The sequence below is a fragment of the Sturnira hondurensis genome, unplaced genomic scaffold, assembly GCF_014824575.4.
Source record: "Sturnira hondurensis isolate 20B ecotype Veracruz unplaced genomic scaffold, ASM1482457v3 Scaffold0009906, whole genome shotgun sequence".
NCBI classification, from domain to species: Eukaryota; Metazoa; Chordata; class Mammalia; order Chiroptera; family Phyllostomidae; genus Sturnira; species Sturnira hondurensis.
In genome coordinates, this window is record NW_028082537.1 from 2,528,895 (window position 1) to 2,593,239 (window position 64,345).

Here is a 64,345-nt window from a genome sequence, read left to right on the forward strand (position 1 = left end):
ATTGCCGAGATATAGAAGCAGCCCAAGTGTCCATGAATAGATGAGTGGATAGAACAACTATGGGACATTTGTACAATGGAATACTAGTTGGCCATAAAAAAGAAGAAAATTTTACCCTTTGAGACAGCATGGATGGACTTGAGAACATTATGCTAAATGAAATAAGCCAGTCAGAGAAAAAACAAGTACCAAATGATTTGACTCATAAGTAGAATCTATTTTTTTATTTTAAATATAACTTAGTTATTGCTACTCTTCTACTTGTAACCTTCCAGTGGATACCCCATTTGGCCCATCAGGGGAAAAAAAAATTCAACCTCCATAACATAGCCTAAAAGGTCCTATATGACCCTACTACCCCACCATCTTGGTGACCCATCTCCCAATTCTTCACTTACTAATCACCAGGCACATCAACCTCCTTGGCCTTCCTCAAATGCATGAAATCAAGCTTTAGTTATTGCTCTCCACTGGGATACTGTTAGCCAGATATTTGCATAGCAGATTCTTTCATTCCATTTAAGTCTTTCTCGAATGTGACCTCCCTGGGAAGGCTTGCCCTAAAGTAGATCCTATTGATAGTGATGCAGATCCCATTGCTCTCCGTCCTGCATTCTACTTTTTTTGTATGGATTTTATCACTGCCTGAATTATATTATTATTTGTTAACTGATTGTTTCCCCAACTAGAATGGGTGAAACCTGAGTAGCATAAGAAGTGAAGAAATGAGAAAGCTGATGAAGTGAAAGTAGAGGGAGTAAATGGATGGGGCTCTCAGTGAACTGAAGGACAGCTGTGGTGGGAGTAGCTGAATGATGAAGCTGTACCTTTCGTCATGTGCTGGTTGGCCACCAAGAAACCCTTAAGATCTGAACATTGTGTGTGGGAAGAAGGCAGAGTAGGCTAAGCAGGCAAAGTAGGCTAAGTAGGCTAAGTAGGCAAAGGAAAACTGGTGGGATATCAAGCATAACAGCAGAAGACAAAGGCGAGTGATAGGTGGATGCCAGTGAGTCAGAATCAAGTAGAAGAGACTGAAGAGAACTTTAAAACGTAATGAGAACCTTTCTACTTCTGAGTAGGACATAACAGAGGGGGGTGGCAGCAGAGCATTCCTCTCACTGTGACAACTGTGGAGAGCAGATGGAGTTTAAAATATCACAGAAGGGCCGCAGAAAGGCCAAATAAAAAGACTGATAGTACCAAGTGTTGGTCAGGATGTGGAACTCTTATTCACAGTGGGTGAAATGTGAATTGATAAAATCACTTTAGAAACCTGTTCAACAGTAACTGTGAAAGGTAAATATATGTTTACCTTATGACTCATAAATTTTACTCCTTGACATATGCCCAAGAGAAATGAAGATATATATCCACAAAAAGACATGAATAAGAGATACTCATTGCAAATATATTCAGTGGAATTGTATATACATTGCAGATATACAATGGAATACCATATAGCCATAAAAAGTATGACTTAGTAAAACAAAATGTGGATGAATCTCAAAGACATTGTACTGATCTATAGAAGGCAGATGTGAAAGAATTAATGTTGTATGATTCAATTTATATGAAGTTCAAGAACAGGAAAAACTAAATGATGATTTTTAAACATCAGAATAATGTTTATCTTTCTGGGAGGATTTTGGGGGAGGAGTGTGAGGAAATATTCAGGGGTGATAGAAATGTTCTGTATCCTGGTCAGACTGGTATTGTATTCTGAAAGATCCAGGTGAGGAAATATCAGCCATTATTTAAAAAAAAAAGAATAAATTTTGCTTTTCAACCCAATTGGAAAGATTTTTAAAATATATTTTATTGATTATGCTATTACAGTTGTCCCATTTTTCTCCCTTTTATTTCCCTCTGCTCTGTACCCCCTCCTGCCAGCATTACCCCACATTAGTTCATGTTCATGGGTTGCACATAAAAGTTCTTTGGCTTCTCCATTACCCATACTATTCTTAACCTCCCCCAGTCTGTTTGGTAGCTTCTTTTTTTTTAAATAAATATTTTATTTATTTATTTAAATTTAGAGGGGAAGGAGAGAGGGAGAGAAACATCAATGTATGGTTGCCTTTCATGCGTCCCCTGCTGGGAGTTGGCCTGCAGGGAACTGGCCTGCAACCCAGGCATGTGCCCTGACTGGGAATCAAACCGAGATCCTCTGGTTTGAAGGCCTGTGCTCAATCCACTGAGCTAGGCCAGCCAGGGCTGTTTTGTAGCTTCTTATTCCCTGTACCTTTCCCTTCTTCTCTCCCTCCACGCTGATAACCCTCCATGTGATCTCTTTCTCCGAAACTGTTCCTATTCGATTGTTTGTTTAGTTCATTTTTGTTTTTTTAGGTTTGGTTGTTGATAGTTGTGAGTGTTGTCTTTTTACCGTTTGTATTTTTGATAATCTTCTTATTCTTATATAAGTCCCTTTAACATTTCGTATAAGGGCTTGGTGATGATGTCCTCCTTTAACTTGACCTTATCTGGTAAGTACTTTATCCGCCCTTCCATTCTAAATGATAGCTTTGCTTGATAGAGTAATGTAGGTTGTAGGACCTTGCTTTTCATGACTGAATACTTCTTTCCAGCTTCTTTTTGTCTGCAGGTTTCTTTTGAGAAATCAACTGATAGTCTTCTGGGAACTGCTTTGTAGGTAACTATCTCCTTTTCTCTTGCTGCTTTGAAGATTATCTCCTTATCTTTAGTCTTGGGTAATGTAATTATAATGTACCTTGGTGTGTGCTTTCTTGGGTCCAACTTTTTGGGGACTCTCTGAGCTTTTTGGACTTCCTAGAAGTCTATTTCCTTTGCCATATTTGGGAAGTTCTCCTTCATTATGTTTTCAATTTCTAGCTCTTCCTCTTCTCCTTCTGGCGTGCCTATGATTTGGATGTTGGGACATTTAAAGTGTTCCCAGAGGTTCCAAAGCCTCTCCTCGTTTTTTTTTTTTTAATTCTCGTTTCTTCATACTATTCTGATGGAATGTTTATTTCTTTCTACTGGTCCAAAGCCTTGATTTGAGTCCTGGTTTCCTTCCCTTCACTGTTGGTTCCCTGTACATTTTCCTTTATCCCAGTTTTTATAGCTTTCAGTTTTTCTTCTATTTTGTGTCCATACTCAACCATTTCCATGAACATCTTGATTGCCAGTGTTTTTTGAACTGTGTATCTGATAGGGTGGCTATCTCTCCATCATTTAGTTGTACTTTATCTGGACCTTTGAGCTGTTCTTTCATTTGGGAGATATATATATTGGTCTTGGCATGCCTGTTACATAAGGGGCAGGGTCTTAAGTATTTTCCAGGGTGGGGCAACACACTGGCTGTGTTATAGCGCTATAGGTGAAAGAGATGTCTGAGAGGAAACAGTGCTGCTTGCTCCACTGTCAGCTGGCTTACAGTCATTTCCTCCACTACTCACAAGCAAATTGGGCCCTTCTGGTGCTGATTTGCTGATACCCAGGTGAGTGGGTTAATGTAGGTTCTAGGACCCTGTGGGTCTCTCTAAGGAACTGTGAGGCTGGGAGTGTCTCCTACTGTCTCAATCCCCACAGGTTTATCCAGTTAGAGGTTTTGAGGCTTTATTTACCCATGTTGGAGCCCTGGGTTGCATGGTGTGTTTCACTTCCCAGATGTTCTTTTTGGTTTATCCACATGCAAATTTGGGACCACGTGCTCCTCCAGCTGCTGCTTTGCCTGGTCCTCCAGCTACCGCTTTGCTGCAGGTCCTCTCCACCCCAGCTGCCAGTTTCTGTCCCTTTTACTAATCTGGTTGAATGTTTCTTATTTAACTCCTTGGTTGTCAGACTTCCATACAGTCCAATTTTCTGGCATTTCTGGTTGTTTTAGTTTTTAAATTTGTTGTACATCTTTAGGTTGTGTGTGGAGGCAGAGTGTATCTACCTATGCCTCCATCTTGGCTGGAATTGTGAATGGTCCCAATCTGACAGTCTTAATAAAGTTTATTTATCTTCTTGATGTTTATTTTGATTATTAATACCTTTGATTTTACTCATATTATTTTACAATACATTTTTGGTTTTTCTTTGCTATATTTTTATGCTGTCTTTTTTGTATTTCTTTTCTTCCTGAGTTGAGCAACATTTTTTATTAAACTTTTTTGGGTTTTTTGCTAATTTGGAACTTCTACTACTCATTTATAGCCTTTAAATATACTATCTAAATCTATATTTTTCTATTAACATAAAAATAAATAATAACCAGGCAATAGTCCTAGTCTCTTTGCCAAAATTTACCTTAACCCAAGTTTTGTTGAATAAACCTAGAATCTAGCCTTCCCCCCGCAACCCCACCTTAGAATGGTCATTATTACTGCGGGAATCATTTCTTAAGAATTACATTATGATTCACAATGTCATTATCATTCAGTTTAACTACAATATATATTTCACTGCATCACTCTACCCCTATTGTTCTTGTATTTAGTCCCCCCAATTCTGGCTGGAGTATTTGCTAAGTAATTTGAGCATATAATTGATATACCTGTTGAGTCTGTGAATATAATCTCTAGTGTCATAATTCTATTCCCTCTGAAAATTGTTGATCATCCTCAATAGAAAGTTGGGTGAGGGGAGGGTTTAGGTCATTTGCTGAGACCCCATCTTTCCTTATTATACAATTTAATTTCTGCTTTCTGGTATATATTTTATATTTAGTCAAGCTCCTATCTTATCACCATAAATACAACATTTATTTCTATTTTAAACCTTTCTAGTATTGTTTTCCCTTTTAAATATCCTTTCTCAACTCAACCTACTCCATTTTATCCATTTTTCAAATGGTATCTAAAATTCTACCACCTCCATGGACCTTTCTTCATTTACCCCAATTCATAGTAATTCCCCTTCCTCACCACCACATTTAGTCTCCACCGTATGTTTTTGTACTTCCTGGAATTCTAGAATTTTGTATCTGGAAGAGATCTAAGAAACATAACTCAACTTCCTAACTCTTCAGATTAGAAAAGAGGTGGTCAGTAAGCCACATTTATAAACCAGACGACCCCAAGTCTTCTGGCATTCTGGGGCTACCCTTTAACGCCTAGATAAAATACTTCTCACACCTCAATCCCCAAATACTTCCAGAAGTTCTCCCCTAAAAGTTCTCATGTTCTGCGGATCAGTTGCAGCCAGCATCCTAGCCATCGCTCTGGGCTCCGCTGGAAGCCTTGATTTTCCTCACTGGGCACGTCACTGGAGACCTACAAGTGCCTCCAAGCCTGGAGTGTAGGGCAGACTCTGACTGAGGATTTGTCTCTCTGCAAAGAATCTAAGAGGGTTAAGAATGAACAACGTGACTTACATAATTCCTATAGATTCTAGTATAAAGTTAGACATACACGAATGACATCTTCAATTTGGATGTTAGGTAATGATGTCCTAAAATCCAACAGCTATTTCCCCTCCAAGAGGAATTTTTATCCCAGCCACGTCCTTTCAGGTCATTGCTTACTGCTGTCTTCTCTGTCCTCTTCACTATTCCAGCCGCACACAATTATGCTTCCTTCTGCAGAGTGATCTGTCTCTCCATCCTCTAGCTGTAACAGAGCACCAATTTTAGTTATATCCCAGAACACATAAGCTGCCCATTTGTGAAGGGCCAACACAAAGAGCCAGCTAAACTTTGAAATACATTTTTTTTCTTTTAACTTAAGTAGAACTTCCTTCTCCACCAGTCTCTGGAAATGGAAGCAAATTAGTGTAATAATTTATTTTCTCCTTGATAAAGAGAGTCCATAGATGCCATGACAGTAACAGTTTATTACTGTTCATCTCCGCTGCACATGGGTTTCAAGGTCTCACAGAAGGGTGCAGGTCTTTACTTAGAGTCTTATTTCTTTCTTTTTCTTTCTTAATCTTTACTGATTTTTTAAAAAATTGTTCACCCAAGGATATGTTTATTGATTTTAAAGAGAGGGGGAGGGGGAGAAACATCAATTAGTTATCCTCTGTATACACCTGGACTGTGGATCAAACCTGAAACCTAGGTGTGTGTCCACACCAGGCATCAAACCTGTAACATTTTGGTGTATGGGATGATGCTCCAACCAACTGAGCCGCCAGGCCAGGGCCTTATACTTCTCTTCATACTGTATTACCATTTCATCTGTTCCAGATTTTATTCAATTTTACATTTTTATATGTTGTTTTCTATTGCTTTTAAATTGTTTTACATACATAATTGATGCTTTCCCGGAAATAATGTAGTGGTCATAAAGCAGGTACTGAGTATTGAGACTGTCAGGGCATCCAATATATACAGGTGCTGAAGGATTCTTGTGTATTGATTAAGAATTATACTAACAATCTAATGAATATCTATTATGTGCCAGTGTGCTCAGTGCTTTACATGTATGATCTCTACTTCTCTCCTTAGTCCTTTGAGAAAGGCATTATTATACCCATTAGAGAAAAGGAGACTGAAACTGTGGTGGCTTAAGTGACTCCTCTGGCTCCACCTGGATAAACTGAGAGACCAAGTCTGTCAGATCCCAAACGCTTTGCTCCTCCCACCGTCCCAGGTATTTCAGAACTGCCCTGTTGCTAGCTGTCTCCACATTAGAAATGTTTTTTTAAATAAAAACTTTACAATGCACTTAATTGGCAGTGACCACATCATTTTGGAAGATTCTGTTATTTTTGAAGTCTTAATACACCATTCATTTTTTATGTGCTTTTAAAGCTCAAAGGTGAACCTGATACTTTTCTCTCTGCATCTCAGTTTTCTCCATTGACAACTGAAAGCAAAAATGTAGCAACTGTGGTGCTAATGCTTAATTCTCCAGACAAAGTAATTTTGGCCAAAGCATGTGAAACCATTTATAGATTTTCTTTAAAAGGTTCAAATTTCTAAGTTTATCTTTCTATTTCAGTGGTTGCTTAAAATATTTAGTATGTAAGAGACACTTCTCTCCCCAGCCTCTTTATTCCTCCCCAGTCTTTACCTTATTTCCAGTCAGATGAATTCTTTCAGACAACCAGATATCAATTAATGCATTACCTGAAGGTAATGTCTCTTCCTAAGTGCCTAACTTAATCTGAAGGAGTAATTTTGTCACTGGATAGAAGAGTCATTTTGAAGATTTTATTGTAGTTTAAAAAATTGTAAATGGTACAGGAGCTGGAAAAGCTCCCAGTCGTCAAAGCCAAAAAACAATTAGAGCAACGAGATATAGTAGTGTTGGATTCTAACCCAAAGTAGAAAATTATGTCCATGAGTCTATACTTCAATAAATAAGTAAGTAAGTAAATGGGAAAGACGGATTTCCCATGCAGAAGAATTCCCAGTAACTTATGCAGATACTCTGCCCACCAGGAGGCAAAATATAACTGTTTTAGGTGTGGGCTGTGCACAGTGACTTCTTTCCAAAGAGGACAACATGGAAACAGGGAAAAATGAACAAGTTTATAGTGGAGAAACCCGACAGAAGCGCTTCAGCCAGGTGCTCAAAACCAATCAACAGTGCTAAGTCTTGGTGATAATCTCGTAATTCAGTCAGTGGCCTTGACACAATATAAGGAAAATGGCACTTCTGTGTTATTCCCAACCCACCAAACTTGTAACCCCCGTCTAATTATGATTTAAAAAAATCAAATTCTCATTCAGGAACATTTGATAAATACCTAGCCAGTGCCCCTCCACGCTGGCACAGCCACCAAAATAAGGCAAATCTGGGAGACCCCTGCAGCTGAGCAGAGCTGAGGGCACATGGTAACAAGAAGTCCTGGGCAACCCTGCACTGGGCCCTGGAGCAGGAAGAGAACATTAGGCTCAAACTAGGGATTTTAGATGAACCATTGATTTTAATTGATAGTAACATGTCAACAGTGGCTCATTAACCACAACAAATTACCCACTAAGGTAAAATATTAATAATGGGAAATTTGTGTGACATATGTGGGAATTCCTTATACTATCTTTGTACTAAGACTCTTGTAAAAAGTAAGGTTTGTTAAAATATGGTAAATATTAGAAATTAGATTCTATTGAGAGATTTATTCATAGGAGATTTACAAACATAAAAGATGGTTATATTTTGGTTTGTTCCAAATGGTGATAAAATTAGATTTTTATTATACTACATAACATTTTAATTGGAACTATTTGAAGAGTTTAGTGTAACTTGGTATTTTTAACAAACCAAAAACTTAGCGCAGCACTGGAGAGGCCTATTTTTCATGCAAAAAACCTGCCACGTATGCCACAAACACCAACTCGCCAAGCAGGGTAATTTTCTCTTAACTACCAGGTGAGAAATTCTCCTCCAGAGAGGGATCTGGGCTTGGGAAACTAGACTTGGAAAACTGTTCCAGTTTTCCAAGTCTAGTTTCCCAAGCCCAGTTTTGCTTTTCACCTCTTGAAAATACTCCCACCGCACTGGAGAAGCCAGGGCACCATCCCAAAAAACATGCAACCCATTCCACAAACACCATCTCCCAATGGTGTCTAGTTTCTTCTGCACCCCGAGGCTAGGAAGGCTTCTTTTGAGGTGCACCTGAGGTTGGAGAACTTCAACAGTACCGGAATTGCATATTTACCATCGCGAAACCTGAAAGCAGTTTCACAAACCCCTTCCCCACATGCCCAACAACTTCTTTTTGAATGCCCAGGTGAGAAATCCTCCCCACTAGGGGGACCTGTGCTTGGCAAACTGGACTGGAGAAACTGTACACGTCTTCCAAGTCTGCTTTTCCAAGCTCGGTTTTGGATTTCTAGTCTTGGAGACTTCAACACGGCCCCGGAGAAGCCTACTTACAGGCCGAAAGACCTGCAACCCATTGCCCCTCAAAATACTCCCAAGGCTCTCTAGTTCTTACCTAAGTCCCAGGCTAGCCAGGCGACTTCCCAGGATATTTTCGGCCCAGAAAACTTAAAACAGCACTGAAAAGCCTACTTATTAGCAGAAGAACCTGCCACTTACTCCCAAACCCCAACTCGTCAAGGCTGGCTAGTTTTCCCTTAACTACCGAGCGAAAAAATCTCCTCTGCTGTGGATCTGGGCTTGGAAAACTAGACTTGGCAAAGCGTTCCAGGTTACAAAGCCTACTTTTCCAAGGCCGGCTTTGCTTTTCCAGTCTTGGAAATGTGAACACCGCACTGGAGAAGCCTGATGACCATCCCCAAATCCAGCAACACGCTCCACAGACCGCTACTCACCAGGCGCTCTAGCTTTGAACTCCCAGGCTAGAAAGGCTACCTTGGAGGTTGATTTCAGCCCGGAAAACTTAGCGCAGCACTGGAGAGGCCTAGTTTTCATGCGAAAAACCTGCCACATATGCCACAAATACCAACTCGCCAAGCAGGGTAATTTTCTCTTAACTACCAGGTGAGAAATTCTCCTCCAGAGAGGGATCTGGGCTTGGGAAACTAGACTTGGAAAACTGGAACAGTTTTTTTTTTTTTTTTTTATTATAAATGAGTTTAACTGGAACAGTTTTCCAAGTCTAGTTTCCCAAGCCCAGTTTTGCATTTCACCTCTTGAAAATACTCCCACTGCACTGGAGAAGCCAGGTCACCATCCCAAAAAACATGCAACCCATTCCACAAACACCTTCTCCCAAGGCTGTCTAGTTTCTTCTGCACCGCGAGGCTAGGAAGGCTTCTTTTGAGGTGCACCTGAGGTTGGAGAACTTCAACAGCACCGGAATTGCATATTTACCATCGCGAAACCTGAAAGCAGTTTCACAAACCCCTTCCCCGCATGCCCAACAACTTCTTTTTGAATGCCCAGAAATACATTAATATTTCTCTCCTTTCTTTCCCTTCCCCTCTAAAGATAAATAAATAAAATCTTTTTTAAAAAGTGACCCCATATATGTGTGACTGAAGTATTTGAAAAAGACAAAGGACGTAAAAAGTATTTTAAAATATAGTGGCCAGAAATACCCACAGTTTGATGAAAACTTCAAGCCCACATATCCAAGAATCTCATCAAAACCCAGCAAAATGAATATGAAGAAAACAACACCAACTCACATTACAATCAAACTGCTTGAAACCAGTGATAAAGAGAAAATCTTAAAAACAGCCAGAAAAGAGCCCTGGCCAGTGTGGTTCATTGGCTGGAGCGCTGTCCCGTGAACTGCAGGGTTGCAGGTTTCAATGTCAGGGCACATGCCCGGGTTGGGGGTTCATCCCCGGTTAGGGTGCATATGGAGGGCAGCCAATCCATGCTTCTCTCCCACATTGATGTTTCTCTCTCTCTCCTTTACTTTCCCTCTCTCTAAAGTTAATGAGCATGTCCTTGGGTGAAGATAAAAAAATAGCCAGAAAACAAATGTTACATTCAGAGAAACTAAGATAAGGATGACAGATTTATCACCACTAATGATACAGTCAAGAAGTCAGTGGAGTGACATCTTTAAAGTACTACAAGAAAAATGAAAACTTTCAACCTAGAAAAATAGAAACTCAACAAAAATATTTTTCAAAAACCTTTCAGACATTCAAAACCCAAAGCAGTCCATTGCAGGCAGGGCCCCATTGCTGATTGCAGTAGAGTAGGTAGTTCAAGCAAAAGCAAAATGATGCCAGATGATACTGTGGATCTACACAAAGAATAAAGCTAGAGTACTAGAAATAGTAACATATATGATTTTTTAAAATTTAAATTACTAACAAAGCAAACTGGTTATTTTTAATTCTACCCTTTGTGACAGCATGAATGAACCTGAAAAACATTATGGTAAATGAAATAAACAGTAAGAGAAAGACAAATACCATATGATTTCACTCATATGTGGAATTTATTGAACAAACTGAACTAACAAACAGAATAGAGATAAACTCATAGAGAACAGGCCAATAGCTCTGGTGGGGAGGTGGTTAGGGGTGGAAGGATCGACAAAAAAGAAAAAGGACTCAGACACAGACGATAGTGTGGTGATTGCGAGGGGGAGGGTGGTGAGTGGAGATGGAAAAAGGTATAGGGAGATAAACAGTAATGGAAAAATACAATAAAAATAAACTATTAATAATAAAAATAAAAGCAGTTATTATCCCTAAAGGATTAGGTTCCTTGCCCAAAGTCATTCAGGTGGTTATTAGCAGAATCTAGATTATAGCCAGAATTAGAACTGTACTCTCTAATAGTTTACTCATAGTTTAGTAAACTTTCTAGTCACCAAATCTTTCATGATCCTTAACATTTGTGTGTATTCTGAGTCAGGTTCTCCTTCTAAATGATATTGGGGGAGAATGCATCTCATTTGGAAAGGAGAATTACAATTTCTTTTTTATACTTATATTTCTAATTTAATGTCCAGGACTCTATGATTTTTTCCAGCTTATTTTGTTCTTCTATTATTCATTTTATTTTGTGTTCTTCATATTAATATGAGGAGTTTATAATATGTAAAGCCCTGCAAATTGGTTGCAAATTTTTTCTGAGCAGATTTATAAATTAAATTTTATAAGTTAAAGAAGTCTGTGGCTCCAAAATATTAGGAATTATTGTTGCATTTGGGTGTTAAATGAGATAACTCTCTTACGCCCGCCAAACCATACTCTGTGAGCTCCCGGGCTGGCTGTGACCCATGCAAGGAAAGAGCTTTGCTGCCTTCAAGGTCTCCACTGAGTGCTTGCATCTCAGGTATGCCAAATGACCTTCTAGGAGCTTTCTTTTGATTCTGTGAATATTCTATTTTTAAGTTAAAAAATAAACCTCCTCCAAAACACTTTTGGAATTAAGTGAACTGACTTTCTGTTTGAACTGAGGGCATGGATAAACACCTGGTATCCTCAACTGCTTGTGAAGTTCTTTTTGTGTTAAGAGACCCAACCTATTAACGCCTATTGCCTCACCATTCACACGTGTCCATGGGAACTTGGAACAAAGGATGAGCAACTAGTCATTTGATCTAAATGAAAAGTCATTCTTCTAGAATAATCTATAAATAAATACACCTCTGAAGCTACACAGTTAATTTATTACCTTTAGTCATTTAAAAAAGTAGCTCTTATTATTACTATTATTATTATTTTAGAGAAAGAGAGGGAGAGAAACACTGATTGGTTGCCTCTCTCATGCCCCCAACTGAGGACCTGGCCCACAACCTAGGCAAAGTGCCCTAACCGGGAATCAAACTGGCAACCTTTTGGTTCACAGACTGGCTGTCAACCCACTAAGCCACACCAGCCAGCACATCTTTGGTCATTCTTAAAAAAAATTCTGCTTCTTCAGAAATTTGTATCTTCATATGGTTTGTATCAATTCAATAACATTGAATGTTACTGCTACTCCCATTTAAAGTGATGGGAGTAGCAGCTTACCCATTGTTTTTACTGAATTAACCTCAAGAAAAGAAAGGTTCTTTGAATAGTCTGATGTCAAAAAGAATAGGAAATTGATCGGTGTTGTCGTCAATTTACAAGTGCTGCCGGGGAATCAGAATTATCCATTGAGCCATAAGGAAATGGTTCAGTGGATGGATGTGCGAGGTCTGTTGTTGAACAGATTTGGGCCAAATTCGTATCTAGAAGGGAGTTTCATGGCACAGAGAATCCTCTGATGACAAGTTTCAGCTCGTCTGAGCAGACCAAGGCACGGGGTCACACACAACGCTGCAAGGTGGGCTCTGCCCGCGAACGGAGCAGATCCTCCCTGCGGAGAAGTAGGAGGAGCAGAGAGGACGTGCACAGAGCGTGAACCTTCTTCACCTCGAGGTCAGTGGTGCAGCAGGAACTTTGAAGCACATGGAAGGTTATGTTGTGTGCTAAGTGGGGAGTGTACTAGGAGACCTAAAAGCCCAGAGATATTTTTCTTCCACCATGTAAAAACAGGAGATGTTGCTGTGGCCTTCTCAAAAGTCACTCCAGGCAATACACCCTGTACTCATTCTCTTCTCACAAGAGAGTAGCATGCCAATAGATTCTTCCAGAAGGTGCACATCTCTACAGTTTACTGGGACACTTGCAAGGATCTGAGTATTGTGAAAGGCTATTATATGTTAACTCGTGGAGGTAATGCATTTATTATAAACGAGTTTCAACTATAAAATAATGTCTTCCACCTTGGGACACAACACTTCTCAGAAGCTTGATTATTCTTTTGTACTTCAAGCCTATTCACATCCATACAGCTGGCTGTAATTTTGCTGGCTGTGGTTTAGCCATTTGGAACAGAAGCAGCTAAATTGAAGAATGGCCATGTTCCTGAATCCCACAGGAAAAGGTGTCTAAGAAAAGGCAAGAATACCCAGCAATTAATAAGGAAGAATTCATCCAGCAACCATGTGCTTCAGCTGCTGCAAAGTGAAAATTTCCAAAATTCTGATAATGGTAATTTTGGCCTATGGACAAAGATAATTGACCAAGAAGAAAAATTGCAAAACTAAAGTAGAAACTGTGCTTTATTTCTCAAAAAAAGAGGGGTTAAGGGTGGCAAAAAAGAATCAGGGGTATACCTGTCTATCTTTAACTAGGCTCATATAAAGAATACAAAAGTGAACTTAAAAAATCAAAGTACTTATCTTTAATCATTTTTGGCATATTTGATAATAAAATAAAATGAAAACAAGATGTCTTGCCCTGACTGGTGTGGCTCAGTTGGTTGGGTGTTGTCCCACAAAGAGAAAGGCCATCAATTTGATTCCCAGTCAGGGCACAAACCTGGGTTGCAGGTTGGGTCCCTGGTAGGGGGTGTACAAGAGGCAACCGGTCTATGTTTCCCTCTCACATCGATGTTTCTCTTCCTCTCTTTATCTTTCCCTTCCCTTCTCTCTAAAATAAATAAATAAGTAAAAACTTTTTAAAAAACAACAAGATGTGTCAATCCAAACAAGGCTGCGGATCATTTTTATGTGTATTCTGTGTAAGTTTTCTTGAAATCAAGATATAAAAAACATTGTCCCAACAAAACAAAAAAGAGTTACTATTACATAGTAAACAAGTGTTGGACACAAATTTTTGGGTATGTGTTCTAGGTACACTTTGTAGTTTTATGCTTATTTTTTCTAGTGTTTTGGAAGGTAGCGGAGTAGTTCAGTGATCAGGGAGCAGGGGCTGGAGTCTGCCTGGGGTCGGGGCCTGGGTGTGGTGCCTGGCCACCATCTGCTCAATTTCCTTTTCTGTAAAATTAAATAATAATGGGACATATCTCACCTGGGACTAATGAACAGGCATGGCCATTATTATTATTATTAATAAATGTTAATATTTTGTTTCTTCTGTTGTAGATGATGTTAAAAATTGTTAAGAGAATCAGATTCCATGAATTCTGTTATTGCTCAGCTTGCTCCAGAAGGTAAATTGCCATCCTATATGTATTTTTAAAAATGGGACTGGTGTATTTTTCACATTTTATTATACTACCTATTGAAAATACTTTTTGGAATACCAATTGTGAATTGTCATTAAAATCTCTCAAACCAAGGTGGGCCCCAACCAAGGGAGATTTGTAGAGCTTTGGTTTTCAAAACACGCTTTAAAGTAATCATTGAATAGGCATTTAGCAGTTGTGTTATTTATTTTTGGTATGCGGAAGAAGTAGTTATCCATGAGTTTGCCAGTCTTTGCCTAGCGAACATGTCTGCAGAGCCCACCAGCAAAGTGCAAATACTTGAATGCGGTGGGTTAAAGCCCCTCATCAGACTGCTGAGCAGCCCAGACCCCGATGTGAAGAAGAATTCTGTTGAGTGCGTTTACAACTTGGTCTAGGTAAGAGTAATTCCTAAATATGTGTTCTGACCAAAGTGATGATAGAATTTGCTTTCCCATGAAAAAACAAAAACAAAAAGCTTAAAACTCACCAGCTTTGATTAATCAATTCTTTTTGGTACTGTTTAGTGGTGATCTTTAGTAGTTATCTTACCTTATACAATAAAGAAAATTTAGTGTAAGTTTTTTTTTCAGTTTTCACAGTTTATGAGTATTTGTTTCCCATGAAAGGGAATTTTAGAAATGTATTTAAATTTTAAAAGAATAGAGTGATTTACAAATTAAGGTGAGATTATTCTAGATAAAATAAATGTATTCCTTCTGAAACAGGAAATCTAATATTCACATTGAACTAGGATTAAGCTGGGCAATTACCTACTGATCTAACCTTGTGATCTAAGCACATTGGATATAATATATGCCCTGGTCTGTGTACCAAGATTTTGGAACAGGCTTGTATATTGGGGAAAGCCTAGTGAGCTGAGTATGCTGAACAGAACTCATTGTTCACAATTGCAAGACGTGACCTCACTGTGCTGCTTTCTTTTTTAATGGAAACTAACCACCCTCTCCTCCCCAATCTGCGGTGCCTTTCCGGGTCCCCACCACTGCCCCACCTCCCAACCCAGCATGCACACCCTCACAGCCGCAGCAGCTCAGCTGCCTGACACAACAGACAGGCGTCTCTGCCTGTCTTCCTGCTCAGGTTCCTGAACAATTTCTGTGCACATTGGATCGACTTTAAGTCATTTGAAAATACAAAAACACCACTGTAAGTAGCCAGCAGTAGAGTGTGAAAGGAAGAGATGGCAAAGTAAAGGTGGGAGAGGGGACGTTGAGAGGCAAACTGTCTAGACAAACAATATAGAGAAGGGCCCAATGGGCTCATGCCAAAGGCAGCAAAAGCTTACATTCCTGGCCTTAGCCGTCCTTGCCACTTGGCTGGACGCTGACTGGGTTTACCTTTACTCCTCCCACAAAAGACATCCTCAAGAAGCAACTCAGCTTTGTTTCTCTTCTCTGGCTACTTAAGGCTTACCCTCATTCAATAGGCCCAAATAATCCTCCAAGCACATTTGTGTTTTACATCCCAAAACTCGTTACAGCTCTATTTCCCTATTTTTTATCAAACAGAAATGAAAAGACTTTACCCCCACTATTCTCCACAACAGAAGTACTAATTGATAACAGTGCATGAATTTCCTAGGACAACCAAGTGGGTGGCTTCAAACATAGGAATTTATTCTCTAACAGCTGTGGAGGCTGGAAGTCCGACAGCAGGGCGCCAGCAGGGCCATGCTCCTTCTGGGGCTCTGAGTAAAACCGTTCCTTGCCTCTTCTCAGCTTCTGATGGTGGCCGCCACTCCTTGGGATCACTTGGTTGTGGTTGCAGCACAGCAATGTCTCCCTCTGTCATTTCTCTCTCTTTACGAAGACACCAATTTTATAAGGACCCCATTGAGTACCCACCCTACTCCCCTATGACCTTACTTACACTTGCAATCACCCTGTTTCCAAATAAGGTCATATTTTGAGGCACTGAGGGTTCGGACTTCAACGTACATTTTTGGAAGATACAAGTCAACCCCAAACAAACAAAAACCTAAAATTTTTACGTCTGAAGGAAGCTGAATACTAGCAGTTGAAGGATGGATAGAGGAAAGTTAAGATGAAAATGGGACCTTTTCTACCTTTAATACTATTTTACATTTACCATGTTTTCATTTAAAATGTCAGATTTGGGGAGATTTCCACAGCATTTTGTCTTGTTTTCTCCATTGCTCAGTCCAACCAACCTCCTTCCCCACGACCCACACATGTGAAATTGCAGACACACACTGCAGAGCAATTTGTCTAGACTCCAGTGACCCCCTGATGCTGTAAACATCTTAAATAAAGGTCATGTGTCCGGACTGAGCCTGATGTGCATTTCCATGCACAGGGCCTGCTGGTAGCACTGCGTGCATAGAAGCATTCCCTAAACAGTCCGTCTGAATGAAGATAATAAGGAACCGATGCCATCAACTCATTTTATCAAATACTCTTTGAAACAGGACAAAGAGTGTGAAAAGACTTTCATTATGCATAGCTTTTGTTGTAACAGCATCTATAGTAATAAGAATCTGCTATATAATAAAGAAACAATAGATACTGAAAATGTCATAGATCATGTTTATTACCTATTATTGACAATGTCTGCATAGTAAAAATGAATATTTTTGGTGTTGTTGATTGAGAGTTTGCTTACCTTTATTTGTAAATTATTTTGGGAAGGACTCTCTAATAATAAAAGATTTGAAAATTATAACAGAATATTCTTTGTTAGAAAAACAGAAGTTCTCCATTCTTGAGACTATATTCTGCTTTAAAAATTGCTTATTTGATCATTCGTATTTTATGGCAGGATTTTCAGTGTCCAGCTATGCTTTGAGAGCTGAATGCAATCCCTTCTGTATTAGAGCTCTTGAAGTCAGAATATCCAGTGACTCAGTTGTTGGCTCTCAAAACCTTATTACAAATAACAAGGGTTCATGAGTGGTGCTGAGACAATCAAGGAATGGACCACCTTATTAAGATCCTGGAAACTAAGGTATTTTTAACATTTATTCAACTCTCTATGGGAAAATGTCTCTCTCTTAAACACTGTTATAAAATGTGAATTGTAGAATATTTTAAAAATGAAATTTATTGTGTTTAAGCATGGTACTAAGTATAGAGGACTAATTTGCTTGTCACTACATAGTTTATCAGCATGATTAAATCAGACTAATGATAAAGGCCATTGTAAAATAATTTTTTAAATCTTCTGGAAGGTTCCTCAAAAAAGTAAAAATAGAGCTACCATGTGACTCAGCAGTTCCACTTCTGGGTATTTATAGGGAACCAATCCACTTGGAGTGGTAAATGTAGCCCAGCCCTATTGGAAAACTGACAGGCATGAGTCGGCACACAGGAGCCAAACCCACAGATTGGCTTTCCTGTGGGAATCCAGGCCTGCATTATATCCAGGTTGCTGTGAGGCTTGCTTTTGCTAAAACTCCCGTACCCTGAGTTGAAGCAGCAAATGCTTACTGCATATCTTTAAAGTAACTTCCTGAAGTCTGTGCTAATTCTCCCAAGGATGGAGTGTAACCAGACCAATCACTCTTATCATTCCCTTGCATTTGCAACATTTTTTCCTTGTTAATCTGTAAGAAGTAATAGTAACATCCTTTCCTTTGTTACCTGTAAAAAGTAATCACCTAAAGCAAACCTGAGCATAATGAATGAAAACCTTCTTCGATGTGTGCTATTAGAAAGCAATAATAGCCTGCCCAGGCAAGGATCAAGGCACTCTCTCTCTCAGAGAGTGGCCATGCTGTCCCTGTTTCTCCACAGGACTTCTGTAGTCTGTGTAAATTTGTTTGTTGCATCCACAATACCATGGACCCTGCTGGCCGGAGTCCAGATCAGGTATTTATCAAAAGAAAATGAAAACTCTAACTCAAAAAGATACATGTATACCTGTGTTAATTTTATATATACATATGTAATTATATTTATATATGCTATGGAATATTATTCAGCCATAAAATAAAAATGAAATGTTATCTTTTGCAACAACATGATTGGACCTGGAAGGTATTATGCTGTTTGAAATAAGTCAGACAGATAAAGACAAATACATATGATCTCACTTATACTAGGACTCCATTTTAAAAAAAACAAGAAAACCAAGCTCACACAGAAAACAGAATGGCAGAGGTGGGGGGTTGGGCAATATAGATGAAGGGGTTCAAAAGATACAAATTTTCAGTTATAAAATTAATACACCATGGGAATGTAATGTATAGCATGGTGACTATCATTACTAATACTGTATTGTATATTTGAAAGTGGCTAAGAGAATAGATCTTAAAAGATATCACAAGAAAAAAATTTGTAATGTTGTAATTCAATGAATGTTAACTAGACTTACTATGGTGATATTTGTAATACACTTGAAACGAATATAAAAATCTTAATGTGTCAAATATACCTTAATTAAAATCTGGTATAGAATATTTAAGATTTTTAAATTATTCTTTATGATCTTCATGAATTCCTGAAATGGCTGGAATTAGTCTTTTAATCTTGGTCTGCCAAAGTTTTCTCTAGGGTAAAGCCAGAAGAATAATATATCCCACATTATGGAGGGTAATCTTGCTTTGCTCACTCTACTGATTTAAATATTAATTTCATCTAAATAATTAAAATTTTTAGATCTAGAATAATGTTTGGTCAAACATCTGTATAATGTGGCCTCGCCAAGTAAAAACACAAATTAACCCTTACAGGTGTGCTCCTGCCGACATGGCACCAACACACATTTTCTTAAATCGTACTTCATCTCCAAACAGACAACAGCAGGCCCTCCTGCTGCCTAACGTGATGCAGGCATTCTGTGTACAACTGAAAAGCCTCCGACACTTTGCTCAGAATAGGATGCAAAGTCCTTGGATGATGTTTACTCTTCTCTTTGATATCCTATAGCTTAAATACTATGATGTAAAATTAACAATACTTAAATACTAGCTCCTAAAGTCATATCTCTTATGTAAGGAAATAAAAAAAGGAAGACATTAAAGATATTGCATATACACACATATTCATAACGAAATAAGGAAGAACTATTCATGACAACTACAGCCTCTTTTCTACAACTGGTCATGTGGTCATAGTTGGTACTGAGAACTGCCTTCTTCCAGTACTCCTCCCATCTTCCCTTTGCCCTCAGCAAGTACCTCGGCTCCTCTTAGCTCTTCGCCTGGTGGGGCGACCCACGTGTCATTCCTGAAGGGTCTGGCTATTAGTGGTCTGCCTGGGTTGGGTTACTGAGCTTTCCATCTACTTTCCGCACAAGGCATGATAATACTAGGAGACACCCTGAGGGATCTCCTACTCTCTAGATAAACTCTTTCTTGCCTCTGCTGTGGAGCAGCAGTCCCCTTCCCCCGGGTGGCAGGAATCAGTCACCCAGGCAGCACAGAAACTCCCTCTGCCTGCTGACTTAGAGGCATAAGGAGCCCAAAGCGGCCAGGTGACAATCTTTTTTTCTGCATCTCCTGGTGGATGCACTTCTCTCTTTAGAACTAAGACCTCTAGATCACCAGAGCATAAGGTCGCCAAGGCAGGAAGCAAAAATTTTGTTAGTGGGTCACTAGAGATAATAATAATGTGGTGTCACTCCCATTTCCACCCCTTGATTCCTGGACCCATGAACCTTGGCTGTCAGAGAAACAACATCATATATTAGATGCTGATTCAGAACCAATTAGCCTCCTGGAGAACCTAGCCCTGGACCTGCAAGGTATTGCTACCTAACCAGCCCTGTAACTGAATCATAAAAAGTCCATTCCATCAAGCCAGCTGCTTTAGGATGATGGGGGCCAGGGTAAGGCCAGTGAACCCCATGAGTATGGGCCCACTGCCACACTTCTTTTGCTGTGAAGGGGGCTTAACCAGAAGCAATGCTGTGTGGAATACCATAGCCTTCCTGTGTTTCTCTCACTTTAAGGATCCCCACCTTAAATTTCAAGGCTGCAGTTTCCACTGCTATGGGGTTTGGGAGAGTCTGCAGGCAAGAAAGCCACACACTCACAATACTTTCCTCTACCAGTTGGAGATTTTAGGGAAAATATACTTTTCTTTTGTCTGCTTTTTTAAAAAAAACTATTTTCTTCAGATTTTAAAATTGTTGTTGGTGGAAGGCTGTATAAGCACCTTCACTTGGATACCATTGCTGGAAGTTTTCAGTCAGTATTTTTATCTATAGAACACTTTGGACTAGGAGAAATGAGGAAAGATGGGGCAAATGGTTAGGGAGAGTGACGCTATGTTAATAAACAGAACTGTTTCCTTGGGCTTCTGTCCCAACAAAATGGATTACATTGTCTTCTGACTGACCTTAGTCCATGTGTAAAGTTGGAATGTATAAATTTCTTTCAGTACAACTTTCTAAAGCTGTGTTTCCTTGTATTATTAGGAATTTAATGACCTTCATATAGAAGCACTTTCAGTGCTTGGCAATTGCCTTGAAGATATGGATACTACGATGATTCAGCAAACGGGGGTTCTTAAGAAGCTCTTAGCATTCGCAGAAAACTCCACAGTTCCGGACATTCAGAAGAATGCAGCTAAAGCAATTACTAANTATACTTTTCTTTTGTCTGCTTTTTTTTAAAAAAACTATTTTCTTCAGATTTTAAAATTGTTGTTGGTGGAAGGCTGTATAAGCACCTTCACTTGGATACCATTGCGGGAAGTTTTCAGTCAGTATTTTTATCTATAGAACACTTTGGACTAGGGGAAATGAGGAAAGATGGGGCAAATGGTTAGGGAGAGTGTTAATAAACAGAACTGTTTCCTTGGGCTTCTGTCCCAACAAAGTGGATTACATTATCTACTGACTGACCTTTGTCCGTGTGTAAAGTTGGAATGTATAAATTTCTTTCAGTACAACTTTCTAAAGCTGTGTTTCCTTGTATTATTAGGAATTTAATGACCTTCATATAGAAGCACTTTCAGTGCTTGGCAATTGCCTTGAAGATATGGATACTACGATGATTCAACAAACGGGGGTTCTTAAGAAGCTCTTAGCATTCGCAGAAAACTCCACAGTTCCGGACATTCAGAAGAATGCAGCTAAAGCAATTACTAAAGCAGCTTATGATCGTATGTCTCCATTTATATAGACTAAGCGTACATATTCCCTCTGTGATTTGTCTGTTTTTAAGTGGCCGTTTGAGAAATGGTGCTCTACTTACATTTAAGGCCACAGTGCATCTCAATGCCAGTGAGTTAAAGTAAAGATTGCTTTGTCAGGGGTATAATAAACTGAATATGGGTTAATTATAACCCTATCTTTTTTAAATGATTCAGTCCTAAATTAAGTTGTAAGACTTTATTTCTCTTGATTTTTGGAATTATGCAGAATGAGCAGATTGCTTATGATCCTGAAAATGCCGTTTCCCGTATCTGGAATAATATCTATATAATAATATAGATATATAATATAGAATATATTATATATTCTATAGAATATTCTATAGAATATATTATACATTATATACCTATATAATATATATTATATAACTATTTATAATATATCTATATAACATAGATATATAATATCTATATAATGAGCACATTGCTTATGATCCTGAAAATGCTAAACCCACATCTGGAATAATATTTATATAATAATTTCAAATTTCAGCTGGATCAGTGCCATGCTATAGAGCTGTGAAAAATAATATGCTCCCACTATATATGCATTACAAGTTCATTTCAATGGCAAGCTAGGTTGACATAAATCTGCAAAATATGATTCCCCCTGGCTGGTGTGGCTCAGTGGATTAATGCCAGCCTGTGAACCAAAGAGTTGCTGGTTCAATTCCCAGTCAGGGCCCATGACTGGGTTGTGGGCCAGATACCCAGTAAGGGACATTTGAGAGGCAACCACACATTGATGTTTCTCTCCCACTCTTCCTCCCTTTCCCTCTCTCTAAAAATAAATACAACCAGAGACATTGAAATAAAGAACAAACTGACCGTAACCAGAGGGGAGGGGGGAGAGGGTAATAGGAGGAAAAAGGGGAAGGATCACCTAGGAATATGTTTAAAGAACCATGGACAAAGCCCAAGGGGGGTAAGACTGAAGGTGAAAGGTGGGGGTGGGTGGGGTAGGGGGATGGAGGGAGGAAAATGGAGACAACTGTACTTGGACAACAATAAAAATGCCATTAAAAATAAAAAATAATAAAAATAAAAATAAGTAAAATCTTTTAAAAATCTGTAAAATATGAGAGATTAATTATATCACAAGCACTGAAGATAAAATTGCAGTTTTAATTTATGTATATTTGGAGCATATGATTTAGTAAAAGATGTGATTTTATTTTCACTCTTCCACATCACTCATTTAAATGATAACAACTTTGACTAGTTTAAGGGATTTATATTCTAAACATGTGTATTCATATCTGTATACATGTCTGTGTGTATATTATGGAAAACATTTCATTTTCAACCCATACTGGATTTCTTCAAGACAAAGTTTTAACACTATAAGCCAAATTTTACTCTCCAGTTCATAGCTGATATAGGGTGGCTTTTTGAGTTACATTATATGTTCCATATCTAAAAATAGACTATACAATTAAGGTTTCTAATACTGGCAAAAGCTGGCTGATTCAGTATTCTGTCCAATGGAGCTAGACCTTATCGTATCTGGTCAGTTCTGTGTTCTGTCTGTCACAGACTGCAGCTATTTGAGACCCAAAGACAGGGCAGTGGGAAGACAGGGACAATGTCACCCCTAAAATTTTCACCTATCTCAACTGCTCTTTGGATTGGTGTGGCTGGGCCATTCAAAGATTGTTTCGGCTCCTCTTGGGGTGGTGAGTTTTATGAGTCTGTCCTGATATTTTAGTTCTGCTACTAATTCCGCTGCGGGCACTGCACTGACCTTGGCGTGTCATTATGAGTGAACCACAGCCTCTCTGGGCCTATTTATTGGCTTATTTATTAGTGATTATTGAGCCACCCCTCGGTGTCAGTGAAGCTGGAACAGGCAAGTAAACAGGCAATCGCAATGCAGTGTTAAATGTGATGATGGAGGAACAAGGTCGCTCAGGAGGGTCACCTAATGCAGACTTGGATCAGATAAGCCTTCCTAAAGCAGGAAGGACCTGTCCAGGTTAGAACCTAGAGAAGTAACAGAAAGTGTCTGGGCAAAGGAGCTCCTGGTGGAACGGGGGAGGATCAGCAGTGCTCTGAGGTGCAGGAACGGTGGGTGTGGAGGCCAGAGAGGGGCAGGGCCGGGTAAGCTGCAGAACTGAGAGTTTTCAGGATGGTCAGTGAGTAGAATGCAGCAGAAAACTGAGAGTTAGGGCTGTAGAAGTAGTGAAAAGTCAAGTGTTAATGAGTGCTGTAAACCAAGTTGAAGACTTTGAACTTTATATTGATAGGAACAAAGAGCCTTGAACTGACATGGAGAGAGGAGAAGTCATTACAGATTTTCACTTTTTTAAAAAAGATTTTATTTATTTATCTTTAGAGGGGAAGGGAAGGAGAGAAGGAGAGAAATATCAATGTATAGTTGCCTCTCGTGGGTCCGCTGCTGGGAACTGGCCTGCAACTCAGGCATGTGCCCTGACTGGGGATGGAACAGTGATCCTTTGGTTCCCAGGCCTGCGCTCAATCCACTGAGCTACACGAGCCAGGGCAGATTTTCACTTTTTAAAGGAAGAGCACTTTTGTTTCAAAGTGGAGAAGAAATTGGAACTGTGCAGGGCCAGCTAAAAAACCCAGGAAGGGGATTGCTAGGATGACTTAGGTGAGAGGTGAGGGGGTCCTGAAGTGGAGATGTGGTGCTTGGGATGGACTCAGTGGCAAGGAGAAGTGGCAAGTACTGTGCATGCTTGGCACACTGGAAGGTCCGTGATTGTTCGTTGAATGACTACACACTTTGAGGGAGGGAGTAGGTGATGTCTAGGATGAAGCCAGGTTTCTGGCCTGAAAAGCAAGAAGTAGAATGGTGCCACTCACAGAAATAGGAACTTTAAGAGAAGCAGGTTTTGATTGAATGAGAGGAAATGAGGTTATTCTTTTATTTTTAAATATTTATTTTTATTTTTCAGAGAGAGGGGAAGGGAGGGAGAAAAAGAGAGGGAGAAATGTTGATGTACTAGAGAAACCTCAATCAGCTGCCTACTGCACGCCCCCAACTTGGGACCTGGCCTGCAACCCAGACATGTACCTGAACTGGGAATAAAACTGGCAACCGTTGGGTTCACAAGCCAGTACCCAACCCACTAAGCCACACCAGCCAGGGTTTATTATTATTTTTAATTGTGGTAAAATACATATAATATGAAATATATCATCTTATTCATTTAAATAACCAAGAATGAAATTCACTTAATCACTTAGTAAATTCCACTTATAGGTGAAATTATATGGTATTTGTCTTTTACTGCCTGGCTTATTTCACTTAGCATAATACTCTGCACTCCATCCGTGCTGTCTAGAAGGGTAGGAATTCCTTCTTCTTTCTGCTGTGTAGTATTCCACTGTATAAATGTACCAAGGTTTTTCGATCCACTCATTTACTGATGGGCACTTAGGCTGTTTCCAGCACTTGGCTATTATAAATTGTGCTGCTATGAACATTGGGGTACATAAATTCTTTTGAATTGGTGTTTCAAGATTCCTAGGGTATAATCCTAGCAGTGGAAATGCTGGATCAAAAGGCAGTTCCATTTTGACTTTTTTTGAGGAAATTCCATACTGTTTTCCACAGTGGCTGCACCAGTCTGTGTTCCCACTAACAGTGCACTAGGGTTCCCTTTTATCCACAACCTCGCCAGCACTTGTTGTTTGTTAATTTGTTATGATGGCCACTCTGACAGGTATGAAATGGTATCCCATTGTGGTTTTAATTTGCATCTCTCTGATGGCTAGTGATGCTGAGCATCCTTTCATATGTCTCTGGGCCCTCTGTATATCTTCCTTGGAGAAGTGTCTGTTCAGGTCCTTTGCCCATTTTTTAATGGGATTGTCTGTCTTCCTGGTGTTGAGTCTTATGAGTTCTTTATATATTTTGGAGATCAAATCCTTGTCCAAAGTATTATTGGCAAAATCTTTTATTTATTTTTAAGTTTGTTTTTAATAAGTGAAAATGTATACAAAAAACATTTCAGCAGGGTTGGAAACCTAATTGTTCATAGTATTTACATTATTTAATACTTTTTCTCAATAATTGTGTATGTATTTTTAATGCAATAATTACATAGTCCAAACTTAGTCTTTTCAAAGTAATTCTTTTGGCTGATTTTTTTTGATAGAATCCACACTCAGAGTGCTCTGTTTGTTTAGTGTGGTTGACTCAGAGCCATCAGGGAAGTCTTCATTATAAGTCTAAGCAATTTAGTTCAGAGGCACTGGGAAAATTTCATACCTTGTGTATTTGGAAAAACTAACAAAGACTGCATATATTTTAAAACATTTTAGAAGCCATGTAGTTGAGATTTAAGTATATTAATTGCAGCTTTTAAATGAAACCTTTATGGGCTGCCTGAATTCTAATTTAAATTTTTTTAATTTAATTTTATTAATTATTTTTTAGAGCGGGGGAAGAAAGACAGAGAGAGAAACATTACACGAGAGAGAGCAACATTGATCAGTTGCACAAACCCCAACCAGACAGAACCCGCAACCCAGGCATCTTCCCTGCCAGGAATTGAACCAGCGACCTTTTGCTTTTTGGGACAATACTCAAGCAACTGAGCCACATTGGTCAGGGCCTGAATTCTAATTTTAAATAAAAGGACTAAGGGATTAAAATAATAGGATTATAGGACATGTTTCCTGATTGTTTTAAGACAAATGAACAGAAGCATTAGTAATTTAGTTCGTGCCAGTTATGGACAGATTGCCCAGCCGACACCCATGTATCAGGGGAGCCAAGCCCAAGAGTATCTGCAAGTAAGGTGGCATCTAAATGCTTCTATGCTTCTATGACTGTGAAAGGGGCAATTTAAAAGTTATTGTTGAAAGAAGACAAATAATATATTAATTTAAAGTGCAGATCTAGTTGCATCATTTCTAAAAGTACTTCTGAAAAACACAATTAATCAAAATGTATATAACTGATATAACTCCTGGTCAGAGAGAGAGGCAGTGGGTAGTTGTTTCTTTCCCTTGCTTTCTCCCTCTCTTCCCTGTCTCTAAAAATAAAAATAAATAAAATCCTTGAAATCAAGAGAAAAACATTAGGGAATAAAAAGAACATTAAAATACTTTGGTTTTTAATTTAGTTCATTTTTCATTTAATTTATTTTATAACGAGGTGTGAATTATTATGGTATGTTCTTAAAGTCAAAAATTTACTTGTTTCAAAATACAAAACTATGCTAATATATGTTAAGATCATGTTTATGATAATTTAGTAATTAATTTAATTTTTGATATGTCACATCTATTATACCTTAAGATAAATGATGATTATGATTTTTATATAAACTCATAAACTATAGAATCATAGCTTATTACTCATTTTTACTTTCTCTAGCTCACTAGTTGATAGATCTTAGTTATTCTTCAAATACTGGGTTTGTGTTTAAAGTAAACGTCAAAAGAATAGGTGTTTGTTCGTCTTCAGTGAGAAGATGGCACGTGTGCGCACAGCACCATGCCAGCCCCTGACTGTTGGTAAATAAGTTCTTGCTAAGCCTATAACTCTGCTCTTTCTTGTTATAGAATTTTCTTTGCCATAGTATTGATGTCGTATAAGGGAACAGAAAGAAGAGCAATATCCCCTACCCATTTTGCATAACTACTACGAACTAAAGGTTAAATAGATATTTTTTGTGTAGTTTGTGTAGACTCTGTGACTAAAGCCAGCACATAGTTTGAATTCCTGTCATCCTTTGGACAGTGTTTGCATCAAAATTCTAACTTTTTTTTTTTGGCTCGTGAAAGCTCAAAACAGGAAACTTTTTCATGAACAAGAGGTTGAAAAATGCCTTGTAGCCCTTTTAGGCTCCGAAAGCGATGGGACTAAGATTGCTGCTTCCCAGGCTGTGTCAGCAATGTGTGAGAATTCAGGCAGCAAAGACTTTTTCAACTATCAGGGTAAGCAAACCAGAAAAACCTTTTTGTACGTTTTTGGGTCGCCCTATTCTGGTGATGCGGATGTTGATAAAGTTACATTTTACCTTTCTTATTTCTGTAGGGATTCCACAGTTGGTTCAGTTGCTAAAAACCGACAATGAAGAGGTTAAGGAAGCCGCGGCCCTGGCCCTGGCTAATCTGACCACTTGCAATCCCGCTAATGCCAAGTAAGTCCAGAGACGCTCAGTCACACTGTCGTATGGGAGATATAACAGTGCAAGATGTGGGCACTTGAATATTTTGGCCTTCGAGAAAATTTGCATTTTCTTTTAGATGGTCTCTTTTGGATAAAACCTTTATGAAATGTCAGAAATTCTTATGAAAACAAGTCATCAGATAGGCCTGTTTTCCAAAGATACAGTCATGCACCAGCCACATTGCTGATTTTCAGAGGAAGTGACCAGTTTGCCTTTCTTTATATTCTGTGAATTTTCTCTCATGCTCTCAATATTAAGCAGTACTTCAAAAACCTACCAGAATTCCATTTTTGCTCACCCTTGGCCTTTTATATTAGCCTTTCCCCTAGATTTGTCTTCCCTCTGGAAATGGCCTGCATGGCTCAGTGACTACACCTGCATGGAAACACTTGGGTGGGATTCGTGAGGAAATCGCCCCCTCCCTAGCCCTGCAGATTTTGGGGATTTGGTTGTCTAGCTGAGAAGTTGTCTGAAAATGAAAATTTACACACACATGCAAATTTGGAAATATAATCATATTTTCCCATGATCCAAAAAATTGTCACAGGAGACAGGAAAATCCATGCCCTGGTGGCTCACAGAGGATAAGCAGCTGATGATGACAGCCAGCATGTGTGTGCCAGGCATTGAGCTAAGTTCTCAGAATGAAATGTATCATTAAATCCTAAAAACAGTCCTGTGCGGTGGGGCATGTGGTTGTCACGTCCATTTTGCAGACGAGAAAACAGAGGTGCGGCCGTGGGTGGACCCTCACACTGAGGCCGTCTGTCCTGTGCATCTATCAGGAGCTTGCGGGAATTGAAGCTCTTAATTTCTGCCTTTGCAGCTTTTATCTCTGTCTTCTGCTCACTGTCTCCTTTACTCTGAACTTCTCCAAAATGTTTCCCTTTGGCTTCCTGATCTCTTCGAATTCCTCTAGACCGGAAGGACTGGGGTTCCTTGAGCTCCAATAAGTGCCTTTGGAGGAGTGAGTTTTCTTCCCCTCCCTCCCTTCCTTCCCTCACTCCACTCTTTGCTTGTGTTCCTCTTCCCACTATCCCTCCTCTCCTCCTCTTCTTCCTCTCTCCTCTCTTATAAAGAGTAAGAAAAGGCAAAAAATATATCCAATGGCTAGTAAAAACTTCCCATTCTGCTATAAATCAAGTGGTTTGCCTCATTTCTCACTCCTTGAGGAATGATGAAGCAAACTAAGTAAGTTCTGGTCTTTTTTCCCTAGAAAGAACTCCACTTTTTAAAGCTTAAGAAATGGGTGATTGTAAAAAAGGTAATGTACTAATAGTCAGAACACCCTGTCTTTGATCCTGTGTCTGTTGACTGAATTGCTTCGTGAACAAGTTTTTAGTATCTCTAAATTTTGCCTTTCTTAACTATAAAGCAAACAATAAAAAGTGAATCTTGAGTATCTATTGTATTTTGTGCCTCTGAGTGGCTACCCTCTACCCAGTATCACAGAGTCCAGGATACAACTTCTACCAGGAACTAGACGGGATCACACTTTACCACTGTTATCATTCTATCCCTAAAGCTAAAGAACTTATTTCCCCTGATCTTTTGCTTATTTTGCAATTATTTCACCAATGCTTGGTGTTCTTTTTGTGCTGGTCCCCATTCTAGCTGGTGGGGATGTAGTAGGGAACACGACTTCGGTTCCATGCAACTGCTTTCGGGAAACTTACATTTTAGTCAGGGGACAAACAGTACTTGAGAAATTTTTAAAAGGTAATTTCAGAAGTGATAACAGGACAGATTAAATACTGCAGCAGAGTCGTAGAGAGGGCATACAGAACACCGGGGCTATGAAGGGAGTCCTAGGGACGGCACAGAGCTTGTCCAGGAAGGCCTCTCTGAAGCAGTGACATTAGAGCTAGTGAGAATTACCCAGCCCTGGCAAGTGCCGGGGGTTTCTCATTCGCTGTCACACTAGAGCATTCAGTGTCCTAATTATTTAGGTAAGACAATCAACAATATGGTTGTGCCCCTTGTCATCCACAGATAGGTAAATAGACTGATTTCCAGGCTAAACAGAAACCTTTGATGACTGCAAAAGCCATTTTTTTTCCTGATGGCAGCTGGTTAATTATTGGCAGGCATTCCAGCTTCAGAAACAGAAGGTGGCGTATACAGCAGTGAAGTATTGTGATTGAACAGATAGGTCAATGTGGATTCCATGTCCCTTGTAAGAAAATTACACTTGATTTCCCCAGACGAAAACCTGCTGCTGTTTGTGCAGGTTAGCAGGTACTCGTCTCTCTGCAACTAGCATTTCTCTCTTGAGGAGCCACGGTGTCACAGCGGCTGCAGCAGAAAAGCGCATCTGAACGTCTCAAAACCATGCCTACCAAAGCAAACAGATATGAGAGAAATGATTTGGTTTCATGTATTTTAAAATAATTTTTGCATCTTTAATTTTCCTATAGGATGAAAAGCTTTGTGCATTTGTTTCTGTGGTTGGGTTTGACTTTAATAATTCTGTTACTTTAAAAAAACCTCTTCATTTCAAGCACTTGTCTGTAACTAATTGTGATTCTCTCCCTCACTACTGGTAAGCTTCTTTATTATTTTTTAAAGATTTCATTTATTTGTTTTTAGAGAGAGGGGAAGGGAGAGAGAAAGAGAGGGCAAGAAACATCAATGCGAGAGAGAAACATCAATCATTGATCGGTTGCCTCTTGTACACGCCTCGACCGGGGATGGAACCCACAACCCAGCCATGTGCCCTAACCAGGAATGGGAATAGAACTGTTGACCTTCACTTTGCAGGACAATGCCCAGCCCACTGAGCCACACTGGTCAGGGCCTGATAAGCTTCTTTAAATACTATTTCTTAAAAAGGAGAAAATCCTCCTGCCTGCTTTGGTCAGTCCTGGTTTCGGGGAGTAGACCAAAGTCTCCTGCCACAGTGGGGCTCCGGTGGGGTCACAGTGGTTTTGGACTCTGGAATCGATCAACCTAAGGAACACACTAGACATCTTAGATCCTTACCTTTGTTGAAAAACTGGCTGGAACAAGAGTCAGGAATCCTGTTCACAGCATCCCAAATCTGGCTGTGATAACTAGTAAACCTGTTTCTCATAATGGCTGGTGTCCCACCCCCGCACACCTGTACGGATGCACTGGGACCCTGCAAGGCTCAAACACGCCAACCTGAGGGGCTGCTGCACACGCACCTCTCCGGCCACCTGCAGCGTGTCTGCTGCCACAGGAGAAGTCATGCTGGGGGGATGGCTGCAATCACTGTTAACAAACAAGGTTCTGATTGGCAATATTACCATCTGTTCCATCAGGTCCCACACATTAGCACGCATGTGAGTCTGTTAAACATATTTCTGTGCTGCCCAAGGTCACCCTTGATTCATGGAACCAGTCTTTGCAGAGGCATTAAACGGGAACCTCAAAACTGCAGCAAGGATCAGACTCTGAGAGGTACCCAGTGGTGTCATCTGATGACACAGCCAAAATAAACAGAGTCAACAATGTCTGCAAAGACAATATATAGATACCCCTTGATATATTAAATGGGCAGATCCCTCAAAAGTTGTCTAAAGTGCAAAATTTCATTTACAAAACTGCATTTAAAAGTTACTTCATGATATAACTGCAGAAACATCAGGGCAGGGAGGAAATGGCCTGATTTCAACAGCAGCTGTAAATGATACAAGTGGGGGTCCCAATTTTGTTGGGTCCCCTCCTTCTTGCAAACTCCAGGTTGAGCTGAGGACTGTCCCCTCACCCCTTCTCAACACTCACAGAGGTTTTCCTCATCACTCCCATTGAGGTGACCCAAGTCAATGAAAACATATTGACCTGTCAGCATTGGGGATATGAATAAGACTCAAACACTGCCTCTAAGAGGTAGGTGCCAGGGGCAGCCAGAGCACAGAGGGGGAGTGACGGTCACAGGTGGCTTTGCAGAGGAAAGGGTGGTTGGACAGGATGTGAAGGGCGGGCTTGAGTTCCTCAGGCAGAGGTGCAGAAGATGTAGGGATGGGTGTTTTGGAGAAAGGGAACATGAATGCAAAGGCGCACAGCAGACATGAAACCACACAGTTTTCAGTGAGCCCTAAATAGACACTAAAATAAAAAGATTACTTTAGCTGTAAGATGGAGAAAGGATTGGAGAGGAAGAAGAGAGACCTGTCAGGACAGTATTTATATTAATTCACAAGAGAATATGTTGGATCAGATTCTGTGGGAGAGATGGAGATGGAGAAAAGAGAGAGAGACATATGGAGGTGGAAACTAGTCAAGACTTAGTAATAGACTGGATAGACATGACATGTCAAACTTGACTTTTTTCACATATATTATATGATTATAAACATGCTTTTCTACATTCCCCTTTTTTGATTTTAGCTTGATTCTTTTCTATTTTGCATATAAAAATCGTATTTGATTAAACTCCAGCTGGATGGAGACTAATGGTGGTAAGTATCAGAAAATATTTTCAGATTATTGTGATGACGTACGGCCCTGTAATCCTGGACATCCTAACTGAGCAGTGTGACTTCTGCCCCACTCACTGGGATAGCGCGGCACCGTCTGGGAGACGGAAGTGTGCTCTAAAGCATGGTAGGCTTGTGTTGTGTGTGTAAGACAGGGAGAAATAGAACAAAATGTCTTGGGTTTGAGAGACGCCAAATTAATGCAATTCTTTTTTTAAGTACAAATTCTGGACCATTATAACTGAAACTAGTTTTTAGGTTAGAATAATAGCTTGGGTTTTTACCATAATAATTTAATCACAGCGATGCTTTTCCCACATGAGCAGAGCTGCACATAGTCATGGGCAGACGTGTCCACGCCACGCACATGGCTCTCCCAGCTGTGCGTGTGCGGCCTGTCTTCCTGTGCTGGCAGTTGTGTTCATTTTAGTGAAAGCCATATTCCACTGTGTGCTAGAGTCTCTGGTGTTTTAGGCAGCCATGTTTTTATGTGCTTCCCTTTCCTGTCTCCATAAAGAGCAAAGAAGAGAGCAGAAGGTGGATTATAAATGAACCAAAGCCAAATATAAGTTCACATAGGAGAAAGGCAGAGACAAAACCCAAGCAGAAGGGCTGTGAGCAGAGAGAGGCACACCTGATTTATAAACAAGAGAAATTAATCATCATGACCCCACTTATTTTTAAACAAGAGAAATTAAAGTGATGCAGCATGACCCTGTGTACCCACTTAAATTTCCCCAAAGCTCCCTGATACCCAGCAGACAAAGCCTTTGAGAACTTGTCGGTACGGATTTACCTGATCCACTCTAGCTTTGGTCTTGGGTGCAGGTGAAATGCCTCCCCTGTGTGCTCTTTCTTAGTCTCCAAGATGTTTTAAACAGTGAATATCATCAAATAAAAAACTGTTAAATGACAAAGGACTGGTCAAGGTGTGTTTATAATGATTAAGGGAAAAACTAAAAAGTATTTGGTTTAAGGAACTTATTGCATTAAGTGCCTGAAAAATAAGTCAAAGGAATAAAGTGATTTTTGGAAAGATTTAAGTATATATTAATTAATTAGGATATATTCATCATTTAGATGCAGGACTTCCGGCAAAGATGAAGGCATAGATAGATAGGCTTTGCTTCCTTGCACAACCAAAAGAAGAACAACAGCAAATTTAAAAACAAAAAGTAACCAGAACTGCCAGAAAATTAAGCCATATGGAAGTCCAATAACCAAGGAATTAAACAAAAACATTCATCCAGACTGGTAGGAGGGGTGGCGGAGATGGGGAGCTGGGTTGGAGAGGACTTGTGGCCAGGCAGCGGCTGGCAAAGCGGACAGTCCCACATTTGTGTGCAGAGAAACCTGGAGGAACAACTGGGGAGTGAGACAAACCACAGAACCCAGGGTTCCAGCATAAGAAATAAAGCCTCAAAACCTCTGACTGAAAAAAAATGTGGGGGTTCAGGCAGCAGGAGAAATTCCCAGTCTCATAGGAGAGTTTATTGGAGAGACCTATAGGGTCCTAGAATGTGCACAAATTCACCCACCTGGGAATCAGCACCAGAAGGACCCACCTTGTGGGTGGCAGAAGAAGTGACTGAAAGCTGGTTGAGAGCTAAGCAGGTGGCATTGCTCCCTCTTGGACCCCTGCCCTACATACAGCATCACCACACAGTGACGTAGGTTGTCTTGTCCTGGCCAATACCTAAGGCTCTGCCCCTTGCTACACAACAGGTATGCCAAGACAGAAAAAAATATGGCCCAAATGAAAGAACAAATTAAAACTCCAGAAAAATACAGGTAAGTGATAAAAAGCTAGCCAACCTATTAAGGCAAAGTTCAAAACACTGGTAATCAGGATGCTCACAGAAATGATTGAGTGTGGTTGCAAAATAGAGGAAAAAGTGAAGGCTCTGAAAAGTAAAATAAAGGAAAATGCACAGGAAAGCAACAGTGAAGGGAAGGAAACTGGGACTCAAATCAATGGTTTGGAAAAGAAGGAAGAAATAAACATTCAACCAGATCAGAAAGAAGAAACAAGAATTTTAAAAAGTGAGGAGATTCTGAGGAACCACTGGGATGGCTTTAAACATTCCTACATCCAAATCCTTGGGGTGTCAGAAGGGGAAGAGGAAGAGCAAGAAATGGAAAACTTATTTGAAAACATAGTGAAGGAGAACTTTCCCAATCTGGCAAAGGAAATAGACTTCTAGGAAGTCCAGGAAGCTCAGAGAGTCTCAAAGAAGTTGGACCTTAGGAAGCATACACCCAGGCACATCATAATTACATTGGCCAAGATTAAAATGAAGGAGAGAATCCTAGAAGCAGCAAGAGATAAGGGGACAGTCACCTACAAAGGAGTTCCCATCAGACTGTCAGCAGATTTCTCAAAAGAGACCTTGCAGGCAAGAAGGGCCTAGAAAGAAGTATTCCAAGTCATGAAAAGCAAGGACCTAAAACACCCAAGATTACTCTATCCAGCAAAGCTATCATTTACAATAGAAGGGCAGATAAAGTGTTCCCCAGATAAGGTCAAGTAAAGGAGTTCATCATCACCAAGCCCTTATGAGAAATGTTAAAGGCACTTGTCTAAGAAAAAGAAGATAAAAACTATGAACAGTAAAATGACAACAAACTCACAACTATCAACAACTGAACCTAAAACAGACAAAAGCAAAAACAAACTAAGTGAACAAGTATTATAGGAACAGATTCACAGAAATAGAGATCATGTGGAGGGTTATCAGTGGGGAGGGGGGAGGGAAAGAATGGGGGAAAAGTTACAGGGAATAAGAAGGATAAATGGTAGGTACCAAACAGACAGGGGGAGGTTAAGAATAGTAGAGGAAATGAAGAAGCCAAAGAACTTATATGTCTGACCCATGGACATGAACTAAGGTTGAGGAATGCTGGTGGGATGGGGGTACAAGCTGGAGGGAAATAAAGGGGAGAATAAAATGGGACAACTGTAATAGCATAATCAATAAAATATATTAAAATTTAGAAAAAAAGAAAATATATTCATCATTTAAAATTCTTGCTGTTTTTTAAATTCAGTGTTTCAACTGTAAGTTGAAGATAAGTTTCTGATAAACAAATAAATTAGAACCCTCAAATTCTCCCATATTCATAAAATCAAAAGACTGCCATGTCAATTAATAATAGAAGAGAGAATTAAATATGACATTATCTTAAAAGTGTTTATTTTTTTCCCTAAGAAAGGAAATTAACCTCCTCCCAATATCCTTATTTATTCTTATAAATTTGTGTTAAATGCCACCTAACCAAATTTTAGTTTCAAGGGATGCCTGTCCAGAGATACCGCAGAAGGGATAAATATGTAGCAAATAAGGGAGAAATGGAATCAGGTGCTGACTTTGCCTTGGCATTAGCATGGTGTGCTTTTCTGGGTGGATTTATGTATAAAGCAGGGGTGGGAAGTGCCTTCAAGGTTAACACCAACCCAGCCCTTATCCTTCAGAGCTGCCATCTCTCGTCCCTTCTGTCCCCAGTCTCTGCTGTTCAGGCTCCTTCCGAGCTGGTTTGCGTCACTATCATAGCTTCCTTTCACCTACAGCTACAGGTCTCCTTATTGAGGACTTATTTTCTGGACAATTGTGGTAACTTCTGTCCTTAAGTTTGTCGATTCTCCTTTACCATCAGGAAATGCAAGTGACAGCGCCAGCTAAGTTCAGTGCATCAGAGTATGGGGTGATGGGCTGCATCACACAGCCTCGCTTATCCTGGGGCTATTAAAATGGCTGTAAATTTTGAAAAATGTTCCAAATATAAACTTAAAATAGATGTGAATATTATTCGAGCCTCAAGTATGCTTTTTTTGTTTCATTACCTTTATTCCCATGATGATTTAAATGGATTTTTAACACAATTTTTGGTCTTTGAAACCAGATGCTTTATACATCTTACTGCTTGGAACGTCTCTTATTGAAAGCCATTCCGAACATTATAGCACATCATTCTATTAATTGTCTCCCACTCATTAAAGTGGTCCCTTTTTAATTTTTACTATTTTATGAGCTTTTAAAGTACTTACAAAGCAAGGTCTGTAGAAAGTATGGTGTTCTTAAAAGGAGATTTCATTTAATTGTGAGAAAATGTTAATATATTAATGGATAATTGTAATCTTTTTATATGGGAAATCAGAAATTTAACAACTGAATATGCCTACATTACTGAAATTACCTACTTATGTCAATGGCTTGACTTTGATTTTTGATGTTTAATTTGTGAAAGTGATTCACATGCAAAATGGTTTGCTGTCTCCAAATGTGCTAACCTCTGCCAATAATTAGCAACCTAATTTGAAAAGGGAAAAATGGGCTAAAGGATGTGAACTTAAGAGTTCTCATACTCATTTATTCCTCTTATTTAAAGCTTTGTTTTCCTGTTGGTTAGGAATATTTTAATAGACTTTCTTTGAATAGAATTGCCTGTTCTCGTAGGTATCACTGATTTTAAAAATGAATGTCTGTATCCCTGATTGGGATGGCCCAGTTGGTCAAGTGTCATCCTGCAAAGTAGAAGGTTATCCATCCGATTCCAGTCAGGGCACATGCCTGGGTCGGTCCCTGGTCAGGGTTCATACGAGGAGCAACCAAGTGATGTTTCTCTGTAACATTGATGTTTCTCTCCCTCTCTTTCACTTTTCCTTTCCCTCTCGTTAAAAATAAGTAAATATACCCTTCAAAAATAAAATAAAATAAAAATGAACATCTGCAGAAGGGTTTCTAAGTATCACATGTTTTTCTATAACCAAAACTATAGATGTAGGAAGAGGATTATTTAAATTCATTCATCCCCAGACTTCATTTAAATCATTGAAGCCTCAATCCTGGGCTCATCACATTGTAAATTAATTTATTTCTAGAATAGTATTTATGTACTTATTTGTTTTATAGCTCAGTTGTGCACTCCAAAGATAATTTCTTGGACTTAGATGAATGACACTCATTTTGCCTTCATTTACCCAGTGCTGCTGCCGAAGCTGATGGTATCGGTCCACTAATAAACCTCCTGTCCAGTAAACGAGATGGAGCCATTGCCAACGCTGCCACTGTGCTGACGAACATGGCAACGCAGGTGGCCCTGCGAGAGAACATTCAGAGCCAGGATGTCACGCATGCGCTCATCGGCCCGCTGCGATCTGCAAACATGGTCGTGCAGAGCAAAGCTGCTCTCACCATTGCGGCAATTGCCTGTGATGTTGAGGCCCGGACAGAAGTGAGAGTTTGAAAAAACATTTGCTCTCTTTTTTCTGGTTCATACTTCTGGGTGGATTAATTTGAAACATTTTCAAGTGTTTGAACAGATCCATTATTTAAGTCTTTCCAAACTGATGTAATGTTTTGGAAAACAAAACAGCATTATCTAACTGAGAAGGTGAACATAACTTGTAAATCGTCAATTCTGTTTCAATCATCAAGTATATATTCCTGGAATAATCTCTTGCCTCTATGCTCCAGGAAGCATTGTTTATAATGTCTAAAAAACTGGAAACAAACCAATTGTCCAACTGTTAATAGAATGGATAAATAAATTATGGTTTATTCATAAAATGGGATCACATCAGTGAAAATGAATGAACTATTGCTACAGACATCAGCAGAGATGAATCTCAGCAAACTTAATGCTCAGCAAAAGCCAGTTGCGAAGAATGTATCTTACGATGCCATGTGCATACCATTCAGAAATATGCAACATTAAGAAATATGTTAGACATATATACATACATACAAGTTAGAACTATAAAGAAAAGCAAGGGAATGATTAAACCCAAGCTCAAGGAATTGGTTTCCTTTTGGGGGATTAAGGGTGTGGATGTGATTCAGAGGAGCACCTGTGGTTCAAGGTTATTGAAATGTGCCATTTCTTGAGCTGGTGGTAAAAATACAGATGTGCCTTTTACTGTGATTCTGAAAATTATGCACACAGGTTATATGTATTCTTTCGTTTCTCATATTGCAAAATTTTAGAAGATAGAATTGCCTTCTTTACAAGTCTCATCACATAAAAGTGTGTTTGCTACTTGTGGTTGGTTCTGTTAAATCTTCAGAAAGATTTAATATAATCCTACAAACCTCCTATTATCTCTTGCTTTTCTTATATTCATTTGTCACCATGGCACTCACTCAAACAGCCTAGCACTTTGTCCCTCTCTTTTCAATGTAAATGACAGTAGCTAGCATTTATTGGGTACTTACTTTGCACCAAGCAGTGTATTAAACACTTGACATTCATTTAAACCCCAATTGAAACCAGTAGGCTTGTAATTCCCATTTTACATATGAGGGCAGTGAGGCTGAATGAAATACTGGGCTCTAAGCTCAGGTGGTAAGTGTTAGGTCAAGTCCAGAGTCCACGCCCCCACACTGTGCTCTATGCTCAGCCCCCATGTCTTTCCTCTTCTGTCTCTTAGATTTCTACTCTGTCTCCCTTCTTTGTGCCCTTTAACTCAGTTCATTTGTATTCTTCCATTAAAGTAGTAAGTTAGCCACCAAATATTTCTTTACCAACTACTATGTGCCAGACACTGTGCTAAGGATGGGGAACACAGTGATAGACAACAGTGTCTTGGCTACACCTCTGTGCAGCTTGCAGAGTAGTCCATCTATTTCCTGGAGCATTGCAGCTGACGCTTCAATGATCTCTCTACCCCTGTCGCCTCCTTCTCCCCACACTGCCTCCAGACTGATCTCTCCAATGCGTGACCCTCATCCCATTATTGCAAGTCCCCGGTGGTGTGCCATTGCCCCATGGTCAAAGGTGAGCTGCTTAGAGTTCTGTGCAAAGGCCCTCAGTGATCTGCACTTGCCTGCCTGGGCCTGAAGTCTCTTCCAAGTGGAGCTCTGTCCCTCAGAATACTATGCTGTTTGTCATTCTGCCAGTATGCCTTGTTCTCCTATTTATAGTTCCTTGTTTCCTCTGCTTGGGGAGCTAGATTCACTTTTGTCATCCCAATCAACTCCTGTTTTCTCCTTCAAAACCCAGCTCAGTCATCCTCTTTTATGAGACTTTTCTCCAGTCCTGAAACTCAGGTGCATCCTCCTCCGTGATCCCGTTACACCCTGTGCAGGCGTCCCTGGGCCTTGTGTTACATTATATGGTTCCTGTATGAAAGATTCTAGCAAGCTCCTTTAGGAAAGGGAACTGAGGGTTTTCTTTCTTGTGTTTGCATCAGTAATACACACCTGGCACATAGTGCATGCTGAGTAGATAGTTGTTAAATGAATGAGTAGAATGAATGAATGAATGAATGAATGAATGAATGGAGGGATGAAGGAATGAGTAGAGGGATTAATAAATAACCACATCTTTGCCAAAAGGACACATAGAGCTAGGTTACTATTTATCTTATGTTATACTCAGAAGTAAAGATGTTCAGAAATTTGGCCTGTTGAGCATAAGATGCTCCAGGAAATTTCTCTAAGCCACCCGATCACATGTGCTGACGTGCAGTCTCTGCCAGGGTCCCTTTGAGGAGAAAACAATCAGAAGTGGATCGTGTTCCACAAGGACTCTTGTCCTCGGATGCTGCACATAGAGACTGGCAGAACATTCTTTTTGTCCTCCAGGCTCAGGTCATAGAGCATTGCAGTTCAGACAGTGAAACAATAGCTCGGTCAAATCTATTTTTCTGGTTGTGATAATTTTATACATAAGTAATTTCTTTTAATAATGTAATAAATGTAATTCTGTCCAGTTCTCTTATTATTTTTCTTCTCTTTTTTACTTTTTGGAGAAACGAAGAAAAGTCACTGTGCAAGGATAACAGAAATGGGTCTCTGTTTAGGTCATCGCCTCAGCATTGCTGGGGCCACACTGCAGACCTGGCGGCAGTGTCCGAGGCCCTGCCCTGCCTGCAGCGCTGCCCCCTGCCCAGCCATGGGGGCTGTGTTAGTTTCCTGTTGCTGCCATGACAAACCACCACAGCTTTGTGTCTTAAAGCAATACAAATCCACTGTCTCACGGTCCGGGAGCTCAGAAATCTGAAAATGGGGTAAAATCAAAGCAGAGCCATATTCTTTCTGGAGGCCTTAGGGGAAATCCCATTTCTTGGCCATTTTTAGCTTTTACCAGCACCTGCGTTCCTCAGCTGTGCCCCTTCCTCCGTCACTCCATCGTCTGCTTCTACGCACCTCCTTTCTCTGCTCCTGGCACTCTTGTGTCCCTCTTTTAAGTACCCTTATGATTCCATTGGGCCCAACCCATAATCCAGGACAATCTTCCCATCTCAACTCCTTAACTTAATTACATTTGCAAAATCTCTTCCAGGAATGAGGGTGCCTTTAGGGAACTATTCTTCTGTCTACCCCAGGACCAGATGGACATCAGTGTTCAGGAGCTGAGTGAATAAGTACAGGGCATCCCACTGGTGGGCAGTGAGGGGATGGCTCTTTCCCCAGTCCCTGCCCTGTGCAAAATCACCATGACCTCCCTCAATTACTTTACTGTGGCCTCTTCTTGACTTTGAGCAGAAAATTGCAGTTCTGTCTGTAAGGGTTTGTGGTTGGTCTTTTCCCCTTGAATTTAATACATCTAAGTATGGACACATCCTAAAATGTTTTTGCATAGTTACAGCCTTTAAAACAATCAAATAATGAGATTTTTTGAAAGGCATAATGCTTATCTGCAGGACTTCTAATGTGTAAAATGTTGGTTTTTATTTTCAGTTAAGAAATTCGGGGGCTTTGGAGCCGCTGGTAGAGCTCCTGCGCTCCAAGAATAAGGAGGTCAGGAGGCACGCCAGCTGGGCTGTGATGGTCTGCGCCGGCGATGAGCTGACAGCCGCTGAACTGTGCAGGTTCGGGTGAGTGGAGCTGTCTCAAGTTCCAGGCTCAGATGAAGAGCCAGAGAGGAAGACATACACTTTTCAGGCCCAAGGAAGGTCAAGCAGAGTGCCCCCTCCCTGTCCCAGGTTGGTGGAGTGCTCAGGGGCGCTGCATGTCACAGCAGGAGCCTTACCTCTGAAGGGACTGCCTAGTGGAAGCCAGGCCTTTCCTCCATCCTCCCCACCTCAAGATCTCCCTCGCCACCTTTATAAAATCATCCTCAACATTTCCTTTTCTGCTTTTTCCTCTTGAGAAATGCTTCTCTTTCATTTTTCTCAACTACTGTCACACACTCCTATATGTCTCTCAACTGTCAAGGCTAGGATACAGTGGGTGAGCCCTGAGGACCATCTCCTTTTTCCTCCCTCCCCGGCCCAGATCTCTTCATCAGAACTCCTCATTCAGCTAGCCTCACCAAATCAGCTCCCCTCACCAACGGCAAATGAGTTCGTTGCCTTTACTTTATCAGCGAAGACAGTTTTTAGGTTTCAGACAGGTTAACCCTGTTTCTAAACATTTTTATTCTTTGTTTTTATTGCCTGCTTAGCTACAGAAATTGGAGTTCAGCACTACTTTTGCTTTACACAAAGAACCTTTTTTCTGAAAGTGCCCTTTTTAACTCTTTGAGTATGAGCTACTACAAGGAGTATGTGTTCTCAGAAAGGAGTGATTTGTCTTCATGACTCTGTTGGTATTACTCTACCAAGGGCGGTTGGCTTTAAATTTTCCATCTCATTCAAGGTCTTAGCTAGGTAGATAGATGAGCACTTAATGTGGGATTGCTTATATGAGACAAATAATATCTTTTGCTTTTATCAACAGGGCTTTAGATAACCTTGAAGAAATTAATTTGTCAGTAAGCCGAAAAAATAAATTTAGTGAGGTAGCTTATAACAAATTGCTGAACTATTACCTGCCTTTGAAATACAGCCGGACTGGCTACTTGTCATCAGGTGACATAATTAGTGATGGATTCTATGATTATGGTCGGGTAAGTGGGAGCACCGATTAATATTTCAGCACGTACGATAATAATTTCTTCTTTAATCGTGATGCCATTACATTGCAATTTTATAACTACCTAACATAATTTATATTTTTATAGGCAGTAACTTGGAAATCAGAACTTCATTCTTAACTCTGACTGGTTATAAGGTTTTGCACTGGTGTATACTTTTAACTAGAATCTGATTAGTTTTACTTAAATTAGCTTGCTGAGCTAGTTCAAGTTTCAGAGAAGATATGAAAAAAAACAGCACTTTCAGTTTGAAGTTCTGTTATTTTCAAGGTTCTATGTTAGTGATAAGGACAGAAGTACAAGTTTTTAATTTTATTAATTATAATCTAATTGAAATTTATCAAATTGTAATACTGGACTTCAAAATGTAATGTAGAAGAGTATTGTTTGACTTACCTGCATTTCTGATTGTGATTTTTAAAACAATATGGAGTGCAATTCAGTGTTAATGCTGAAAGAAATGGGAAGCTAAGAATTAGGATCTTGAGGCCTTTTTGATATTGCTGCTTAAGCTAGCGTTTTCTACTTCATCTGGAAACTAAAAGCAATAAGAATGGGGAAAATTAAAAACCCACAAATACCATTTTCGACAAAACTGGGAAACAAATATGATCCACAGACTTCAAAAAAATTAAGAGTTACTACAAGTTGCTGAGGTCAGGAAGAAGCTATTAAAAAAGAAGAATAAAAAGGAAAAAAAAAGAAGCACAAGAGAACTAGAAGTGGCAGATCTCAGAAAACACCATACAAATAATATATGTATAAATATACTTCCTGAGGTGATAGGAGAACTCAGAAGCCCCAAAGCGAAACTGTTCCAGGCAGGTGCAGGACCTCAAGACCTGGGGTGAGCGAGGTGGCAGCGGAAGCCCTCTTGAGCCGACTTAGTTCAAAGAAGCAGAGGAGACAGGGCTATGAGAAGAGCCCCATGGCTAAGCCATATTTGCAGGAATCACTCTGTCATGACAACAGAAAGAGAGATATGTTTGGAATAAGGAAAAACAGCTAGGCTAACACTTCAGTTCTGCCTCCTGCTTCCCCTGGCCGCCATCACCATCATAGCGCAGGCGCAGACCCCATAATGCGTGTACAAGCCCCTGAGAAATCATGGCTCCTAGAAAGCCTGTCTCGCTGATTAATCATTTTGAAGATCTGGCACAACATTAATACAAAAATGCTTTAAGAGAAATGAGAGGAAAGAACAGAGAAACCAACAATGAAAATATCATAAATATATTGCCGTGGCTCAGAAAATGGGGACAAAATGTATTTGTTCATGAATTTTTTTAAAAGTTAATGAGACAATATACTTTATAAAGGAGAATGCATATACTTCATCATGCATTCATTCAGAAAATGTTAAGTTTCTAATATCATATTCTAATATTTTTATCCTCACCAGAGAATATGCTTATTGATTTTTAGAGAGAGGTGAAGGGAGGGAGAGAGAGAGAGTGGGAGAGAAACATTGATGTGAGAGAGAAACAGATGCAAGAGAGAAACACTGATGCCCCCGGGCTGGGGACCAAACCCTCAACCTGGGCATATGCCCTGATGGGAATAGAACCCGTGACTTTTGGGTTTAGGGGATGATGCCCAACCAACTGAGCCATACCAGCCAGGGAATCCATTTTATTTTAAAAGGATGATGACCAGTATCTTGGATGAGAGGAATCTAACTGTAACATGGTTGGAAAAAGACCTCAGAAGGTGATGTAGTCAAACAAACCTTCTTCACCAGGCTAATGAAATTGCTAGTGCAGAGCTTTGTCTAGCCTATTTTCGGGTAGTCTTACTCCATTTTTTGTAATCTGTTTAGTAATTAGTTACTGTTAAAGACCATAAGTTCTCCCTAATGTATATAGATTTATAAACTCAAATACTTTCAGGGGCCAAACTGATAATTACAGTGTGAGACAGCTGAGGATAAAGCAGTAGAGAGTGTGGGGAACTAGAAAGATGTGCCCTGCCCTAAGGCATGATGTCCACAAGCTTCAGGGTCCTATTTCTCATTTGTGTATGTGTGTGTGTGAAATTACACCTCCACAGTTGAGAACATATTCTATCAGCACTCATATTAAAACTTATAACCCGTGCTGATATTACTTTTCAATCTTTAAATTATTTACAGATAAACCCCGGCACCAAACTTCCACCTTTGAAGGACCTCTGCCTAGAAGAAGCAAATGATCTACGTACTGTGCTCTTAGTCAACAGTAAATCTGATGTGTGAGTCTTTGCGGGAAGCAGGGATGCGGGAAGCACACACTGTTTTGTTTACCCATCATCATGTGAATATGGGAAGATTCCCAGAATGGATCTTTCCTTTCCTCTGTGTATCAAGCACTGCCATGGAAAAAAACACCGATCCAGCCCTGGCTGGTGTAGCTCAGTGGATTGAGCGCAGGCCTGCTAACAACACAATCGTGGTTCAATTCCCAGTCAGGGCACATTCCTGGGTTGCAGGCCAGTTTCCAGCAGGAGACACACGAGAGGCAACCATACATTGATATTTCTCTCCCTCTCTCCTTCCCTTCCCTTCTAAAGATAAATAAATAAATTTATTTAAAAAAACACTGATCCATAAACTCACAGCCTGACATAGTAAAGTCCATGGAAGAACCACCACCATGGTTTTTCCTTTGACTTCGTGTTACCAGTCGATTCCAGATGTATTTCAGCAGCCGCAGCTTCTTAGTCTTCTGGTAACAGGAAGTCATTGAAGAAAGTATTAGTAGATGGAAGCAAATGAGGGCGAATTATGTTTACAACTCTCTGGAGTCATGTGCAGGCATCCAGGCATTACAGGATGTCTTTTATACACATAATAAAAGGTAAATAGCAGAGCTAAAAAGCATTTTTTAAATGGTCACATAGATTAATATATCTATGTAATACATTTTATGTGACACATTTTATAAAAGTATTTGCTATTCCAGCTCATGAAAAGCTTTATAATATTTTTTGTCTTATCATAACCTCTCCTTTATGCTTTTAAATTAATATGTCACTGTTAAAATCAGCTCTAAATATGATTTTCAGAAAAAAAACTTTTGTAGAACAAAGCCAGTGTTGATAAGTTAATTATTTTCATTTGTTTGTACTTTCATATATGTAAAATTATAGTTCTCCACCTGCATCTATGGATGATAAATCCTCAGACATTGCTTATGGGCAAACTGTTTCTTCTACATCTTCTTTAAGAAGAACGAGTGAAGAAAAGACCAGGTAAAAAAATGATCTTGCATCTATGCTCAAATAGTTCTCCTCTCAATTTGGGAGTAAAAGAAATTTAGATTTGGGTCATCATTCTTAGATGCTTCTTAGAGTAATATATAACCCCATAATTGGCTTTTAAAATTGCTATGGCAAAGATCTCTGGAAAAGCTGCCAGGGCACCTGGGTCGGCACAGTGTCCGATGTGAGCCCACAGGGAGGTCTTAAGCACGTGACTTGGAGTCTGTGAGCGAGCTTCCTTTCCTGACCTGCGGACGGAACCCTGCGTGGTGGCCTGCTTTGTAATGGTGAAGGGAATCAAGGCATGTTAAAAAGTGAAAATGCCTTATAAAGTGCTAAATGCCTCGTAGATGTAATGGATTGTTATTTTCCATATGATTCAAATTTGTTGTGGTTCTTTTCAAATGGCAAGAAAAAATAGTGCTCGGTTTGGATCTCCCACAGAAGAGAAATCAGAACCTACCTCTGGACGAACCACTGCTCTTAGCAAAAGTGGCACTAAAGAAAAAGGATCAAGGTAAGAAATGTGGCATTTATTCTTCTCGTGATGGTAAGCATGACAAGTTTTAATTACCCACCAAATTTGGTGAAAGGGAGGGCTGGCTTTTAAAGAGGAATATTTTCTTATGGAATCAGTATGTTGAACTAAGCGGGACTCATGAAATGTAATTAAATTAACTTTATTTTTGTCTCTTGCTGGCAATAAAACTTACCCAGAGGGAGTTTCTCACCTGCTTCTGGGTGAGCACTCAGATCACTCTGATCATTATAAAGTCCAACAGTGACTTTAATTCAGAAATGATCACGGAAACAGTCTCTAGTCAGTCATCGAAAGTCCAGCCCTGTGTGGTGATCAATTTAGGATGAATCTCTGTCTGCCTGCAGCGGCTGCCTGCCCTCTCTCTCTCTCTGCTTTCTGCACCCACGCCCCCTCCCATCTTGCTCACGGACATCTCTGCTCTGTTAGGTAGCTGCAAGAGGGAGACAAGTGAAACAGGACCGACTTCGTATGTAGTTGAAAGATTTATAATGTGGAATTGTGGTTTTTAGGCCCGGCAAATTTAAAACACACTTTCGACTTGTTTATCTTATTTTTAAATATATTATTTCTCTTGTGAACTCTCTCAGACTCTTCCAAAAACCGCTGGACCTTCTACCACACTCCATGACCCTTTAATTGACTGTTGACTTAAGCCTCTCAGAACCACTGCGGTGTATTGGACTCTCTCTGGTGCTGATATGGAGTATATCCTTTCTAAACTGAGACTGTCCCCAAAGGTCCTTAAGGGTGTGAGCAGTGGTTTATTTTCTGGCCTTATTTTCACTGTCAGTCTCTGTTGCTCGTTGCACTGCTCTCTGTTCCTGATCTGCTGCTGTTGTCCCAGCCCTGTTTGCCCTCCCTCTCCCTGGCCCTCCTCATGAGGCCTCTCTGCTTCTCCCCTGCTGGACTGAAGACTCCTCGAGGACAAGGACATGTTCTGAGTCACATCATTTCTCTGTTCATTTTCAGTATTTAGCAGAGTGCTTATGTAGGCACTCACATTTGTTCCAGATAGAAACCTGAACTTTGGCAGGAAGTGGTTATTTTGATAAGGCTTATAAATTATGTGTCTTGAGCAAGTAGGTTGTCTTTTCCTTGCCTCGGTTCCCTCATCAGTGCAATGGAAAGAGTAAAAACTGAGCATCTACTAGGTTCCAGGAATTGTTCTAGTGTGGGAAATATGGCAGTGAACAAAAACTTCCACACTCATAGAACTTACATCCCAGTGGAGAGCCAGGCAGCAAGCAAAATAAACCACACACCACACACACATACGCACAATGTATATCCTCCTAAGCCCAGAATAAATCATATCTTCATTTGATACAGTACTTCCTTCTTGTCCTGTTGGAACAGATGGAAATAAGACACTCGATGGAATAGGTTTCATTTGATGTCAGATTTCTTGACTTTCTTATTTTTATCACTGAAGTGGAATTCTTTGAAGCTAGTAGGTATTGTGATTATTTTTCACACACCAAAATTTTCCTACCTCAATTAAAATTCCAGTGAGTTGGACTCAGTATTTATATTTCTCCCTCCAGCCTTGTCCTATAGTTTATCTATTCAACTCGTTGATGATATTAAAAAGGAGCAAGTGATTAAACATTGGAAATATCAATACACAATTTGGGGCCAGACAAATCTCTCTCTCTACTTACCTACCTACCTTCTCATTCCCCTGTGAAGATAGAAAATATGCTTACTTGGATCCACACAGTAAATCTGCTTTCTGAAGCAGTTTTGCTAAAGTCTCAGCAGGAAAGGTAGAAGTTCTGCTATCTTTAATAATCATGAATCAGTGTTCTTTCTGAGGGTTAATTTTATAATTTCTGAGCACTTGTTTACATTTTTATTTAGAAGTGGAATTTGTATAGGCGTCGAAGCCCTTGTTAACGCAACCTGGCAGCCTTCACGGGAAGGAAGTCCGACTGGGGTACTTCTGCTCGTAACAGCAGGGCAGTGCCATTAAGGTGTTTTGTTAAATTATCAGCTTTTAATAAATATTTTCTTTTTTCTTTATTTATTTTTAGAGAGGGGAAAGGAAGGAGAAAGAGAGGGAGAGAAATATCAATGTATGGTTGTCTCTTACATAGCCCGCCCTGGGGACCTGGCCTGTAACCCAGGCACGTGTCCTGATTGGGGATTCAATTGGTGACCCTTTGGTTTGCAGCCCATGCGCAATCCACTGAGCTACACCTGCCAGGGAAAATGGTCTATTTTTAATTATTATTTTTAATACTTCATTTTTATTATATTTTTCCCATTACCATTTATCCCCCCATACCCTCTTCTACCTCCACCCGCGCCCCTCCCTCACCTGGCAATCACCATGCAGTTGTGCGTGTCCGTGAGATCTTTTTCTTTTTTGCTCCATCCCTCCGGCACCACCCCCAGGCTCCCCACCCCAAGCTGTCAGTCTGCTCTCTGTCTATGAGTCTGTCCCTATTTTGCTTGTTATTTTTAACCACTCAATAAGATAATGCTCCTCAGTGAGCTTTGCTGGTGTATTAGATGGGGTCTTCTACAGGCCAGTGATTTTTCTTACTTCAGGCAACATACTCAGTGGGAAATATACCTCATGTTTTACAGCTGGCTCTGTGTAATCATGGGGATGAGCTTTCCAGTCTCATAAACTTATCTGGTAGTTTTATTTTATTCATTTATTTTATTTTATTTTTTATTGTTGTGCAATTGCAGTTGTCCCCTTCTCCCCCATTACTATAGTTTTAGAAAGCAGGTAAACTTAACTAAGCTTTCTACCATTATAATTGACCCCTTAGTAGTGTTAGTTCCTAATGTACAAAAATCTTACCATGTGTGTGAATATGCTCAGTTTGTCTATTTTGTGGAAAAGGAAAAGGTTAAGATGAAACAGCTGGGAAATATTAATTTTTGCTTAGAGACTTTCCATTACACTGTAACTTAGATTCATACAATCCAGTGATTTATTCAGGCTCCCCCAGTTTTACTTCCAACATGTGTGTGTATTTAGTTCTGTACAATTTTATCACATCTGTGAGTTCAGATGTCTATGACTACAACTGAGATAATGAACAGCTCTATCACCACAAGAACCTTTCCTGTCTAATTGCTTCAGTGCCATTATTGAAAAAGCTATATTTCTTCCATTGAATTGCTTTTGTACCTTGGTCAAAAATCCGTTGAGCATACTAGTGGGTCTCATTCTGGGTCCTCTGTTTTGTTGCATTAATCTGTGTTTCCATCTCTCCACTAGTATCTCTCAGTCTGGCTTACTGTAGCTGGATAGTAAGCTTTGATACCAAGTAGGGAGATTCTTCCCACTTTATTCTTCTTTGCTAAGATTGATTTAGCTGTTCTAGGGCCTGTGTTCTTTCTGAGGGTTAATTTTATAATTTCCCATATAAATTGCAGTGTAAGATTTTTTTTTATGTCTACAGAGACTGCTTGAATTTTGGTAGGAGTTATATGAAACCTGGAGATCATTTTGGGAAGGAAATACATATTTAATATGTTGCATCTTTAAATCTAAGAACACAATATGTATTATCACTTATTTCAGTCTTCTTTGATTGCTTTCAATAGGATTTTTAATATTTAGTACACAGGTTTTTACATATTTTGTGAAGTTTATACCTAAGTATTTAACTTTCTTAGACCAATTGTAAGTGCTTCCAAACTTTTTTCATTTTCACTTTTGTTGTTACTATGTAGAAACACAATTGATTTTAGTATATGGATCTTATATCTTAAAGCCTTGAAAAACTCTCATGTTAGTTCTAGGGGGTTTCTTCTTTCTTTTCCCTTTTTGGCAAATTTCTTGAGATTTTCTACATAAACAATCATGTCATCTGCTTTGCTTTTAGGTTGTTGTTGTTGTTTCTTTAATCCTCATTTGAGGGTATACTCATTGATTCCAGTGGGAGAGGAAGGGGAATCAAGAGAGAGAAACATTGATGCAAGAGAAACGTCAATCAGCTGTGTCCCACACGTGCCATAGCTGGGACTGAACCCACAACCCAGGACGATGCTCCAACCCACTGAGCCACACCAGCCAGGGCTGCCTTTAGGTTTTGATAGTTTATTTTTGGTGTGTCTGGGAGTGAAATTCTTTAGATTTATTTCATTGACGTTTACTAAAATTCTTGACTATGTAGATTTATGTCTTTAACCAAATTGATGGAGCCATATCACTCCTAATGATTCATTTTTTTCTGTACTTCAGTCTGGATGAATGTTTCTTCTTCAACTCCTTGGGTGCTGGACTTCCATATAGTTTGATTTTCTGGCAGTTCTAGTTATTTTTGTTTTTAAAGTATTGTTGTCCTTCTTTTGGTTGTGCGAGGAGGCAATGTATATCTACGTATGCCTCCATCTTTGCCGGAATTCCATAAACAAATTTCTACGGTTGCTTTCCTGAGCTCCTTCCTCTCCATGATCTTCTTTGTCTTTTCTGGTTCATTGGGGCTTCCCCTGACACACTTTGCCATGACTGCATCCGTATCTATGGCCAAACAGCAGGAGGACTGATTGAGTGTAAGGCAGTTTTAGGCTCTTAGGGACCCTGATGCCACTACTGCAACCCCATAGGGATTCCTTAGGGTCTGGAGCACAAGAGAATGGAGAAAAATAAGAAAACAACCAGGGCTTTTCTCCATGTTCTCTCTTTCCTGTTTCTCCAGCAGGCTTCTCTTTGAGCTTCAACTGTCTGTGCTGATGTCCACTTTCAGATTTGGGGCTGTGTTTAGTTCAGCTTGTAGAATAGTGGATGAAAATAAGTCAAACTCACCAAGAGTTCAGGAGTAATTCAGAATATTCTCTGGTCTCTCTGCTATTGATTGCTTTTCAGAGTTTTCAAATAGCTATTGCACATATTCTTCCCAGGTGTTATGACTGTATGAAGTAGGAGAGACAGAGTAAAGTGTGCATATTCCATGTTACCTGGCAAAAGAACCCACACCATTGTTTTTGTTCAACTCACTAACTAGAGACAGTCAGTAAGATGTCAATAGTGGTTCAAAGAACATTGGAGAAGCTAGGTATTTAATTAAATGTTAGGAAAGGATTTCCACATAAAAATCCATCCTGTTGGATATTAACCACCCTCTAGAACAATAAACTGTAACCTTTGGAAGTATCTTTTCCACTGACAGAAATTTGCGTCTTAACTAAACAAAATTCTACGCGATAACTAAGTTACTTAATTTGTCTAAATCAGGAACTTTTAATTAATAGTATCTTTTAATTAAACAGTACCTTTACTGTACATTCCATTTTTCCCAAGTAGAGAACCAAGTGCATTCTAAGAAGGTGTGGGGGGGGTGAAAGTGGGCAAAGGAGGGATGAATGGGGACCGAAAGAGAGAGACTCTGGGCGATGGGCACACAGTGCAGTGGGCAGGTGGTGTATTGAGTTGTACACTTGAAACCTGTGTGGTTTTACTAACCAATGTCACCCCGACAAATTTAATAATAAAAAAATAACTATGTACATCTCCCCAGATAAACTTTTGGTGAGTCTTTGCCCCTGCCTGATGTGAATTCCATGCCATCCTTGTTTTATTTTGTTATGTTTTTTTTTTTTTACTTTTTCCTATTTTTTGGATAAATTTTCTTAAAAACCATGATAGAAATTCTTCCTTCAGAAGGTGTCAGCTGAAACAAGAGATGATATGAAATCAACATAGACTTCCTGAGAAGGCAACCGATTTTTCCCCCAATTCAATGTATATTTATTGCATACCTGTGATGGGCCAGCCAGCTTGCTATGCAACTGTACAGAAGACCAATAGAATCCTGTAGTATTCTCTTGAAAATTAATTTCTACTGCAAAACATAGGAGCTCTAAAACTATATGAGTGTCATTGAAAATTTGACAACTATGTGATGTGGTCGTTGAGGTATAAACACTGATTTTCTGGGGTGTTCTTGAGATTAACTCAGAGCACAGTGAGTGCTTATTCATTCCGATTGCTGTTGTTTACTCTGAAAGGAAAGGCAGAGGAAAGAAAGAGGAGGAAAAGCTGGAGGAGGAGGAAGAAGTTACAGCAGCACAAAAATGGGCTGGAGAAGGAGGCCCCTGTAAAGAGTGGTTCCCTCCCTCTGATCCTGACTTCTGTGCTTACGTGTATGAAGTGACCAAATCAATACTTCCCATAACAAACACAAAGGAACAGGTTGAAACTCTTGCAAAGTAAGTTGTCTATATACACATATACATTTTCTTTTTTCTAAAGATTTATTTATTTATCTTTAGAGGGGAAGGGAAGGAGAGAGGGAGAGAAACATCGATGTATGGTTGCCTCTCATGTGTGCCTGCTGGGAACTGGCCTGCAACCCAGGCATGTGCCCTGACTGGGAATCAAACTGCGACCCTTTGGTTCACAAGCCCGTGCTCAATCCACTGAGCTATGCCAGCCAGGCCACATATATGTTTTCAATTTCTGAAAAATATTTTTTATTTTACTGGTTTGCATTTTTAGCCAATTTTCAGACAGCTCTTCCATAATAAAGTTAAACTTTATTGCTCCCTACCTCTGACTCTGAAGCAGAAACACAAGGAGCTAAAAAAAATTTCTCAGTTTCTAGTTTATATCAGATTTCTGCCAAGAATCAGAACTAGGATTGAGAAATTGCTTAAAGAAAAGTCCGTGTGCATATTCCAACTATGCTTTACAATAAATAAATAAATAAATAAATAAAGGCAAAAATGTCCATCATTTTCTCCTGCTAAACCTTGAAAAACATCTTTCAATGTGAACCTGAAGAACTTACAAATGAATCAAAAGTTTGAAAATAAAATCATCCCTGGGTATGCTCACAATTTAAAGAAATTCTACTGTGAATTATTTGTAAACTCACAAGCTGTTTGCTAATACAAACAACCATCTCCCATTTTTATATATTTCACATTGCTCTAAAGTGGGAGAGTGAGTATACCAAAATGTGTGGGCAGGCTCAGTGTTTAATCTGATTCCACTAAGAGAAGCTGAGAACTTAACTTGGTAGCTATAAGGGAACAGGAATCACTGGAAACGGAGGATGCCCTCTTGACTGACGCCAACCAGCAGGTGAGGTACTGGATTGCGCAACAGCTGCGGTCTCCATGGGGACTTGTATCTGCTCCAAACAGAAGTGAGCTGCAGTCATCAAACCCCAATGTGACAACTACAAGAAGCCCAGCCACCAGATCACTGACTTCTTATCAGGCAAAACTGGACAAAAGCATTTGTTGGCTATAAAGGTTTCCTCATGTCCTTAAGAAGTGATGGCTTAAGCAGAACTCTGGTTTAGCTCATTTCAACATTTGTCAAATTCCCTCATGCTTTGTTTCTATCAGAAATACTTTCTCATCATTTGCAAATAATTGTTTTTTAACCTGAGCCTACACCAGGATGGAGACAGAGACTTGTCCTTGTGCTTTCTGCTGCGGGCCTTCATTACAGTGCACTTGAGCAGTAAGACTGCAAGTCAGGTCAGAAGCTTTCCCCTCAGCACTTTCTCTTGTTTTTCACCATTGTTTTTTGCTCCCTTCCACATGTGACAAGGACAAATTCTTTCTTTAAAATATGCAATTTTGACTTTAAGATGCAGTAGCCTTAGTCTACAGAGGATTTTTGCAGGTGCGTTTCCTGATTTCTTCAGGGAGAACCTAGTATTAAGAGAAACCCGCAGGCAAAGTGTACCATAGTCATCCTGCCTTTTGCTTCTTCCTCTCTCCTCTAACTTCGGTGTTATGGAAATGTCATGTCTTTCACTAAATTTAAAACATAATGAAATTTAAAAGAAAAATATTATAAAACTTAAAAATATTTGCAAGTCTAATGGGAAAATTTCTATGTGTTTGTCTTTTCTCTGAGTTTAAATTTCTTGAAAGAAGAACCATATGTTAGTACCATGCCTTGGATTTCAGACAGACATTTACAAATACTTTTCAAAAATAGGATAAAATTCTAAATTTCCACTGATACAAATTTAGTGATACTGATTTATATCTTATTGGGAAAATTCACATGCATTTCTTTCCATGTGTTAAATAAAATTGTTAGAATTTCAGTTTATATATGACATTTTGAATTCAGTAAGCCTAATTTTAACCCAGTTACAATAAGTACATTTTAAAGAATAAAGCAAACAAAATCAGAGGGAATATAGTTTTTATAATTACACATACAGTTACACTCAAAGCATCCAAAGTGAGATATTAAACTTGAGTGATTTGGTCTCATTGTAATTGACACAGGTATGTGGCAGAAAAAATGGGTGGTAAAATTCCAAAAGAGAAACTACAGAATTTCAGCTGGCAACTTCATATAAGTGAAATAAAATTTCAACTTAAATCCATTGTTGTGCCAATTGGACAGATCAAAGAAGGAATCTTCTACCATCGAGCTTTGCTTTTCAAGGTATTTAAGATGTTTTGCTTCATTTGCCATTAGGTAAAAATGTTTTCTCTTTATCATAATAGAGCAAGCCAGCTGCCAACTGGGTAATATTAATCCTATCACTTAGATTTGAGATGTATATGTGTGTGTATACACATACACACAAGTACATTTATATTCACAGACAGTTAAAGGTATATGCATTTAGTATTCATCATACACCAACCAGACGCCATGGCCTCTTCTGGGGTCTGGGAATACAAAGACATTAAAGTGACTGTCCCTGTATACAAGGTGTACCTAGGCCAGACTTCTGGGTTCTAAGGTGATGTCAGGGAAAGTCTCAGGAGAGAAAATGATATATTAGAGGTAACGTGGGATTTCAACAGATAAGAAAGGAGGCAAGAGTATTCAAAACAAAGCAAACCTTCTATACAAAATAACAGGTATGAGTCAATGGGCCATTTGGGAAATGTAGAACAGTTTGTCTGGATGAAGAAAGAAGAAGGGTCGGATGAAGCTAAAGGACCAGATTGTAAAGCACCATGTGAGGAGCAGAACGTTATTGAGGGGAAATGAATGGGCAACTATTTTCACAGACCATCCAGGCAACAGAATGTGGAATGGACTAGAGCAGGGCAAGACTGGAGACAGGACGACCAGTTGGAAGGTTACTGGAGCAAGAAGTATAGATGACCTTTACTGAAGGCATAGTCGAGGATGTGAGAGAGGGGGTGAATTTAGAGGGAGATTTAAGAGATAGAGCTGAAAGGAGTTGCGGATTGTGTAGGTGTGGTGTGAGAGAAAACAGGAGAAGAACAGAACAATTTCCAAGTTTTAGGAGGGGCAGCTGGTAACAGTGGCACCATTCGCTGAAGTGCAGTACACTGGAGAAGGATTGGGTTTAAGAGATCTTTGTTTTTCTCCATTATATCCAGTGTCCATAATGTAATAGCAGCTAAGAAAAATGGTTTCTAAACTATAGGCTGAATGTATAAAATTCTTTTTTTAAAATTTTTAATTTATTTCTAGAGAGAGGGGACAGGAAGGAGAAAGAGTGTGAGAGAAACATCGATGTATGGTTGCCTCTCATGTGTCCCCTGCTGGGAACTGGCCTGCAACCCAGGCATGTGCCCCGACTGGGAATTGAACCAGAGACCCTTTGCTTCACAGGCCCGTGCTCAATCCACTGAGCTACACCAGCCAGGGCTGAATGTATAAAATTCTTATTCTCTCCCAAGTACCTGTAAACCTCACTACATCCACGTGTATGTTTACCTCCAGTCCCTAATTCTGTTTATAATCCAGATGTCAGTCTGTCCTAACTCCTTGGATTTCTTGCTCTTTCAATTCTCCTCTACTGTCTTTAATCTCTTTCTCTCTCTTAGCCATTTCTCCTTTAAAATCTAAAATTAAATCTACAATACTTAAAGAGTAAGTCTACTTTCTTTTTCATGATATCCACAGCCACTACTGCAGCTCCTGTAATCATGACCACCACCCCTTTTACCTGTGTGCCAGGTGATAGTATAATTGTGAAGAGTCTCAAAAATGCCAACAGTGAAATAACTCCTTGTTTTAGAGATAAGAAAATGGATACTTAGAGAAGAAATTTACCTAAGGTCAACCAGAGGTACAATTGGAACATGAACCCATGCTTATCTGAATGAAAACCTGCAATAATTCTTCTACCCATAGACAGTTCTCATTCTGGTCAAAACCAAGTCAACTCAAATCTTTGTCCCTCCTTGGCACACCTCTCGTTTTCCTTCCCAACTCACTGCAGTATGGCCTTTGCTCCCCCTCAAGAAGAATGAGAGGGATCTGTTTTCTCTCTTACTTGATAGACAATAGAATTTATCATTGATCGTTCTCTTTCTTTGACACCGTTCTCTTTAGTAACTTGTCCTCTCCTACTACTTCATCTCATCTCCTTTGGAGACCTCTTTTCCTCCACCCCTCTCTCAAACATTGGGGTCCTGTGAGGCTCCGATACCAGCTCTTTTCTCTTTCTCCCTCTATGTATTTCACGGGGTGAAGCCATCCTTCCCTGTGGCCTTAAATGCCACCTACCTTCCAGATGCTTTCCTCTGTTCCACAAATGTCTTCTGTCCCCAGATTTATGTAACTCCTCACCCTCTAGCCAGATACATTTAAGTGTCTCACAGACACCATATTAGTCGACTTGGGCTTCTATAACAAAATACCATAGACAGGGTGCCTTAAACAATAAGATTCACTTTTCATAGTTCCATAGGCTGAAAAATCTAGGATCAAGATACTGGGAGATTCAACATTAGATGAGGGCTCACTTCTTGATCTGCATCTGCCGTTTCTTAGTGTAAAATCGCCTGGCACAGAGAGAGAGAGAGCTCTGGTCTCTCCCTCCTCTTATAAGGGCACTGATGCCACCACGGAAGCTCCACCCTCGTGATCACATCTGGACCTAATTACCTTCTGAAGGATCCACCTCCAAATACCGTCACATTGAAGGGAAGGGCTTCAATGTGTGAATCTGGGGGTGAACAAATATTCAGTCTATAACATTATGTAAAACTGAATTTTTAATATGTAATTGTCATTAAAGTTTATTTAATAATCAGTATTATGCCCATTTCTGTTAAGAAAAGAATATTTTACATTGACCATTCTTGTGAATGGAGTCCTCAATGTCATTCAATCCACTTGGAAGCCTGAACATCAGGCCCAGTAAGCTTGTTGGTTTACAATTGACAGGGAAATGGAACACATCAAACTGAATTCTTTACCCCCACATTTCAACTGAGTCATGCAATTAATTATCCAGGCCTTGCCTGCCCACCAGTGAAATTCTCACTGTTAATTTAACTCATTGATAAAGTCTCTTTTCCTTTCACCCCTCCTAAATCTTTCATTTCTCCTACATGCATTAACTTTCTCTTTCCCATTTTCTTCCATATTTTGGCACTTTTTGGCTTTATTTTTTGTTTGTTGGCAGCCTAGATGAATTATCCACAGACCTTATAATTTGCTCACTAATTTCCCTCATTTTGCCCCTGATCCTTTTACTCCTCTGCCTGGCCAGCCCACCAGTCTGACTGCCTGTCCTTCCCACTAATGCCACTCCAGCTGCAGAACATGACAGTGAGGATTGTCATAGTGGATTCAGGGTGTCCCTCGTGGGTGGACTAGCAGGTAGCTGGTCACCTTTTTCCAGCTCCTAGTCATGGGCTTCTGTTTTCCTCAGCAGCTACACCCCACATCGGCCCTTCTTTCTAAGCCGTTCCATCACTACCTATTCTCTAAGCAGATCACCTGCTTTCTCACTTCACAAGGAAAAAAAGAGACTTTCGGATTCATCTCAGCTGCAGGTGGTGTCATTCTGAGGTTAAGAACTCAGCCTCCTGAGACCGAGTCCCTGGCTCTCACATTGGGTCACCGCCTACTATGACCTTGGAAAATTACCTGACCTCAGCTTTATTCTTTGTAAAACAGGAAATACAATAGTATCTCTTTCATGAGGTTGTTTTGATTATTTAATGAGTCTTGACAAAGAGTAAGAGATCAGTTATTTTGGAAAATATAATTATACAGGGGTGAGCAAAAGTAGGTTTGTAGTTGTGAGTCTGCCAAATGCAGAGTTTCTCCTTATATTATTATTTATTAATTGTATTATTTTCCATGTGAACAGCTGTAAACACACTTTTGCAAACCTCTGTATGCTTATTTTTTCTCTCTACCCCACTAGACGATGAGTGTTAAATGATTCTAGTACTAATTCCAACATAGGAGGGAAGGTGTTCCACACATCAAAGCAATTTTCCAACAGTAGTTGGGTTCCTGCAATTCAACTAAATTCTGACACTGTCTATGCAGAGATAGCGTTAGATCCCACAGAATAAGGGCTCAGTCTTACAAGATAGCTCCCACTCCACTTCAGATGGTAGTCACAAGACTGGGTTATCACCTGTGCTTCTAACTGACCAGCTACAGGTTGGAGGTTCCAACAGCCCCATCCTTGGGTTCGATTATTTTGCAAGAGCTGTTCACACAACTCAAAGAAACATTGTGCCTACTAGATTACATTTTATTATAAAGGAATATAACTTAGGAGCAGCCAGGTGGAGAGATGAATACAGGTGAAGGTGTGGGGAAAGGGTGTGGAGCATCCATGCCCTCCTCAGGAGGGCCACGACTTTAAAGCTCTACCTGTTCTCCAACCCAGAAGCTCTTGAACCCTGTTAGGGTTTCTGTGGAGGCTTCATGACATAGGCATTGGCCATTGACTGATTCAACTTCCAGCCCCTCCTCTCTCTGCAGAGGTAGTGGGAGGGAGTAGGACTGAAAGTTCCAAACCTCTAATCAAGTGGTTGATTCTCTGGGCAACCAGGCCCATCCTCAGGTGAGGTCCAGCAGTCATCTCATTAGCATAACCAAAGGCACCTCTATGGCTCTCACTTAGGAAATTCTAAGGATTTTAGGATTTCTGTGCCTGAAACCCTGATGAAGACCAAAATATATTTCTAACTAGAAATTGCAACATCACAGAGTGCTAAACATTCAGATAAGTTACATTAATACATGAATATAGAGATTATTGAAACAACACACTTCTCACCTCCTAGTACCAGGCACCTTTATTGAGTACTCACTCTGTGCCAGCATTCATGCTCTAAGTACTTGACATGTATTAATTCCCGTCATCTTTATAAACTCCCCATGAGGAGGGTGGTTAGACTGCTGTTTTCCTCATTTCACAGATGAAGAAATGGAATCACACAGAGTTTGAGTCGTTTGCATAAGGTGATAACAACTAGTAAGTGGCTGAGCTGAAATTCAAACCCAGGCTGTGCGATCCAGCTCTCTTATCCACTGTAATGTGGCCAAGAAGTTTCCAGATTATTTTAAGCTACTTTTTAAAAATAATGTCAATATTAAGACAAACTGAAGAGACAGCTCCCTAAAAACATAAGCAACCCCTGAGAAGGTGGCAGCAGGCAGCCTGGGAAGGACCAACCACTTACAATTTCTCTCCTGCTCTACAGCATCTGTCTATCTACATCACCCAGAATAAATTGGCTACAAATAGGTCCCCATCCATTTGGTCCCTCCTTTCAATCTCACTGTGTATCACAGCCGGAGAGCAGCCTGGGCACATGGAAAGATTGATAGATGCACCAGTGCTGAAAGCCTGTGGAATAGCTTTTCTCCAAAGACATTATCAATCTTGTGCTTACACAATGCAGGGGAACTGCCTGAAAAATGTCACTTCCCAGCAGGACCTACACAAAAGTGTTAAATCTATAGGATCTTAAGGAACGAGGAAACCCACCACATTTTATTGGCTCCTATCACAATATTCCACATTTTTTCAGCCTCCTATCTAAGCATTTCTCTGTAAGAGTTGTATATTTCACCTTCAACCAAGGTGGGTCTTACAACTAAGGATTTACCCCCACCCCTCTCCCTCTTCACTCTTGGTTGATCTTGTGTTTTCACCCACAGGCTCTGGCTGATAAAATTGGCATCGGCTGCTCTTTGGTTCGAGGGGATTATGGAAGAGCATGGAACGAAGTTAGGCTAGTGAATGGATCTCAGAAGGGAGTGACTGGGGGTCACCGTCCTGAAGTGTACATTGTTGACCTCATGTTCCATCCAGGTGGACTGATGAAGCTAAAAAGTAAAGAAGCAGATCTTTACAGGTTTCTCTAAAACAATCAAACAAACACACAAAAAAAGCTCAAAGAACAAGAAATTTATTCTGTACACTTTTTATGAAGTTCACCAATTAGTTTTATTTCTTTAAATAAAAGTATCAGAAAGCTTTTCCCTGTGTAGAAATGAGGAAACTTGGGTAGATATGGTTGCGCTTCGGAGTCCAGGCTTCGGCAAATGCTTCATCTGATTAGATCATCATATGCTTCCCGTACCTCATGAAAAGCTTATTATTATCAAAATTAATCCACCGCAGGGTTTCCTAAGGACCGTGTCTGCCCTTTGGGACTCCTGCTGTGAAAACACTCAGCTGCTGATCCCAGACAACTCTGCGGCCTCATCACTGTCAGTCTTCACGCCCGGAACACCTCCACTGGGGTTTCAGCCTCCGGTTAAATCAATCCAATGGTGTTTAGTGTCTTCAGTCACCTTCCTCACTTTCACAGAGTTCAGATTATTTGTAGTTTGAATATTTGTAGATCTATTGTAGTATTACAAATTCTAAGTTTTTGTTCACATTTAAAAAAAACTTACTTAAAACAATGTTTAAGATACTTCATTAAACTATACATATTTCTAAAAACTATTTCCATAAATTGTATTTGTCCTATGTACATTGACTTGGAAATATACCTTCAGTTAAGAGAAATTCTGTTTGGCTTTTACACATTTAATGCTGGGTGACAAAAACATTGTTTTAAATTTAAACAATTTAAACATTCTTCTTTTCTGGGAAACTTTGAAATATAGAAATGGAATAAATCTTTGCTGAGGAGTTGTGCACAAAACAGAGCGACTATGCATTTCAAATAGCAAGAGAGATAAAAATAAGTAATATGAAGAATCTCATCAAGTATTTTTTTCCTGGTCAGACTTTGCAGATTACCTGTTTAATATTTAAAAGTTTGCCATTTTACTAGATTTTTAAAAGTGAGTTTGATTTTAGAAATTAAGGCCAAGATTTTTCTGCATGAACCAACTTTATGCAGAAAAATTTTAAAAACTTTATAATTCATTTAAAAATAAAGTTATATATACCAAATAGTATGATAATTGTATTTATCATACAATTTCATGAACTAGCACATGCATTAGAGGTTATAAAGTCTTGTAAGCATTTTCAAGCCTGTTTTGGCCCAGGGAGCATTTAGATTTCAAAGATATAAAAGATGTAACAAAATAAAAACAAGGGAATATTGTATAATTTCATATATATGTGGAAACTAATGAACAAAAGAAGCATAGTGGAGACAGACTCATGGATGCAGAGAACAGACTGACGACTGTCAGAGGGGAGGGGGGTAAGGGCTGGGTGAGAAGGGTGAAGGGATTAAGCAAAGAAAAAAGAGAAAGACTCATGAACTATAAATATTTCTAAAAACACCACAGACAACAGTATGGCGATTACCAGAGAGAAGGGTGGTGGAGTGAGGGGAGGTAGAAGAAGGTAAAGGGTGATAAATTGTGATGGAAGGAGACGTGACTTGGGGTGGTGAACACACAATACAATGTATAGATGATATATTATAGAACTGTATACTTTTATTGACTAATGTTACCCCAGTAAATTAAACAAAATAAATAAGTGAGAAACAGGCATAAGTATAGGAAAGAAAGTTTAACAGGGCCAGGAATAAGCTTAGAGATCAAATGTGTCCATGAAAATCTTATGCACGTGTTAGAGGTGAGTGAAACTTGGAGACTGTGCTCTCCAGCAGCCCGTGCAGAAGGAGATGCTCCGTTACAGGTGCACGGTCAGGGCCACCAGGTGCAAGCACAGAGCAGTTTCTCAGGAGGAGCAAAGACTGGGGAATTCCTCTCTGGGAGCTCCATACGGATCACAAATATAATACGGAAAGTAACCTTTCTGAAAAGCAGCCTCCTGGTAAGTTTTGGAAAGAGTTTTTATAGGACCCAATATGGAAATGGGGTGAAGGAGAGGCTCCGCGCCGAGCCGCTGCGATACAGTCCAGGTAGACAGATGCCACGTTTTCTTGTCTGGCGCCGCCAAAGACACTTTGTCACCTTCAAGACACTATGTACGCCACCTATCTTAACTAAAGTCTGGGTAATTATTAACAGGAATGAGTTTAAATCATATTCTCGGGTATTTGAAGTTTATCTATTCCATGTTACCAGTTAAATACAGAACCATAAAATTTAATAGTAATCCAATCTAGTATAACAGGAAAACATATTCACAATAGCAACAAAAATTATAAAAAACGTGAGGCTAGATTTAACAAAATATACATTAAGAAACAAAATTTTAATGAGATCCAAATAAACAAAGATAGCATTTTCTTGATCAAAATATACATTTGGTATAGTTTCACATAAAACCTCAACACATTTTTTTTCTGGAACTCGACAAATTGTAAAATTTTTTTGGAAGAATGAATGCATATGAATGCCGATAATATTATGAAATAGAAAAATAAGGAAGAATTGCCTCCATCATATACAAGAATATATATTAAAAAGCAGTAACAAATAAATTAGTATAAAACAGGCATGGACATAGAAAACCACAGAGTCCAGACATAGCTTCTCCTACCCTATGGGGAAGTGATAGCCTGTGCAGTGAATCACAATTGGAAAATTGTAATCTTGGCAAGTGGAGATCATTTCTATTTATGATTAAAAAAACCAATTAGAAGCCACAGAACATAGTTGACAAGTTTGGCTACATAAACCTTCTAAATTCCTGTTCAGAAAACACAGGATAAGTAAAATAATTTCTGTTCAGTAAAATAAAATAAAATATAAGCAAAATTATAGGCAGGGAAAAATTGGCAGCATATGTAAGAAACAAAATGTCCATACCCTTAAGAAAGAAAGAGTTTCTACAAACCAATGAGGTGATCCAAGTGGTTCATCTTCTCCAAGATGGATCAGGATGGAGAAGATGATTCACTTGAAGAAGAAGCAAAGACAGTTGTATCTGAATAGAACATCTATACAGTGGTAATAATGCTGAAACTTCAGTTGCTTAACACAGAAGCCTTTTATCACATTACATGTCAAACACAGGCCCGTGGAGAGGGTTCTGCTCCACACAGTCACTCAGGGACCTGGGCTGACAGCAGCCTCTTGATTTGTGCTGCCCAGTCTGAAATGCATGGCCTTCATTCACTATAAGTAGAGGAGAAAATGCTAAGGATCTCCCTTTGGAATAACATGTTACTCAGTCAGAACTAGATCCAGGAAATGTGGGGCAGTGTCTAGAGCTGTGGAGAGCTGGGTTAGAATCCTGTCACTTAAAAACCGTGGAAACTCTGAAACTGTTGTGGTGGTGAGATTTCAAAACAATTTATACAAAAGCTACTTGCAAGTTTGTTAGAATTGAAAGCTACAGTTTCTCTTCTGGAGATCAAGTCATTTCATTAAAATTAATATCTAATTTTCAAACATAGCTATTGATTCAATAGAGAAATACACAGAATTGTTTTCAAAGCCTCGAGCCTTTGAGCAGGTGTCATAAGTGAGGATTCCAGTTTGCACTGTGTTTCTAGTGAGTACATTTCAGATTTTCAAAGTATTATTTCGTTGTCAAAGAATGAGCATTGTCATCCATGAAAAATACTTTTCTAGAAGCTCAAAACCATGTGCTAAATCAAATGGATACTGCCTGTTCTTTTTATTGACAGAGAACTCTTTAAATGGTAACTGTTTCCTTCAACAAGATATTGCTACGGTCTTTCTCTGCCAGGGGGAGAGAAGCACTATAGTGCCCCTGCGGTGACCTGGAGGTGAGATGCAGGTGTCGCGGGGGGGGGGGGGGGGCCTTTCCCCTGAGAGCCATTCACAAGGAGGCTGCGATGCACATACTGACGGGACTTGTTTTAACTCACTGAACACTAAGGGTGGGATAACCTGACTCTAGGAAAACTTCACTTTGCTGTATTCTTACAGGAATACAAGAGTATCAAATCATTTACCTGGCGCTTAGTATTTGAAAGTATTATTCTTAATTTAAAATTACTTGAATATTATTATACAGATCACTGACAAAAGCTTTGCCTTTGAAGCTATGAATATAATTATTTTAATAATAAAAGTGGTTGTGACTTCAAAGAACAGCCATCAGAAGGAACTGCACATTAAAGTACAAGAAGCCAACAGAACACCTAATTATCTCAGCTCAAAAACCTCTCCAAAACACACTATATTAAAACTATCAAAAGTTAATGATAAAGTAAGAATTCTCAAAGCATCCAGGGAAAGACAAATAGCAACCTACAAAGGAATCCCCATCAGATTCCTCAGAAGAAACCCTACAGTCCAGGGGAGAGTGAAGTGATAAATGTAAAATATGGAAAGATGGAGACTACCAGCCAAGAATAATACAGAGGTATATCTTTGTAAAGCAAAGTTATCCTTTAGATAAGAAAAAGAAATGAAGACTTCTCAGGCAAACAAAAGCTGAGGGATTTATCAGAAGATCTGCATTACAAGGAATGCTAAAAGCAGCTCTTTTACTTGGAAAAATGACAAAAATACACAAAACTTTAAGTTGATAGTTGATAGTTGCAAGAAGCAGAAACTTGCAACTCTATTTCAGAACAAAGTGTTAAACAATTATAACATAAATGTTAAAGGCGAAAACTCAGACCTGGCTGGTGTGGCTCAGTGGATTGAGTG

The 64,345-nt window shown here is 39.6% G+C and overlaps 1 protein-coding gene across 2 annotated transcripts; it reads left to right on the plus strand.

Annotated features, from left to right (window-relative positions):
- Positions 1 to 21,183: 21,183 nt before the first annotated feature.
- On the plus strand, positions 21,184 to 60,375 carry LOC118995175 (armadillo repeat-containing protein 3-like). Of its 2 annotated transcripts, XM_037058117.1 has the most exons (12): positions 21,184 to 21,364; positions 27,176 to 27,328; positions 27,429 to 27,534; positions 36,989 to 37,238; positions 40,688 to 40,824; positions 41,669 to 41,837; positions 43,996 to 44,093; positions 44,991 to 45,092; positions 45,514 to 45,618; positions 51,616 to 51,816; positions 53,866 to 54,028; positions 59,492 to 60,375. In XM_037058117.1, the coding sequence occupies exons 1-12, from the start codon at positions 21,241 to 21,243 to the stop codon at positions 59,696 to 59,698; spliced, it is 1,815 nt and encodes a 604-aa protein (XP_036914012.1). In that variant the 5' UTR covers positions 21,184 to 21,240; the 3' UTR covers positions 59,699 to 60,375. The 2 variants fall into 2 exon arrangements, with proteins under 2 accessions (XP_036914012.1, XP_036914011.1); XM_037058116.1 differs by lacking the exon at positions 51,616 to 51,816 and having other exon boundaries at positions 21,188 to 21,364.
- The last annotated feature ends 3,970 nt before the right edge of the window (positions 60,376 to 64,345 follow it).

What these genes read in the sequence shown, in the direction of transcription:
- LOC118995175 (XM_037058117.1), top strand. Translation starts at nt 21,241, where the DNA reads ATGGATACTACGATGATTCAACAAACGGGGGTTCTTAAGAAGCTCTTA. An exon ending in ATGTTGAGGCCCGGACAGAA is followed by an intron (nt 37,239 to 40,687) that starts GTGAGAGTTTGA and finishes TTTTATTTTCAG; the next exon opens with TTAAGAAATTCGGGGGCTTT. An exon ending in ACTAAAGAAAAAGGATCAAG is followed by an intron (nt 45,619 to 51,615) that starts GTAAGAAATGTG and finishes TTACTCTGAAAG; the next exon opens with GAAAGGCAGAGGAAAGAAAG.